This window comes from Lithobates pipiens, unplaced genomic scaffold (genome assembly GCF_037356315.1).
Source record: "Lithobates pipiens isolate NorthernLeopardFrog02 unplaced genomic scaffold, aLitPip1_a1.2 Scaffold_19, whole genome shotgun sequence".
NCBI lineage: Eukaryota > Metazoa > Chordata > Amphibia > Anura > Ranidae > Lithobates > Lithobates pipiens.
In genome coordinates this window covers 29977688-30049776 of record NW_027507764.1, presented here as the reverse complement: position 1 = coordinate 30049776, position 72089 = coordinate 29977688, and the positions used below count along the sequence as shown (strand labels likewise).

Below are 72089 nucleotides of genomic sequence, written 5' to 3'. Positions count from 1 at the left end.
AATGAACCAACAAGATTAGTATGTATAAGAGAAATTAAAGAAAAATATATATTTAAACTTAAACTTAAATTAAAAAAAATAATAAATAAAAATAAAAATAATAAATAAAAATAATAAATAAAAATAATAAATAAAAATAATAAATAAAAATAATAAATAAAAATAATAAATAAAAATAGAAAATGAAAATGAAAATGAAAATGAAAATGAAAATGAAAATGAAAATGAAAATGAAAATGAAAATATAAATAAAAACAAATATATATATATATATATATTTTTTTTTTCTATTTTGTTTTTATTTATATTTTTATTTTCATTTATTATTTTTATTTATTTTATTTATTATTTTTATTTATTATTTTTATTTATTTTTATTTATTATTTTTTTTTAATTTAAGTTTAAGTTTAAATATATATTTTCTTTAATTTCTCTTATACATACTAATCTTGTTGGTTCATTTCATTTCCTTGTTATGGTTTACATGCAGATATACATTGAAAGACACTTCTAATAGTAATGATTGCAATAGTAGTTCTATAATATCCTTGTTTCCATGTCGCTCTTTTTGATTGGTAGATAGGCTTGTCTCCTCCCCTAGATGTTAGGCTCCCTGTGATTGGCACTAGCAGGGAGGGCGGGGAGGGTGTCAGCCTATTTATGTTGTAAGTATACACTAGGGCGTCACCTGAAGGAGGCCACGCCTCCGAAACATGTTGTCTTGGGAACAGTTAGTCAGAGCCAGAACACACGTTGATAGATCCGCCCCCCCGTTGCGAGTGACGTCATCCATAGCCGGCAGGTCCGTGCGTGTGAGGCGTGGAGAGAGAGTGTACCTGCAGTCAGCAAGCGAATTGAATACCCAACCATCCGCATTATTAGCTACTGCAGGGAGCCTAAAATCGGGGAAGGAGGCAACAGTGGAGGCTGTAAATGTCAATGCAACTACTCAACGGATGTTTGTGAGTGATATACCTGGCTTTTTTAATCTTTTACTGAGTTAAATAAACGTTAATGCACTAGGGCTGGTGTGCGCTCTATTTTTTGTGCTTTTTAGTGCAAATCTGCAAAATGCAAAAAGCCCTAAAACTGCATAGGTGTGAATCCAGCCTCAAACTCTTTCCCTTGCTAACATAATCCTTTTTTTTTTTTTTCTTCTTTTGTGTAGCACTAACCCCCGCCGGAGCTGCTGGTTATTTTTGGGCTTACCATTGCATTCAGTTCTCTGTTGCACGTCTAGGGGATGTCCCGTGGTAGATGGCCCAGTAACTTGAGACTGACAATAGATCCACTTGAATGGATTTTATTTGCAAATCTCAAACCATTGAACAGTCTTTCAACTTGGGATCAGATGGTTGGAAAGGGAAGTTCAGGTACTCTCAATGTCAAAGTCCAAAAACGTTAAAGAACTTGCTTACTTTGACTGCATCCAGTGAATAGCCATTCGCAGCTGGATGAACACTCTGGTTGGACAGTCCCTCTCACAAGGCCTAGCAGCCAACAAGGTGCTTACTCAGGAACAAAGTCTTTGTCACAGACATTGTTGCAGAACACGTAGGGAAACTAAGCTTTAGAACACTTGTAGGATACCTAGCTTTTTCAGCCTGCCTGGTGATATCCACAAGACCGGATTCTCTCGGTTACTTCAGCCCTTCCAGGCTCTTAAGAAAACCAACCCATACGTGGTGTTCTTCTAAAGAGTCCTCCACTGGAATGCTTGAAGTACAATGGGTCTCTCCCGAACCAGAGACGGCACCCAACCACCTCAGAATCCTCCTTTAGTTTCCTTGCCTTGTGCTAGCCAGCCCCGAGGTATTCAAGTCAAATGGATCCGCACCCCAGGCCATAGCCTTCCTGGGGGCTGGTCAGGAGGACCAGGACCATGTAATCAGCACATCATACTGGGCCGGAACCCCGAACCACGTGACGTCTGCGTCCTAAGTACCCTCTCCCAGAAGGCACGGCGAGGGGGCCACTTTCACGGACCTGGCTCCGAGAGAGTAATTTTAAGCACCTGACCGGACCATAGTTCCACGCCTGCCACCAGAGACAGTGCCCCATGTGGCCAGGCTGAACATCTCACAGTCCAGTCAGACTGATGCCGAAGTCGAATTTAGACAAATAAACCCAAACCTAACTGCAGTTTAGGTAGAGTTTAACTTTGAAAAATGCATAGCGTGTGCTCTTCAGGAGCCCACTGCTACATTTGATTATATAGAGGGGGGACTTCCTGTCTTTGAAGTGTACCAGTGTCCTTTCACCTATAGGTGGCGTATAACCCACATAGTAATTACTGTGTCCCATGATGTACTCAAAGAAAAGGATTTTACAAGTAAGCTTTTTACTAGTTTTGGATATAGTAGAGAAACTCTGTGCTAATGACCACTTTAAGATGGTGATTCTCCTTAGGGAGACTTTAACAATGGAATCCATTCCATCCCGTCTAAAACGTAAGTTGTGGTTATACATATACTTTTGATTTAAATATTTTTTCCCTCTAGGTGGGAATTGCAGAAGATGTGGTTCAGAGATGTGCTGATCCGCCCCAATGCCCTCAAATTCAACGACAGGACTGGTTCACAAGGATTCAAAGCCATAGAATGTTTTGGTGTTTGACAAGGAATGCCATGTGTCAAAATCAGACTTTGGCCTTGCAGATGTCAAAAGGACAGTGATGACTACCACAAGGATGACTGCCACACTTGGATGTTTTCCACATCACCCCAGAAATGTGTGGAATGAGCAGGTGGAGTAATAGTCTACCACCTACTTAATAGCTGAGTTTACATGGCTATCTCCAGAGTGATGATCTGCAGACTCGTGGAGAAAGTTTCGCACTGTGATACAAGAATATTTGGTGAGATTTCCGACATGGATTGCACCAAAAGATGTCGGTTTGGAAAAATGACAGGACTAAAAGCTGGAATGAACCCCAGATTCTGCTGCTAGAGAAGAGGATGAGGATCGTTTTTAAAAAGCAGATCTTCAGTACGATCTGATGAATCCTTTTGTGAGGCTTTCCAGCTGAACACCTAATGGCTTCCATCACAACCCTCCTCTCCAGATCTTCTTGATTGATCATAGGCGCTTCTGGCTCTCAATCGGAGATGAATCCAGAGAAGGACAACATGGAGGCATGACTATTTTAATGAGGTGATTGTTAAAAGAATTGGTGAGCAATAGCAGCATTTTGAAAGGGCATATGTAGAATTGACTTTTTCAGATAGATATTTTGGTTTTTAAGAGCGAGTAGAGGGGTCAAAAAGATGGTACATCTACAGTGTAGTCAAGTCTACAATAACAACCATGTCCCATTAGTGGTTCTGCACTAAGTGTAGTCATTACTCCTTTCCTAAATCCACCACTGACTTTTTATTTTATTTAATACTACATATGTATACAGTAAATGGTATGCTACCTGGGCTATGTTTTTTACATTTTGTGTTCTATAATTGCATAATAAAATATTTAATATTTTACGGTTTTTGTATTCCATTGCCAAAAATGATTATTACAAATACACGTCACTACTTAAAGTGTGTGTGTGTTCTCATCCCCCTTTTCTGGTTAATACTGCTAATGGGTAAAAATACTGCCGCCCCCCCCCCCCCCCAAGACTTGTATTGCATTTAGAATGTTTGATAACTCTGTAACCTCCCATCCAAAAAATATAGTGTGGGTAAGATGTGAATTTCATGGGGAGATTAAATGGAATCGGAGTGCCAATTTACGGCCCTTTAGAGTTTAGGGGGGCTGGACTGACCAGTGGGAGTAGAAAATGTCCTGGTGTCAGGGGAAAGCATAAAATCCAGAGAAGGGCCAGGCGAAAGCAAACAAAGCCACATCTGGCCCCCAACCCAGTGTCTGAAGACCCCCTGCTATATCCAGGGAGCTCTGAGCCCGAGCACAATGCCTGCAGACCAACCAAAGAAGAAATGTTACCTGCTGGGACTTTAGTCCATGTGCTTCCCTCCCACCAAATGACCAGGTGAGTGGAAGACAACTGTTCTATATAAAGGGGTGTGCTATCCCTGATGTCATTGACCATATTTATTTGATTTTCATGGGCTTCCAGTGATGTCACAGACCATATTTGGGCCATGTCATAATGTGGTCAGACATCACAAGGAGACATGCCCTTTTTGTGTATATACCAGCTGTCTTGTGCTGGACCTGTCATAGAGAGATGCAGCATAATTGATGTGGATCTATGTTGGACTTTTACACTTGATGTTTTTTGAAATAAGTAGGGGTATTATGTACTTAGCCTTTCCCATTAACATGGGGGTGGTCCAGTATCTTGTTGTTTTAAAGGGGGCTTCAAGATTATAACGCCCCCCCCCCCACAACCACTGGATCAGTGTTATGGGGAAAGATTATCTTGTCCTTTATCAATGTAATGGGTTAGGACATGTGACCTGGTATGACTCGAAGAGGGGATGGCATGCCCCCCCTTTCTTGGCCAGCTAATGTTAATGCCCGGATAAGGGTGGTGAGTGGGGTCCCGCTTAACATTCATGCCAGACCTAAATGTCTAGATTGAACTCCCTATGACCCCTCCCCTTTGTCTACATGGCTGATGATTGGCTTCCTTATTAACCATAGACAGTGGGAAAATGGCATATGAAACGCCGTCCAAATGCTCAAACAGCCATTGTTCAGTTCAGACCGAGCATTATGCTCATCCCTACTGGAGACATTGGATCCCATGATTGTCTAGATTCCTGCAAAATTTCTTAAGGTCCCTAATAACTCCAAATTTAATTTTATCTCCAAATTTAACACCCACATTAACTTTCTCCCCCCCCCCCCTTTTTTTTTTTTTTTTTTTTTTTTTTTTTTGTGCTCTTGTGATAACCAGATGCAACCAAAGCCATTGTGAAAAAGTGCCATTTAACCACTTGAGCTCCGGTAGATTTACACCCCCCCCTTCCGCAACCAGGCAATCTTTGCGCTGAATTGCTTTAACTGACAATTGAGGAGTTGTGTGACACTGTACGCCAAATTTTTTTGACAGATCTGCCTTTGTTTACATAGGTGGATCGCCATTCAGGCTCTCTGCCTAATGATCGTCAGGTGTCGGCAGACGTTGAGTCTGCGGTGCCTGCAGATAAACTCCCACTGTGTATAATCAGATTAGGCTGCCGGTGGCACACCAGTGCTACCCAGACGTGCTGGATCACATAGTATGTACGTGATCCTGCTCAGCAGAGCCGCCTGCCTGCCGTATATGTAAGTTGCAGACTAATGAACAAGGTACCCTTATCAACGTTTGGATTCACAGGCTTCGAATTTTCTCCAGATCCTGACCCTGGTGTTCAAAACTACCTTCCTGGGCCCTCAGAGGCCTACAGTTGCAACGGTCTTCTGGCAACAAATCCTTAGTGCTCCCTCTGATCCCTTACACAGTATCAAAATGTTGAAATAACATTTAATGATTGGATTATGTAAAATATGACTTCATTAAAAAACCCCAATGCGTCCCTTCAAAATTCTCGATGTTTACGAGCAATGGCGGTGCGTCCATACGGGTGCTGCCCCCTCTCTCCAGCCACCCCCTCTATAACTAATGAATAGATTTATGCATAGCATGAATTTATCAGGCGCCCGGCTCCTTGCTGGGTGCCTGAATTACAGCGGTGGGGGGGGGGGTGTTTTTTGAAGCACCTAATTAGAGCCATAGACTCTAATAGGTGTCAAAGTGCACTGCGAGTGCCAAGCCACCTAGCTGTGTTAGAAAATATATATTTTCGAACACTGAACTGCCTCTCCACCAATCGGGTGCTTGGGTCTGTTACTCGTCTCCTGATTCGCTGAAATGACAGGTGCTGTGATTGGACGCCGGACAGGAGGAGCAAACGGGAGAAGACTCATGGAGGACACCTCTTGCCGCCATCACCCGCTGCCCCACCGAGACAGAGTAAGGGCTAGGCAGACAGCGAGCGGGGGGGGGGGTGGGTGGGTCACAGTAACGGCATTCGATGGCACAGTGGCTGCGTTTTGATGTTTGCGCACCAGCTGCCACTGCTTACGAGTCTATCAAAGATACAGACAACTCCATACAACCAGCACCAGTGAAACTACAAACTTCAAGACCACGTGCAAGAAACCATGAAGGCCACCAGGGCCCTTCCCATGCCCAGGTCATACTGCTGTGACTCGTGACGAAGCCACTTAAGTCAAAACGCATTAATTTTAATGAGTGCCATCTTTAATTAAAGAAAAGGTTCCTGCTCTACTCTTCTGTGAGATTTGAGTGTCCTAGAGCAGTGGTTATCAACCCTGTCCTCAAGTACCCCCAACAGGCCATGTTTTGTGAATTTCTCTTAGATAAAATAGCTACTCAAAATACAAAGCCATTGACTGACTGATTTAAAGCACCTGTGCACGAAAAGGAAAACCTGCAATCATGGCCTGTTGGGGGTACTTGAGGACCGGGTTGAGAACCACTGCCATAGACAACAATGTTGTCACCTCACACCTTCAGTCTCCTCTCTTATTACTAACTGACATATCAGCATGGATGTCGCCCCACTTAAACGAAATCTCTTTAAAACAGAGCTAATGATATAATCCACTGCCATAACTATATTTGTCCTCAAAGTAGGGACGTACATCGGCGTGCAGAGGTCCAGAAGTGGTTAAGGATCTCTCTACAGCTCCTAGACCAGTGATGGCGAACATTGGCACCCCAGATGTTTTGGAACTACATTTCCCATGTTGCTTATGCACTCTGCAGTGTAGTCGAGCATCATGGGAAATGTAGTTCCAAAACATCTGGGGTGCCAAGGTTCGCCATCACTGTCCTAGACAGTTTTACAAGTACATCCTCCAACCAAAAGCCTCCATGGAGACTCCATCAGAACAATCTGGTGAATAGCCCTACCAGAACAACGATGTTGAGTACTAAACATTTATGGTCCTCCCTCAGGTTTTTCACAACATAACCTATTCCTTACTTGACCACAGGAGGAAGCATTGTACCCACAAACGGCTCTATAATGATACAAAATGTCACACTAATATACTTTCTTTGACCAGATGGGGGTGACATTCCTTTCCATCAATACAAAAGGACTTAAAGTGGTTGTAAACCCTTACAACACACTTTGACCTACAAGTAAGCCTAGATTAAGGCTTGCCTGTAGGTCCAAGAAATCTCTCCTAAACCTACATGGTTTAGGAGATATTTGCCAAAAGACAGGCACCGCTGTCTATGGTGCATGCGCCGTAGACAGCCGCGTACAGGCGTACTGAGCGTGGCACCCGTCAACCAGCGATATGCCGCGCGTTGCGGCTTCCATGCGCGGGAGGGACGTCATCGCGGCTTCGCCGAATGACAGCTGCGGCGCAGCGAGACCCACTGAGAAGATGGATGCACCGGACTACAGGGGACAGTGGTGACATCGCTGGCTCCTGTGTCAGGTAAGTGACACATAATGGACTACTATGCGATGCATAGTAGTCAATTATGCTTTGCCTTTGCAGGGAATGAAAGAGGAAGTAAACTCATCAGGGTTTACTTCCTCTTTAACAATCCCGCCAAAGGGAAAACAATGTGGAAAGAAGCCAAACAATTCATGTGATGTGTTATGCGCACAGGATCTTACACACTTTTTAGCAGCATAGCACCCCCTAAAGAAACACTTCCCTTATATCTTCACCGCTAATGCAGACTCCAAAAAGAGGGGCGTTCTTACTGCAACCAGAGATACCGTCTCCTTTCTATTCCATGAATCAAATACAGATCCACAAGGAAGGTACATAATACTAATTTGCAATATCAATTCCACAACATATACCAGGCATATGCAATTAGCGGTCCTCCAGCTGTTGCAGAACTAAAAGTCCCATGAGGCATAGCAAGACTCTTACAGCCACAGTCATGACACCCAGAGGCATGATGGGACTTGTAGTTTTTTGCAAGAGCTTTTTTTTTCACTTTAATCATCATTAAGATCTGTGCTCCCGCCAAAACGACCATTTTTAAAAACATTTTAGGCATTGACCCATGTCCCCTGGGGCAGGAGCCAGGTCCCCAAACCCTTTTTAGAACAGTATCTTGTATATTAGCCATTTAAAATTGGCACTTTTTATTTCGACCGTTTGAGTCTCATAGACTTCAATGGGGTTCTAACGTTCGTACGAATTTGCGGTCCACTCGAAAGTTCTGATGCGAACCGAACTGGGGGGGTGTTTGGCTCATCCCTAGAGTGTACAAGAGCAAGTGTTTATGAAGACCCATGACTCTTGATTTCACCACATAGAGAGGTCATAGAAAATATCGTTGCAAGTTATAATAGTTGGGTTTTATATCGGGGGGGGGGGGGGTTTATTTACAAATTCTAAATGCTATAAGTGAGAAAAAAAAATCAAAGGGAAAAATTGCAAAAAATGGTCTGGCCACCTGAGTGTACAAAATGGAGCGCATGGTCTGGCAGTGAAAAGGTTAAATTGGAGTGGCTGCTATTTTAGTTTTGTTTGCGGAAGGACCGTTTTTTTTTTTTTTTTTTGGTTACTGCACAAGATAGGCACCACTTTAGGTTTGGCAAGATTTGTTAATAATCTCAGTTTTATCTCCGTGGTTTGTTTCTTTCCTCATGGAAGTGTGAGGATTTCAGTGTACAGGAGCAAGTGTTTATGAAGACCTGTGACTCTTGATTTTTTTTTTTTTTACCAGAGAGGTCCTAGAAAATCTTATCATTGCAAATTTAAAATAGTTGGGTTTTATGTTTAGGTGTAATCATTTTATTTTAGGTTTATGACAGCTTCTGCATAGATGATTAGTTTAAGTCGTTGTGTCCCTTCCTATACTGAGATAATCGTACAAATTTGGCATTTCCTGAGGGCCACAGCTAGAGGCACCATCACTCCTAACAATAGAGGTTGGCTTCCATAGACATGCCCATTGTGATGAAAACAGTATCAGCAGTCACACCTCAGCTAGGGAATTTACTTTCTCTTTAACATATCAATTCACAAGCCCATCACCATTCAGATGATTAGTTCTGTCTTGGGTGTGAAAGTTCTCTCTGTATTCCACAGACATTGTCAATGTATGGACAAAACTACTATTGGTGTACAATATTACAGGAAATAAGACCTAATGATATAATATAACCAGCAAGAACCTACAGATATTGTTACAATGAGATGGTTTTCTTAATAAATTATATGGTTAGTACTCACTCTTTATATTCATTATTCTAAAATTCTAAGTTATTAAAAAAAGAAAAATCTTGCAAAAAAATCTAATTTTCCATTGTATAGTTAATATGGTGGAAAGTTTAATTTTAAAACTTCAATCAAGTTTTAAAGTATTTGGATAGGTACCGCTTTAGGTTTGGCAAGATAAGTTAATAATCTCAAAGTTTTCTCTCTGTGGTTTGTTCCATTCTTTCCCCCATGCACGTGTGAGGAATCAAGACTTGAGTGTACAAGAGCAAATGTTTATGAAGACCTGTGACTCTTGATTTCACCACATAGAGAGGTCATAGAAAATATCATTGAAAGTTATAGTTGATTTTTATATTTAGGTGTAATAGTTTTATTTTATGTTTTGACAACTCCTGCAAAGATTAATTTAAGCTGTTGCGTCCCTCCCTATACTGAGATAATCATACAAATTCCATGAGGGCCACAGCTGGAGGCACCACCACTACTAACAATGGAGGATAGCTTCCATACACATGGCCATTGCGATGGAAACAGTATCGGAAGTCACACCTCAGCCAGGTATTCTACCTCCTCTTTAGCATATCAATTCACAAGCGCATCACCATTCAGTACTGTCTTGGGTGTAAAAGTTCTCTAAATTCCTCATATAGATAGACATTGTCAATGTATGAACAAAGCTAAAGTTTATGTAAGTGAATAACATATTTGTTGTAGTATTAATTTAACCAAATTTTATATAGTTTTTTTATTTTTCAATAATTCTCAGATTTCAGGGGCTTATTATAAAGGTCATGTCAATGCAGTAGGCTTTGCTGATGAGCAACAGGTGACATAAACTCCGGGATAAGAAGGCAATATAATAACTGGGATATAACGGGCATCACAACACTAGACCAGGGAACTGTTTGAGATACAGTGGGGATCGAATGTTTGGGCACCCCAGGTAAAAATGTATATTAATGTGCATAACGAAGCCAAGGAAAGATGTAAAAATCTCCAAATGGCATCAAATTAAAGATTAGACATTTTGATAATATATCAAAAAAAGTTAGATTTTATTTCCATCATTTACACTTTCAAAATTACAGTAAACAAAAAAATGGCGTCTGCAAAAGTTTGGGCACCCTGCAGAGTTAATATCTTGTACTGCCCCCTTTGGCAAGTATCACAGCTTGTAAACTCTTTTTGTAGCCAGCCAAGAGTCTTTCAATTCTTGTTTGAGGTATCTTTGCCCATTCTTCCTTACAAAAGTGTTCCAGTTCTTTGAGATTTCTGGGCTATCTGTCACGCACTGCTCTTTCAAGGTCTATCCATAGATTTTCAATAATGTTGAGGTCAGGAGATGGTGAAGGCCATGGCAAGACCTTCAGTTTACGCCTCTTGATGTAATCCCCTGTGGATTTTGAGGTGTGTTTAGGATCATTATCCATTTGTAGAAGCCATCCTCTCTTTAACTTCAGCTTTTTCACAGATGGCATCAAGTTACCATCTGAAATTTTATTGAATCCATTTTTCCTTCTACTCGTGAAATGTTCCCTGTGCCACTGGCTGCAATACAACCCCAAAGCATGATTGATCCACCCCCATGCTTAACAGTTGGACAGAGGTTCTTTTCATTAACTTCTGTGCCCTTTCTTCTCCAAACGTACCTTTGCTCATTCTGGCCAGAAAGTTCTATTTTAACCTCATCGGTCCACAGAACTTGTTTCCAAAATGCCTCAGGCTTGTCTATATGTTCATTTGCAAAGTTCAAACGCTGATTTTTGTGGTGAGAATGTAGAAGAGGTTTTCTTCTGATGACTCTTCCATGAAGACCATATTTGTACAAGTATCTCTTTATAGTGGAATAGTGTACCACAACTCCAGTGTCTGCCAGATCTTTCTGGAGGGATCGTGCAGTCAAACATGGGTTTTGAATTGCTTTTCTCACAATCCTGTGAGCTGTTCTGTCTGATATTTTTCTTGATCTTCCAGATGTTGCTTTAACTTCCACTGTTCCTGATGACTGCCATTTCTTAATTACATTCCGAACAGAGGATATTGACATCTGAAAACGCTTTTCCATCTTCTTATAGCCTTCTCCAGCTTTGTGAGCGTCAACTATTTTCAGTTTCAGTTTTCTAGACAACTGCTTAGAAGAACCCATGGTGCTGATTGTTGGGTCAAATGAGTCTGGCCATTTAAAACCTTTGAGATTGACATCACCTGGTCTTCCCAGACGATGATTGAGAACAATCCATGACACTGGCAGGTCTCAGCTTTGCAAAGGGGGCAGTGCATGCTATCAATTCTGCAGGGTGCCAAAACTTTTGCAGACGCCTTTTTTTGTTTTCTGTAATTTTGAAAGTGTAAATGATGGAAATAAAATCTAACTTTTTTGACATATTATAAGAATGTCTAATCTGTAATTTGATGCCATTTGGAGATTTTTCCATCTTTCCTTGGCTTCGTTATGCACATTAATACACATTTTTACCTGGGGTGCCCAAACTTTCGATTCCCACTGTAAGTCTGCCATAATATACAAATATGATGTGTATAATTGTACTTTATGGCGAGAGTACCCTTATGCTCATTTTATTTTATTTTCGATAAAGTCCTTTTTAGAATAAACACATCAGTATATACTGTTACTGGAAATAAGACATAATGGTATAAATGAACCAGCCAGAACCTACAGTTGATGTTATAATGAGATTGTTTTTTCTTTATAAATTATCTGGTTAATACTCATTCTTGTATTCCTTATTCTAAAAAAAGAACATTTTAAAAAGTATAATCTTATGAAATAAAACCACATTTTCCATTTTATAGTTAACGTGGTGGAACGTTTAATTTTAAAATTCAGTAAAGTTTTAAAGTATTTGAGATTATTAACAAGTCTTGCCTAAACTAAAAGTAAAGCACCTATCCAAAGTTTTATCGCAGTGATTTTTTCCTTTCTTTCCCTGTGGACATGTGAGGATCTGGCATCTACTTTTTTAGGCTGATTAAATTTTTTTATGCTCAAATTTTATTTGAAATAAAATCATTTTTACAATGAACTCATTGGTTTACAATGTTACTGGAAATAAGACACGATGATATAAATGAACCAGCAAGAACTTACAGCCAATGTTACAATGAGATGCTTTTTCTTAATAAATTATATGGTTAGTGTTCACTTTTCATTATTCAAAAATTCTAAGTTTTTCTGAAAAAATATATATATTATAAAATAAGAAAAAAATCAATTTTATAGTTAGTATGGTATAAATTTTAATTTTAAAACGCGGTAAAGTTTAAAAATATTTGGGTTTCAGCATGCTTAATCCTATCACCTATTCTCTGGAAAACCTGTTTATATGTACATCGGCAAGAACAATGCGGGGTTATTTACACATCATTTACATTAGAAGTCAGCCAATGGAAAGCCTTCATTCTCTGCCTTTCCCACCCATCACCCTTGTATAAAGCGGGTCTCTCCGTCCTCTGATTAGTAAATCTACTTCAAGAGATACCGGTATACTCATCTATTACAGCCTAGCTGGAGATTTGGTGACATTGTCCGGTGTTGATCTGCAGTGGAATTTAATAATTTGAGAAACAAATCCAAATTCATTACAGCTGAAAACCCACCATCACATTAAAGCGGTTCTGCACTCATAATAAAACATTTGCCCATTCTGTTGCCTCTAGACCATATATTTGATAATGCCACCTGTTTTTTTTTTTTTTGATTCATCTACCTTTTGTAATCCGTAGTAGTTTATTTTCATCCCCTGCGGCGATGGGCGGTCTCTTGCGGGGATCAGCATCATTTCCTGCTGAAGCCCGCACTGTCTCCTGGGATCTCGTTCAAGTAATCCCAGGAGACATTGCGGCTAATGCACCCGACATCTCGCGAGATTTCGGCTATTACAGCTGTAACAGAGAATTCTTTTGTATGTGAGGGACAGTTGTGAGGATGCCGGTCTATTGAGCACGTTTATACATAACAGTCCTGTGGTGGAGGTCAGCAGGGAAGACACAAGTAACAGTCTGCCCTTCTCTCTCATGGCGTCTCCTAGTCTTACTTCCGGAGTGGTGTTTCCTCTGAGTGAGGGGGCGGTGTAATGGTTGCAATGTCTCCTGGGATTACTTGAACGAGATCCCAGGAGACAGTGCGGGCTTCAGCAGGAAATGATGCTGATCCCCGCAAGAGACCGCCCATCGCCGCAGGGGATGAAAATAAACTACTACGGATTACAAAAGGTAGATGAATCAAAAAAAAAAAAAACAGGTGGCATTATCAAATATATGGTCTAGAGGCAACAGAATGGGCAAATGTTTTTTATTATGAGTGCAGAACCGCTTTAAGGTAAGGTCACTTTCATTTAGCCAATCAATGGATATTTATTATTTAATGAACATTCTGATAATACTGCAGAGGTTTATGTGATATAGATAAAGTCTATATATGAAAAACTTAGAAAAGGGGCAATAAGTGGGGGTTCAGGAAAGGATCATATGTAATACAATGTATATAGAAGACATGATCAGTCTGATGAAAAAGTTGTTTATAATACAGGATATGTATTAAAGTTAGGGCAGTAATTTGTGTGATGTAATACAAAATGAAACATATGATTGGGTGGCTAAGTAATGTATAATTGTATCTAAATCTTCTAGTACAAGTATATTCCAATCTTCACAAAAATGAATTAACTGAACAGTGTTGGATTCTTTGGTTTTGGTGAGAGGGAATCTTTCATAGCAGAGTACAACATTTTACATAATGCTGTCACTAAGCATTGCCTTCAGTTCATTTCATGGAGTCTGTCAGTCTGATGCTATGAGGTCTTGAGAACATAAAGATGACATTGAGCAGAAAAATGCCTTGAAAATATTTGTAAAGGTTCCTGGAAAGTGATGTGACTAATGATTGTTTGGATGTTATCACATTACACATGGTCATTGTGGATCATTCTGGGACTTCACAGTTTTGGGGAGAATGTTTTAGGGGAGAGTCACTAATATCTTCTGATGACCTTTAGCATGACCTCTGCTGTCTTGTACTGGGTACAAAAAGTGAGGCAAACATTTTCCATATTTTACATGATGGCTCTGATTTAAATGACACTTCTTACCTGGCTGAGCTCTGTGTTCATCCTCCTGAATTTATGTAATGAAACTGGAAACTTGGCATAGCTGGTTGGAAAAAAGAAAGCAGAGTATCTCTTGTAGTTCTTCCTTTATGGTATGTTTAATCTTTTCCATTCAGCATCTGTCAGAGATATGAGAATCTGTAAGCTGCTACTGGCAGCAGATATACCTTTCCATTAATATTGGCCAATGTTTATTGCATTCCCTTCCCAAAGGATACTTGAGTAATAAATTTGTTTTTTGACCCCCGGTTTCTGAGATGGCCCCCACACACAACTGATCTGGTAACTATTAAATATATCCTGGAATTTATTTATATATTCATATATGTCTTGGCTTTTCTATTTGGTTTTTGTACTTGATCAAGTTATACCATTGCATGATAATTTTCTTGGATATACAGTACATAGATGTCTGGCTTTCCATATTCAGGTCCTTTAAATGTTCTCCATAAATTTTATGTTTTTTGTTCAAGCTCTCACTTTCATGCCCAAACCTTATTCCCGAGTCATATAGATGTAGATGTGGAGGTCTATTAAGCATTACATATTTATAGGTGTATAACTGAGGGTAACAGTATTCATATTTGACACATTTCTGTAGTTTCTCTTCAGAGATTTTTCTGACTAATAATATAACAAGTTTTTCTTTTTTAGCCCTCCAGAGCACCATGGCCTCCGTTGCACATGATATGGTACGTCTTCTGGATAGAATGGTCTCCTTAAATTCACAAAGACTAAAGAAGATAGACCTACAGGAGAACGTCACCATTGTGAAGGAACTTGGAAAAGGTGGCTTTGGAAAAGTATGCTTGGCAAACGACAGGAAAACCGGTCAGTGAAATAACACATTAAAACTTTCAATATCCACTACAAATATTTATGTTCAGTATATGCATGGAAATTTTGATCTCAGAGATTTCACCAAAAGATTACTAATTGTAGACTTACTAAAAGATAAAAAAAAAAGTAAATTAGAAGTCAATGTGCAACACTACTAATGAAGAATAGCAGGTACAGTACTTGCAGTGAACAAATATGATCCAATTATAGAATTTATTACAGCTCTATAAATAGTTAAAAACAATTATATATGTTGGTAAGCTGTTTTAGAGACCTAAGCTTTGGGTTTATTCTTGGGAGTAGTTAAGCAAATATTAAAATGCCTTGTCTGGAGGAGTGGGCATTCCTAAAAACAGAACCACTCAGTAGACTTTCCTCCGGGAGTTCAGTATTTCATACTTTCTGTTCATCCCAACATCATCACATGCTATGGCGCTGCCATCACCCCCACCGATCACTTTGTATTTGCTCAGGAACTGGCACCTTTTGGCGAAAGGCTGTCCCTGATCATACCAAATGTAAGTATTTAAGATATATCTATAGGGAATTGTTTTTTCTTAGGTTTGTATAGAGTTAAGAAGAGTTCAAACTCCTGTCAATTTATTTAATGCTTTCTGTGTCCTTATGGTAATATTTCCCTTTTAATTTTCCCCCACATTTCCCAGAGATGCAACAGGAAGTGAGAGGAAACTTTCTTAGTTGACATGAGTAGAGGTGTCCATGGTCAAAGATTTACACTTATCTTTGCTACTCCTACTTGTTTTAAGCATGTACATACATACAGATGGCAAAATAATCCATCACTAGTCTAATACTAAAAACATTATGGATATAGAGATATAGAGATATATTTTTTTTTTTTTCATTGTTTCTGTTAAATATTCTATATTTCTCAATTCTGGATAAGTATTCTGAATTTCTTTATTTTTATTTAGGTGGGAATTCCAGAAGACGCAGTTAAGAGGTGTGCTGACCAAATCTCCAGTGCTCTGGAATTCATAGCAGAGAAAGGACTGGTACATATGGACATGAAGCCAGACAACGTTTTAGTGTTTGACCAGGACTGCCATTCGATCAAGCTCACAGACTTTGGCCTTGCTAAGGTCAAAGGGACAGTGATTACAGGAAAGTGTGGCACCGGGTCCTACATGGCTCCAGAAGAGTGCAAAATTGACAGTTCAGTTGGCCTGGTTGTGGATGGAAGCCTTGATGTGTGGGCATTTGGAGTAGTCATCTATTGCCTACGTACAGGGGAGCGTCCATGGGAGGATGCCATTCTCGATAAAAAAAATATAAACATTTTATTGAATGGCGAAGCAATTTCCAGATTCACAATACTCCTGAAGCATTGACCAAGGTTGGTTTGGGGATATGGTGCTTGTTTAGCGATCTTTTGGCCATTGACTCTACTAAAAGATGTCAACCTACAGAAGTTCTGAAATATGTGAGGGAAAGCAGAAACCATGACACAAGAGGATCCCATAGAAAGCTATTCTTCTATGCAATCTAATGAACCCTTGTGTGAGGCTTCCCATCTGAACAACTTACAAGACAGTGAGTCCATCATGTCAACTTTAAGCTCCAAGTCTGGCCATTTGGTCATAGACACTTCTGTGTCCCAGTCTGAGATGACTCCAGAGCCACAGAAAGATGACATGACATGGCAGAGGCTCAAATCATGTTTGATGATGAGTTCTCTTTACATGTTGGTGCATAAGTTGAGATTGAATGAATGAGAATTGGTAGGTGATGGAGCATCAAAAAGAACATCATATGGTTAACTTTGTCAGGTATGTGACTTTCTTGGAAAAATTAAGGGGTCATAAGATTCTATCTGTATTTTGTAGCAGCCGACTCCACAATTTCATACTTTTAGGACCATGTCACACTAACAGTTCTGCACTAAGTGTGTAGTCATTACTCTTTGCATCACCATTTCCTCCATTGACTTTACTTTTCTTTACTAAAGGCATGACATCTCCATCCAGATCACGGCTCCCAATTTTCCTCATTTTGAGGGATTACCCCATTTCAAAGTATAATTTTCTGTCCTTCTCTTCTCAGTTTCTTCTCTTCTGATGTTCAGATCTCTTTATAAAAATATACTAATTAACTACCTTGAATGTTGTAACACACTAAACCTGTCATCCAACCTCTGAATTACTGCAAGTGTGGCGTAGGGTGTTCTATACCTACATACTTTGTGCTATGCCCCCCCCTCCCATCTCAGAGAGTTGGGAGGTATGCCAGTGAAATTTGGAACTCAGAAAATTAACATTTGAAGTTAAATTGTTAACGTGCAACTACTTATCTACATTCTATCAGACAATTCAATGGTTTCATTTTATTTCAAGGGAACATGAAGAAAGAACATCTGAATGCATTTATTAGGTTGGTTAAATTCTAAAAATAGAGTATGAATGTGAAGGGATGGTATGAGAGTTAAGAACGAGGAAATATATGTAAAATTTAAGATGTCAAAGTAAAACAAAATGAAAAATTCTGTAAATTAATATGTAAGAAAAATTAGCAATAAAGAGTTTTGAAAACAAAATAAATCCTAAAAATAAAATATTGAAAAACAATGTGTATATTTAATCCATATGTGGATCGCTAAGCAAAAGAAAATAATTGAATCCCACTTGTAGGGCAGTAACAGGCAAGTGAAATAAAGAAAAAAAATTATTTAAATTCAGGTAACATTAAAAACTTTGTCCGGGGTGAAATTAGGAAAACACTTGCAAGTACAAAAAAGACAGACAACTTTTGATGGCGAACATGCAGTTGCTAATATACAACCCAGCAGACAATTTAAGATGGAACCGTTTAATGTTATTTCAAGGGAACGTGAAGAAAGAACATCTGAATATAATGCACAAGGCTGGTTGGATTCTAAAAACAAAATATTGCAAAAATAATGTGGATATTCAATCAATATATATGGATCTCTAATCAAAAGAAAATAATCAAATCCCACTTGTAGGGCCACAACAGGCAAAGTGAAAATAAAGTTAAATAATTTACATTTAGGGAACATTAAAAACAAAAGGGTTTGCTTTTTCTTTTTAACTTTCTGCTAAGATTTCTGTATTGTTAGGTTGTCATTTTAACATATGGTGAAAGACGAAAAAAACTTTTGATTTTGAATTGCGTTTAACAGACAACCCAAAATGGAGCTGTTTAATTTTATTTTAAGGGTAATCAAAATACAAAAATAAATTTGTAGGGCACAACATGCAAAGTGGGAAAAAAAAGGAAAATTAATTTAAATTTACATTTAGGGAACATTAAAAACAAAAGTTTTCTTTTTCTTTAACTTTCTGCTAAGATTTTTGTATTGCTAGGTTGTCATTGAAACGTATGGTGAAAGATGAAAATACTTTTGATTTTGAATTGCGTTTAGCATGCAACTGCTAATCGCCCATCTAACGGACAACCTAAGATGGAGCTGTTTAATTTTATTTCAAGGGTACATAAAGATAGAAAATCTGAATGTAATGTATGAGGTTGGTTGGGTTCTAAAATCAAAATATTGAAAAATAATGTGGGTATTCAATGAATCTATGGATCTCTGAACAAAAGAAAATAATCAAATCCCATATGTAGGACCACAACAGGCAAAGTGAAAAAAAAGGGAAAAATAATTGAAATTGTTTTAATGCAGGGAACAATAAAAACAAAGTTTTCGTTTTTTTTTATACTTTTTGCTAAGACATCTGTATTATTAGAATGTCATTGTAAATATGGCAAAAGAGAAAATGAGGAAAAATACTTACTATGTCCAAAAAAAAAAAAAAAAAAGGAGAGAGACAGCTAGGAATAGCAAAATTACAGGAATGGCAACAATTAGAACAACCTAAGAGGAAACTGTTTAATTTAATTTAAGTTCAACGGTACATGAAGAATGAACATCTGAATGTAAAGCATGAGGTTGAAATATTTTTAAAATTTAAATATTGTAAAATAATGTGGATATTCAGTCAATACACCCTTTAGAACATTAAAAAGTTTTATTACTATTCCATTTCCTGCTAAATACATCTCCTTAAATCAGAGAAAAATCCCAGTATTTTAAAGCATAAAACTATCAAGTCTACAGATCTTTGGGGTTCTGTATGACTTGCCTTAAACAATGAAGGTATAGATGTCTCCAAGTTGGTCTTCACTGAGGAAGTCTATATGGTCTTCTCCAAAGTGATTCCGGTGGGAAGTGGTCAATGGAGAAAAGAAATCACTTTTGCTACAAGCAAAATGAGATTCAGTAAGGACTGGAGGTCTATATGTGTGTCTGGTATATATGTGAGAAGAAATCTGAATTTGCTAATTGATGGGAGATTCTGATTGTCTAACACGCAGGAGCTATTCATTAACATATGACTGGAGACTTTGGATTGAGCTCTAGAAGGGTGTGGCCAATAGGTCCATAAGAATGGGGTTTGTTTATACTGTGCCAGTGTGTTGAGGGCGGGAAAGTTACCCTGAAACGAATTTCTAAAACTAATGAGGGGGAGCCAGGGCAGGTATCAGGGGACAAGTCTCAAGAACCAGGTACAGGAAACAGAGTCCAGGGCAGGAAGAGGATCGAGAAATGGTTTCAGGCAACGGATCAGATCAGGCAGGGACAAGGCTTGCAGGGAGAAATTCTGAAGCACTGAGCCTCAGTCAAGGGCGGGCTTATATACTCCCAGCAGTTCCACATCAGGTGCAGCTTGATCACTAGAACGTCCATCTGCTGGGAGACACCTGCTGGTGGCCACCAGAACTGCACCCTTTGATGCTGAAAGAAACAGTGACACCAGCAGTTGATCCAAGCAGTAACACTGTTCCTGACACTCCTCCTCTTCCTGTTCCTGGACTTAGGTCAAAACAATAACTTCTAGCTCAATAATCACATGTTCTCTCCTCTGATTACGCAACATGGCTGGTTGACAAATGGCCGCTCCGAAACAAATTGAAAAGCACAAATCAATACTCACAAAACTTCTACTAACATGAAATTAGCAGACGGAGCCCAAAGGGTGGCGCTCGAGAGGTGAACTTTCTCTTTATACTCTCATAGGGTTTCACTACGTTTGTGTTGTTGAATGACAATTTGCATAACGTTAGTGTACAAGACAAGATCCCGGCACACACACTTTTGACAAAAATCAGACGTTCGGTCATCCAACAATCAGACTGTGTGTACGAGGCTTTACTCCTCATCCTTCTTTATACTTTAATTCCAGTCTAACCCCCCCCCCCCCCCCCACCCTTCTCTCTTCTCCTCTTTCTTTCTTACTCCTCTCTCATTTTCACTTTTCTCACTCTTCCCTCCTCCCATTTTCTCCTTGTGTGAGCACGGAGGCCCTGTACATTTATTTATTTATTTATTTACCGTATATACTCGAGTATAGGCCGACCCGAATATAAGCCGAGGCCCCCAATTTACCCCCAAAAAAACTGGCAAACTTATTGACTCGTGTATAAGCCGAGGGTGAGACATGCCTGTCCATCCCTGTGTGTGTGTCCGTCCATCCCTGTGTGTCCGTCCATCCCTGTGTGTCCGTCCATCCCTGTGTGTCCGTCCATCCCTGTGTGTCCGTCCATCCATCCCTGTGTGTGTGTGTGTCCATCCATCCATCCATCCCTGTGTGTGTGTGTCTCCATCCATCCATCCATCCATCCATCCATCCCTGTGTGTGTGTGTCTCCATCCATCCATCCATCCATCCCTGTGTGTGTCTCCATCCATGTGTGTGTGTGTGTGTGTGTGTGTGTGTGTGTGTGTGTGTGTGTGTGTCCAGCCTACCTTTGCCTCCTTGCCTCCGTCCCGTGCCGTGCCTTGCCTCCTTGCCTCCGTCCCGTGCCGTGCCTTGCCTCCTTGCATCCGTCCCGTGTCGTGCCTTGCCTTGCCCCCGTCCCGTCCCGTCCCGTCCCGTGCCGTGCCGTCCCGTGCCCTCTTCGTCGGCGGCCATTGTAAAGTTCAAAAGCTGCGCCGCCGCCTTCGCCTGTGATAGGCGGAACACTGAATTTCCCAGCAGCCTGTGTTCCGCCTATCACAGACGTCGTATCATCCTCGTCCGTAGTACGAGGATGATACGACGTCCGTGATAGGCGGAACACAGGCTGCTGGGAAATTCAGTGTTCCGCCTATCACAGGCGAAGGCGGAGCCGGAGGCGCGGCTTTTGAATAGAATGGCCGCTGTCTGTCTGCTCGACACGCTGATCGAGCGGGCAGACAGCGATGACTCGAGTATAAGCCGAGGGGGGCACTTTCAGCCTCAAAAAAGAGGCTGAAAATCTCGGCTTATACTCGAGTATATACGGTATTTATTTTTGAAAATTTTTTATTTGGTTTTACAAATAAAAGGTTACAACAGATAACTGTACAGAATAAAAGTAGACAGATATAACCACGTATGTAGTGAGTAAAAAGAACCAATGGTAATATAGCCCCAGGGTCGGGGCAAACAGACCCGAGTGGGTCTCAATAGCCTATATAATCAGAGTACACCAGAGATATGAATAAAATCATTTTTATTTTTTATAGAACTATGGATGGACTACATCCTTTTTGTGATAGCAAAGGTACTCCTTTAGTGAGACATTGGGGGTCTATTGGACCACAGATCTCTCCACTGACCTTAAAAGCATCTGATCAAACCAAAATAAGTTTGACCGGAACCTTTCACAGGCTGGTAACGGGCTGTTTACATTAGACTGAATCTGAAAGTGACAAAATACTCTTCACTTCCAGTTTCTTAGACCATAGAGATGATCGGGGATGTTCCGGTCCTCCAGTGATCTATATGGTCAGCCAGCAGAATAGGTGGAATGGAAGCATCTGGGAAGGCGGCAGTGCTTTTATTAAAATGTTTGAACTCTTGGAGATACTTGGTATGCTGCTGGCTTGTTCTGTGTTATCCCTGGAGGAGCCTGCAGAGCATTGCACCCCCTGATCGCTGGATGGTGGGTGCAATGCCAGGCTCCTGCAGACTCTTCCTACAGCTCTGTGTGCCCATACCTCAGGTTCAGTGTTGCAGGAGGAGTGAATGGTCAGCATGTTCAGTCCTGAACTCATGCTGGCAGGTTTACCCTCCCCCTCTCCTGCCGACTGTCAGCTGCTGCTGGGGCACATTGTCAGGGGATTGGTTTCAGTATTGAGAATGGGGCTCTGGTAAACCTGTCATGTTTACTGGCCCCCTTCCTATCTTGAATGAACACAGTGAGGGATCAGCACTGATTGCTCCTGTGTACATCCATCACTGAAGCATAGTATACATTAGTTACTATGCTTGTTTGTGAATGAACAGGAAGCCTCTGTACAGAGTGCCACTTGTCTATTCATCTTCAGCGCAGCTGAGGCTGCAGCGAAAACCATGTCCTTGGTCCATTTCTTAATCTTGCGATATTTGGGGATCTGTTTGGACCTGATATCTAGTCAAAGCCACACAACAGGGTTGTACAAAAAAAATGGTATAAAATAATATAAATAACATATACAAAAATAGTAAGGCTTCGTTCATACACCGTATGCCCATACATAGGTATGGGCAAATGGTGTAGTCCATACAAGTCTGTTTACCAGCACAGGTGGTCCAAACACATGCAGGCCGCTCCCAATGTGACATCCGTGTGGATGTGGGCGCATGTTCCCAAACTCCCATTGTCTGCGTTTGGAGCCGTGCACCCACACCGATGCCAGACTGGGAGCAGCGGCTGTGTCCGTGCAGCTACTGCATCCCAATTGTCATCAATGGGGATGCACAAACACCAACAACACCACGTAATGTTCTATAAGTTTCCTAGAAGTATTTCCAAGACCGGGTGGGGGGGGTGGGGGGACAGTAAAAATATGTGGTCGATCAGCATTTTTATCACTCCACTTAAGCTGTAAAGGCAGCCATATTGGGGCACAAACATGCCATAGTGCGTTGTGGAACAGGGAAAATTGATCGACCCTCCATTGCATTCAGTGAGCAGTACTGTCTGTGAATGGGATCTATTCAAGGGAAAAGAGCTGGGCTGCAACTGCATGGCATACATTAGGCTCACCGTTGTGGCGTGGTGATCCCACCGAGAAGATTTGTTCCATGAAAACCCACAACATTCGGGAGGTGGCGGTATCGCTGCCAGAATGCCTGTCGGCTGTCCCTTTTGCTGCTCTGTGACGATTGATTCACTTTTCCCAGACGGCGCAACTTTACATATAAAAGACCTTAACAGCTTGCCGACCGCCGCATACACATATATATGGCCGCAGAATGGCACAGGCAGGCAAACGGATGTGCAGGTTTAAATTTGCCGCCTATCAGGTGTGCGCACGCTGCTGGAGCGTGCCCACGGGTCCCGGGAACTCTATGTTCACTGGCGGCCCGCGATTGCAGTTTGGAGAGGTAGAGCGGGTAGATGCCGACGTATACAAGGCATTTCCCTGTTCTGCCTAGGGACATGACAGAGATCTACTGCTCCCTGTCATCAGTGTCATGTCAGTGGTAGCCCATCCCCCACCACAGTTAGAATCACTCCCTAGGACACACTTAACCCCTTCATCTCCCCCTAGTGGTTAACCCCTTTCCCTGTCGAGGCCATTTACACAGTAATCAGTGCATTTTTATAGCACTGATCGCTGTATACATGACAATGGTCCCAAAATACTGTAAAAAGTGTCCGATGTGTCCGCCATAATGTCGCAGTCATGAAAAAAATCACAGATCACCGCCATTACTAGTAAAAAAAATAATAATAATAAAAATGTCATAAAACTATCCCCTATTTTGTAAATGCTATAACTTTTGTGCAAACCAATCAATATACGCTTATTGCTAATTTTTTATTTTATTTTTTCCCTTTTTTTTTTTTTTTTTACCAAAAATATGTAGAAGAATACATAGGGGCCTATTTTTGGGGTATATTTATTATAGCATAAAGTAAAAAATATTTTTATATATATAATGTGACCGCACGAAAAATAATAACCCGGTCTTTGAATATACTGTTTGATATAAATAAATTTATAGCTCTAAATATGTGACTATAATTGACTTTGAGTGCCTCTTACATATGATATTTTATTTTTCTTTACCTCTTCTTTTTTTTTTTTTTTTTCATCTGGATAATACATGTAGATGTATTTTCATGTCTAATAATTTATCCTGTATGTATTCGGAATACTGAATACTATTGTTCTGTTCTCGTTTCAAAGTTTCAATAAACTTTATTGTGAAAAAAAAAATTGTCGCTTTTTTTTTGTTTGTAGTGCAAAAAATAAAAAACGCAGAGGTGATGAAATACCACCAAAAGAAAGCTCTATTTGTGGAGGGGAAAAAAGGACATAAATTTATTTTTGGGTACCGCGCAATTGTCAGTTAATCAGCTGTGCACCTGCAGGGCTCGGAGGAAAGCTGCTGGGTCTGCATCCCTTTAGACATAATTTCCTATTGGAAGTATCTGACAAAAAAAAATAATAATAATTTTGCTGCAGGGGATGCTGGAAATCTGACTCCTATCTTAGTGCAGATTTCTGGGAAAATCAGTGAGCCAATCACATGAGCAGGAAATGATTCTGGGGGGCGCTCTGTACACATCCTGTGTTCAGAACACCTCCAGGTGGCCATATTGCATTTACGGAAAATGACAGAGCTGCAGATTAAAGAAGGAAAGGTCATTTTTAATAACATTCAATTACAATATGACTTGTGTGGCAATTGTATATGCTAGGTTATTTTTTTCTTTATTTGCTATTTTTTTTTCCCACTTGCCTACCGCATATTTACTGTGGCGGGTCGGCACTATTGCACAAAATCACGTACCTATATGTCATTTCGTGCAATAGCCACTGGGGGGGGGGTGTGATCGCATTGTCGATTGGACACTGGGGTACCAGTCAGCGGGTCGGCCGCGAGAGGCAGAACAGCGATCTGCCTATGTAAACAAGGCAGATCGTGGTTCTGACGGGGAAAAGATAGAGATCCCGTGTTTCTGCTAAGCAGGAACACCGATCTCTGTCTTCACCCAGCCAGAGCAACACTCCCACAGTTAGCAAACACCTGCTAGGCACAACTTTAACACTTTGATCGCCCCTGTTAACCCCTTCCCTGCCAGTGTCGGTACAGTAACAGTGCATATTTTTTTAGCATTGATCACTGTAATAGACACGGGCACTGCCAAACAATTTGTTCATTTTTGTTTCATTTGTTTTTTTGTTTTTTTTGGGTCATTCGTTCTGATTGCAATTTGAAAATTCGAAAGAAAATTCTAAATGACTAACTAATAATAACTAACTATTAAATTGTAGCTACTGCAATTTCCTTTCAAATTTGGCTGTTAGTGAAAGTAACAAATATGAATTAATCCGAAGGTACAAAATATCCGAAATAACAAATGCCACATCTAAACAAATGGAATGGAACAAATTATTATTTTTTTATTATGATATTATTAATAATAAAGTTTTAATTATTATTATTATTTTGTTACGTTACGTTTCATTCGTTTAGATACGGCATTCGTCATTTTGGATAATTCGTAACTTCGGATAAATGGTGTTCCATTCACGAACAGCAAAATTTGAAAGGAAATGACAATATCTATAATTGAATAGTTGGTATAAGTTAAGTTTTATTATTAGTTTTAGTTATTTCAGATTTACGAATTAACGAATATTCAGAACAATTCGTTAAACGGGTTTTCCTTAATTCGGATATTTCCGAATGAACGAATTTGTCGAAATTCCATAAAAGAATAAGGAACAAAACAAATTGCACATGCCTACTGTAATAATGTCACTGGTTTCCAAAAAAAGTGTTGGGTATTCAATTTGTCTGCCGCAATCCTGCTATCAGGTGCCCCCAGCGGAGTCCCTGCTTACACCAGGCGCCCCCCAGCGGAGTCCCTGCTTACGCCAGGCGCCCCCCAGCGGAGTCCCTGCTTACGCCAGGCGCCCCCCAGCGGAGTCCCTGCTTACACCAGGCGCCCCCCAGCGGAGTCCCTGCTTACGCCAGGCGCCCCCAGCGGAGTCCCTGCTTACGCCAGGCGCCCCCAGCGGAGTCCCTCCTTGCATCACAGCTGTATTTACATATTTATATGATTATTGATATTGAATTTCTTTATCAAGTTGTTGTTTTGGCTTATATGATTCCATCTGTTACTAATTAATTCATTGTAATTACATGTGTCGTCTATTTTGTTTTTTAAAACAATTTTGTGCTAGTCTATATATGTCTCATTTCCCGCAAAGACCGATAGAACTGAGGAAACAATGGATATTGTGAAACGCGTCTTCTGATTGGTCGTTATGTCACTTCCGGTCTACGGAGCTTGCATTCCACGCTGAGGTGCACTTCCGGTTCTGGCTTCTCAGAGCGCCAGACGCTGAACGCACTACAAACCACTACAACCACAGTATTCGCAAGGTGGCGAATTTAAAAACAATTGCAGAGGTTGTACTGCCATACCCCTTCTTCTCTTGGGCTCACCAGCGATGTATCATCTGCGCTTCTCCGTGGACCAGTGGCTCTGGATACCTCCCCCTTTTACATTCTAGATACGCCTGATTGCAACCAGCTTTTTGTGAGTAGCCATTTGACTGTGTGATCTTATTATATTAAACGTTTTTTAGACATACTGCGCTTAGTTTTGGCGCACTTCTCCTTTCTTCACAGGTGTAAGGAGGGCCTGGTATTGACGGGGGGAACCCATGCCGTTTTTTTTTTCCTTAATTCTGTCATAGGGCTCCCCTTAACAACTTTAATATACTATATTATACATTGCAGTATATACCCTGCACTGTATTATATATATATATATATATATATATATACTACACACTGGGCCACTATATACTCTGAACTGTGTGAAGTGTGTGTGTATGTGTGTGTGAATAGAATAGAAGAGGGTGTGGCCGCCTACACTTAGGTTCAGGGATACCTTCTCTGCTGACAGCATGTATCGCTGGAAGGAGAGGATGGGCTGAGACCTGAGTGGCAGGAAACACTATGTGAGAGAACTGACCAATGGTTGTTTCATATGGTCAAAAGGGAGGTCTCTCATAAAAAAGGGGTGGTCACATGCTCTAAGGCCGAAGTTCTGGCCCCTGGAGGGGAAGTCAGCATGTAGCGCAGGAGGAATTCCGGACGTCCCATGCGGGGATGTGCCAGGCAGCGCTGGAGGAGGAGGAGGAAGTAGGAGCTAAGCGGAGGAAGAAAACTGGGAATCGACTTTCTGTGAGTAGAACATGGACTGTTGATTGGGAGAGAGCAACGGGAGTGCAAACCCGGTGGAGCTAATCAGGAACTTCATACTGTGTATCCAAGGGACCACAGTATCAAGCACTTTCCAGGACTAAGGGGAGTTTGGCAATACAAGTCATGGAAATAGGCAGCATGGCCTGTGACGTTGAGTTCAACACCCACAGCGTTATTCAGAGTAATGCTTATCTCTCCTTATTGGGAATGTTGCTTTAGAGAGAGAAGTGGAACCAGGAAAGGATCGCTATAAGGGCCTTAATTAATATAGCCATGACTACAGATTAATACCCTCTAACCTGAACAATTGGGGTCGGATGGGGCATCTCATATACCCTACTGAATAGCCCACTTATACCCAGAATTAAGAATTATAAATCTAGAATCTTGACAGTGTGGTGTCATGTAATTGCATGGGGGGATCGGAAGCGGGTCAGTCTGGCAAAAGATCATCCGGTTCAAGAAGCCTTCTTTCAACAAGCAAAAAAACCCTTATCAAAGTCAAAAACATCAGAGGATCTGCAGCCAACACAATTCACAGCACAATTCCAAATCCTGCTCAGAGACCCTTTTTTAGGTTCTTCCCTCACTCAACAACCTAAGGTATCCTATCGCAGAGAAAAAAATATAAAGAGTAAAATAGCACCTAGCAGAATTTGAAATGTTCCATCCACTCCGGTTTCACATATTCCCCTAATTCCATTAGTGGGAATGTATCAATGAAAGAAAAAATGATGTCTCACTTGTAAATGTGTTGGTCACGGTCATAAAAACTTCACCATCAAAAGGTAAAACATATAATATCAAAGAATTTCACAATTGTTCTAGTGAGTACGTAGTGTACTGCCTGACCTGCCCATGTGGTCAGGACTATACGCACTTTACGCTTTGGGGAACATAGGCGCTTTATAGAGAGAGGCTGAGACAAACATAGTGAAGGAACATCTAAAATCCACTATGGGCTTCAGAGTCTGGGGTATAGAGGCCATCTCTAGAGGTCTTCCTGCTGCAGAACATTTTAAACGCTTATCTCAGCAGGAAACCTACTGGATATATTCTTTGGACACTCTCTCGCCGGGGGGACTTAATGAAGAAATAGAGACACATTCTTTATTGTACTTAGCATTCCACCATTTTAAATTGCCAACCCCCCCACCACCCCTTTGTTGCCTGTTTTTTTTCTATTCCCCTTCCCCTCCGCCCCCTTTTTTTTCACCCAAAATAATGTGTTCCATTGTTTACTAACTTTCTTATACTTTAACAGTGCAGGTTTTATGCACTCAATGCATTTTTTATCATCAAATTAATAAACTTCATTTGTTTTTTTTTTATTTATTATTAATTTTTTTTTTTTTTTAATAGATTGTTTCAATATTTTCTTCCCGATTTTTATCCCAGCATAAATTCACATTTATTAATTTTTTTTTGTACTAAATAAGTGATTTTTCAACTCCATTCCCCTTTTTTCTCCAACTTTTTTGTAAAAATGCGGGTCCGCTGGCTGTTATGGCTCCACAGCCACGGACTTCCTGCCCACATTCTCAGCTAGATGTCCCGCACTTGTATTTAAGTTGATCTCCTCCTGAGATCAAACAGGCCAGTAGAAGGAGCTGTGAGCCCCTTGAGCACGTAGCCTGTATGCTCTTCACTTTGTGTCTGGATGTCCGCCGAGCATTGCTAACGTCACTTCCGCTTCCGCGTTCCAGGTTGGTTAACGTGGAGCTTCCCACACCATGAACAACGCGGACTAGCTGCTAATAACCAGGACTAACATCTCTACAGCAAAAGGGCTGCCAGCAGAGCTTGCACCCCAGCACCAGCATACCCCCTGGATAATTTAACCCTTGATGGGCACCGCCACCTTATGAACCTGCGAACCCGTAAGTCAAAAACGAACAAGTAATTATGTGACAGAACTACTACAGTTGGTGCCTTCAACCCCACCTTCTTATTCCTCTTGCTTGCCCACAGAGGTTATGGACACCCTCGGAAGATGGCTGCCTCCTCAGTTTTAAATAAATATTGATTGATTTAAATGAGCTATTAAGCTAATATTGCACCATCCTATCAAGACATTACAATATTTGGAGCGCCGGAATCCTGTCCTTTCTTTCATATGGATACCTGGTCCGGTTAATCAACTCACACTTCACTCACCTCACCCAGAATCCCCCATCCCCTCCACCCCCCCCCATAACAGAAACTAAGGTTCAACATTAGGCTTTAGAGCTACCCCAGCTAAAATGTACAACACTCCACTTTAACATAATGTCAGGGGATTCCCACTCACGGCACATCTATGCAGATACATTTAAAATGTGACAGAGAGTGACTTGAATATACTCCCTGGAGAACTGGTAAGATAGAGACACATTTTGGCTATAATTGCCCCCACCCACTCACTTTTTGTTCCCAATAGGGGTGTTTGGGTGCCTCGGAGGCATGCCCGGTTTCTCTATCAGTCTGACACAGAGTCCCCCACATGTCTCACTCTACTTTCCTTTGCGTTAGACCCGAATGGTTCCTTAACCACTTCAATACAGGGCACTTTCACCCCCTTCCTTCCCAGCCCAATTTTCAGCTTTCAGCGCTCTCGCGCTTTCAGTGACAATTGCGCGGTCATGCTACACTGTACCCAAATGAAATTGTTATCATTTTGTTCGCACAAATAGAGCTTTATTTTGGTGTTATTTATTCACGACTCCGTTTTTTTTTTTTTTTTGCGATATAAGCGCAAAAAAAGCGGAATTTTGGAAAAAAAACAATATTTTCTTTTTTCTATTTGAAAAGAAATCCAATAAAATCAAATTTTGTCATAAATTTAAGCCAAAATGTATTCTGCTACATGTTTTTGGTAAAAAAAATTCCGTTAAGTGTATAATAATTGGTTTGTGTGATCACGGACATATGTACGCAAATGATCATGTACATATGTGTGCAGGTGATCACGTACATATGTGTGCAGATAATCATTGGGACATGTGATTTTAGTGGGACATATGTGGGGGACATGTTTTTATTATTAGGGAAATGTGTTTTTATTATTTGGGGACATGTATGTTTTGGGGACATGTGTGTTTTGGGGACATATGTGGGGACTGTGTTTGTACTGTGTGGTGTGTTTTGTGTTTACACTACACTGATGATCAGTGAGTAAAAAGCTGTAAAAAGCAGCCCATACTCACTGCTCATCAGCCGGCTGCAGCGTTCTGCTCTCCTCTCCTCAGCGGTGACTTCCGTGTGAGGAGAGGAGAGCCGATTGCCTAGCAACCGGCTGTTTGTTTACATCACATGACGGCCGTGATTGGACACGGCCGTCATGTGATCAGGAGGGCCAATCACAGAGCCCTCCTGCCGATCTGAGATGTGCCGTGTCCGGGTGACACGAGCACATCGGGATCGCGCCGCTGCGCGGACACGCGCGCGCGCAATCCCGCTACTCCTGAAGGACGTTCCTGAACGTCCTATCAGGAGTAGACGGCTCCCACCGGGCCGTATATATGCATTGGCCGGGTGGGAAGTGGTTAATCCTATGCACCACCAGGTTTCTGTGGAAATTACTAAAAGTTTTTATTATCTTGTTTATGAATGGAATCATTTCTGCATGACTATAAACTGGTCATTGTTTTTATGCTTGTACATTAAAAGCAATAAAAACTTTGAAACAAAACAAAATAACAAAAAGAAATAGTCATATGGCTGTTAAAACATAATTATGTAATATTCAATAAACTAGAGGTGAAGAAGCACAAGAGCACCACCCAATGCACAGGAGGAGTAACCACAGGATAGTAAAAGTTACTACACTGTGCAGCTGGGGGGGGGGACTTGCTGATCTCTGGCTCTGTAACCTAACATTATTCCATCAATGTATCCAATGATTCCTCAGTCCACTGCAACAGAGTAATTAAGATCTTTATTTCAATAATGACAATAATATACTTACCATACACGCCTGCTATAGAACAATTGCAAAACCCACATTTTCTTACATTTGACAATGCATAGTAAAATAGAGAAGAAAACCAACAAAAAATGAAAAAATACATACATTTGTGCATATATATCTAGCAGTTAAAGATTTACAGAAAAAAGTCTACAGTCTTCTAAAATGTCTTACCTTCACATAGGACATGAGGCTTGTACAAGTCCCAGAGTACATCCAACACATCCGTCTTGTAATTAATAGGTTACCCGAAAGCATGTTAAATGATTTCCACCTACTCCAATATTGAGGGAGATTATTTTTTGATCTAGAAGAAGACACAACACAGCACCTGATAAAGCTCCATAATGGACATCATGCACTCAGTTATTTCACACGTACTACCGTATTCCTGGATAGATTCTCTGGAGGCATTTCTGCTTTCCAAGGCAGGTGGACATATTTTAAAACATCCAAAGCAGAACACCTCTCAGAGGCATTGAGGGCCAACATGTCCCAGAACATTTGCCTGGCTTCAATAGAGAATTGACGCCACTTTCTTGGGGACAAGGTCAGATCCTTCTTCATTTGCCACCAAGCAAAGTTCTGATACACAATGTCATGACTCCCTGCTTCTTTCCAGGGGAAGGACCCTGTCATAGCTGTGTATACCACGACACCAAAGGCCCAGATGTCAATGCTCGGGTGAAGCAGCAACTCTTCCCCTTGTTTTAAGGTGCATAGTTCTGGAGCGGAGTACGGTATAAACCAGGGCATAAAGGGTGCTTGAGTTCCCTGGAGCATTGTCAGTCCAAAATCTGCCAGTTTGACATTATTACATTCCATGTCCATGAGCAAAATGTTGTCCAGTTTAATGTCCCGATGGACCATTCCTCTTCTATGCATAAAGTCCAAAGCATTCGCGATCTGTGGAACACAACTCTTCACCAGGTCTTCATTCAAACCAACCTGTAGAAAAAAAATACAAAATTAGTCACTAGACACCAACATGGCAAAATGTTACCCAACATATGAAACTCATCTTATCTCTTGCACAGGAAAGCAGAACATACATTAGCTGCCTACACAAGGAGTATACTTAAATAAAAACCTGCATGCAAAGTGGGAGATTCTATTAATGGTGTAAGATCCATCTTAACCCACCTTACTCTATCTTAACATTGTTCACAACTGAGCGAGTCACATACCTAAAATAATAATCTTTATGCCGCGTACACACGAGCGGACTGTATGGCGTACTTAGTTTGTCATACAATCCAACGGACAGTCCGTCGTACTTTCCACTGAACGGACTTGACCACACACGGATGCACAAACAGTCTGTCGAAAGCTTGCGCGATGACGTACAGCACGTACGACGGGACTAGAAATAGGAAGTGCAAGACACAGCAAAGCACCCTTCTGCCGTATAAATCCTTTCTGGGCATGCGCCATTCTTAGTCCGTCGAACTAGCATACTGACGACCGTATTGTCCGCTGAAACCAAAGTACGACGGACAGAATTTCGAAAAAAACGAAATTCTTAGTACGCTGGACTGCACGCTGAAAAAGTCCGCTGAAGCCCACACATGAGCGGATTGTCCGCTGAAATGTGTTTCGACGGACTAAGTACGTCATACAATCCACTCGTGTGTACGCGGCATTATACTCCTTATATGTCTCACCAACCCACTGCACTGGGAGAGGATTCCTTAAACCTCAGAAATGCTTTAAAGGAACAATGGATTGAATGATATTTAAAAAGTTATCATTTCTATTTCTGATACAAACTTACACTTGGCTTGACTATTGAGAGAAGACTTCCCGCTGGCGCCACCTCCTGGACAAAGACATAGTCACTTCTGGTATGGAAAACGATCTCGTGGGTTGCAATGATATTTGGATGGCTGCTGAGACTAAGAGACATCCCATATTCCATTAGGAAGTTGTCCTTTGAAGTTGTCTCCTTGCTCATCAGTTTTACAGCCACCAACTCATCTGTTGGAAAGAGGGAGAAAAAAAAAGATAATGAGTATCATAAACCCAACAATGATGAAGCTCACTAAAAACCTACTGAATTGAGTTAAAAGTGTGTGTAAATCTAAAGCACTGACTTATTAGGATCCATAATTATCACTTAAAAACTGGAAGTGAGGGGTTGCTTGTAAAACTTTAAAGAATGCTGCTCAAAGCATTGGAAATTTTCTGCAGCTGAACCATTCTGTTGATTCTTAGATATTGGATGTTACACTCATATCTCAGTTTAGAAGTCGAGACTCTCTAGGCATCTGCTCAAACTTTCTTGATGTTTTGCGCTAAATAGAGCTAAATCCCCAGAGGAGCCCCAGAACCTTGACTATACTCTCTAAATACCATACTTGCACATTATAGTAGACTTGCTCACTGCACTTTGCCCTCCTCTAGTAATGCAAAGTCCCCTGATAACCACAGAAACTTTACCTGTTAGTTATTGTCTATTTAGATTTGTTCCACTAATTTAAAAGCACAAATGATTAAAATAAATGACTTAAGCTACAAAGGTTACCTGAACCCCGATGTTTGGCCAGCAGAACCTTTCCATACGCTCCTCTCCCGAGCTCTTTAATGGGGTCAAAGTAGTCAGTCACCTCCATCATCCTCAGGTCTTCAGAGGTTTCAGCGATGAGCTCAAGAAGATTCTTTGCCGTGTTCTTGGTCACGTCCTCAATGTTAGAAGCTATTCTGGAATCACAACATCAGAAAATACTAATTAGTTTTATTTGACATGAATCTATAATAAACAGCATTAAACACAAGAGATACAACTATAATTCTAGCACTTTAAATGACCCTGTTTCGGCCACATCTGGAGTATGCTGTCCAGTTCTGGGCACCAGTCCTCAGGAAGGATGTTCTGGAACTGGAGAGAGTCCAGAGAAGGAAAACAAAGCTAATAAGTGGGCTGGAGGACCTTGGTTACAAGAAAGGACTTCAAAACAATAAACCTATTTTCCCTGGAGACACGATGCTAAAGAGAAAATGTGATGGCAATATAAAAACATCTCAGTGGTGATTCTAGCATAGGGGAGCACTATTCATTCTCAGGTAGCTTAAGAAGACATATGGCCATGCAATAAAATTGGAGGAAAAGCCATTTAAGCTAAAACTGAATAAGGGTTTCTCTATTGTCAGAGTGCTAAGGGATTGGAACTCCCTTCCACAATCGGTGGTGTCAGCAGAAAGTTTTGATGATTTATAAAAACTCTTCAATGCGCGTATTAAAGAAAGTAATATACAGGGATAAAGAAAATGGTAGTGACATATACACATACACAAACCAACATAGGTTGAACTGGGTGGACTGGTGTCTTCATTCAACCGTACCAACTATGTAACATCCTTCTGGATATGACCCAATATCTATTAATTGTACCCTCCATTAGACATGTGCATTCGTTTTCGTCCGAATGCATTTTCGGCCGAATTTCAGCTATTTTCGTTTTCGTTTTGACAAACGATAACGAAAGCACAAAATCCGAAAAACGAAAGATCCGACATAAATAAATGCTTTATTTTCGTTTTCATTGCTTTATTTTCGTTTTCATTGTTACAACAGTTCGATATAGAATAGGAGATTCGACATGACTCTGACAACAATCTGTGTCTATAGAACCTGTGTTCGAATGTGCCTAACCTTACCTCTATTAGTCCAAGATTATATAGAGAAAATATCCGACAGAGAAAAAAGATTTGACAGAGAGAAAAGATTCTGCAAGTTACTGTCCTAAAAAGTGTTTGGGGACCCGGGTCCTGCCCCAGGGGACATGTATCAATGCAAAAAAAAGTTTTAAAAACGGCCGTTTTTTCGGGAGCAGTGATTTTAATAATGATTAAAGTGAAACAATAAAAGTGTAATATTCCTTTAAATTTCGTAGGGGGGGGGGGTTGTCTATAGTATGCCTGTGAAGGGGCGCATGTTTCCCGTGCTTAGAATTGTCCCTGCACAAAGTGTCATTTATGCAGGAAAAAAAGTCCTTTAAAATCACTCGCAGCTATAATGAATTGTCGGCTCCGTAATACAGAGACCACTCATTGAAAGTCATTGATAAAAAAATAAATAAATAAATAAAAAAAAAAGCGTGGGGGTCCCCCAAATTCAATTACCAGGCCCTTCAGGTCTGGTATGGATATTAAAGGGGAACCCTGCCTCAAATTTAAGAAAAAATTTGACGTGGGGTTCCCCCTAAATATCCATAACCAGACCCTTCAGGTCTGGTATGGATATTAAGGGGAACCCCGCGTCAAAATTAAAAAAAAAATTACGTGGGGTTCCCCCTAAAAATCCATACCAGACCCTTTATCCGAGCACGCAACCTGGCAGGCCGCAGGAAAAGAGGGGGGGACGAGAGAGCGGCCCCCCTCCCTCCTGAACCGTACCAGGCCACATGCCCTCAACATTGGGAGGATGCTTTGGGGGTCTGTGACCCCTCAAAGCACCTTGTCCCCATGTTGATGAGGACAAGGGCCTCATCCCCACAACCCTGGCCGGTGGTTGTGGAGGTCTGCGGGCGGGGGGCTTATCAGAATCTGGAAGCCCCCTTTAACAAGGGGACCCCCAGATCCCGCCCCCCCCTGTTTGAAATGGTAAGGGGGTACAAAAGTACCCCTACCATTTCACAAAGAAAGTGTAAAAAATGGTTAAATAAAACAAACACACTTTTGAAAAATTCCTTTATTAAAAATAAAAAAATAAAAAAAAGATTCCAGCGGCGGTAATCCACTCTTGCTATCCAGCGACGGACGGTCATCTCTCCAGCGATGTCTCATCTCATCCAGCGCAGCGAATACATCCTTCTTCTGTCTCCTCCACGGAGACACTGCAGGCATTCCGGCGGCTGACGTTTCTTATATACGGAGGGCGGGGCCACCCGTCACCTGACCCCGCCCCCCTCTGACGCAAGGGGAAACCCGGAGTTCCCTGTGACGTAGGGGTGACCCGCACCCCTCTGATGTAACACAGGCAGGTTTCCGTTACATCAGAGGGGGGGGCGGGGTCACCCATACGTCACAGGGAACCCCGGGTTTCCCCTTGCGTCAGAGGGGGGCGGGGTCAGGTGACGGGTGGCCCCGCCCTCCGTATATAAGAAACGTCAGCCGCCGGAATGCCTGTAGTGTCTCTTTTTTTTTTATTTTTTTATTTTTAATAAAGGAATTTTTCAAAAGTGTGTTTGTTTTATTTAACCATTTTTTACATTTTCTTTGTGAAATGGTAGGGGTACTTTTGTACCCCCTTACCATTTCAAACAGGGGGGGCCGGGATCTGGGGGTCCCCTTGTTAAAGGGGGCTTCCAGATTCTGATAAGCCCCCCGCCCGCAGACCTCCACAACCACCGGCCAGGGTTGTGGGGATGAGGCCCTTGTCCTCATCAACATGGGGACAAGGTGCTTTGAGGGGTCACAGACCCCCAAAGCATCCTCCCAATGTTGAGGGCATGTGGCCTGGTACGGTTCAGGAGGGAGGGGGGGGCGCTCTCTCGTCCCCCCCTCTTTTCCTGCAGCCTGCCAGGTTGTGTCCTCGGATAAAGGGTCTGGTATGGATTTTTTTATTTATTTATTTATTTATTTTTTTATCAATGACTTTCAATGAGTGTTCTCTGTATTACGGAGCCGACAATTCATTATAGCTGCGAGTGATTTTAAAGGACTTTTTTTCCTGCATAAATGACACTTTGTGCAGGGACAATTCTAAGCACGGGAAACATGCGCCCCTTCACAGGCATACTATAGACAACCCCCCCCCCCCTACGAAATTTAAAGGAATATTACACTTTTATTGTTTCACTTTAATCATTATTAAAATCACTGCTCCCGAAAAAACGTCCGTCTTTAAAACTTTTTTTTGCATTGATACATGTCCCCTGGGGCAGGACCCGGGTCCCCAAACACTTTTTAGAACAGTAACTTGCAAATTAGCCTTTAAAATTAGCACTTTAGATTTTGAACGTTGGAGTCCCATAGGCCGCGTACACACGCGGGGACTGTTCGCTCAACTTTGTCCGTCAAACAGTTTCAGCGGACAGTCCGCTCAAAATTAGCATGGACGGACTTGCCCACACACGACGAACGAACAGTCCGCTGAAACCGTGCGCGATGACGTGAACGGCACGTACGACGGGACGAAAAATACGACGTCTTATACACTGCAATACAACTTTCGGCGTGTAAATCCTTTCTGAGCATGCGCGGAACTTAGTTTGACGAACAAGCCTACACACGAGGGGACTGTTCGCTCAAACAAAGTTTCAGCGGACAGTTTTTCGGAAATTCCGAAAAACTTTGTTTAGCAAACTGTTCGCTGAAACTGTCCGCTGAAAGCCCACACACGAGCGGACTGTCCGCCGAAACACTGTTCAGCGGACAAAGTTGAGCGAACAGTCCCCGCGTGTGTACGCGGCCATAGACTTTAATAGGGTTCTAAAGTATGCTATATAGTTAGCTCCGTCAAATCATCTTTATACATTGACAGACACCATAAGCCTTCCAAGACAGATTCGACCGTAATTCATGTGGATTTTCGGACGAATGCAATTTTTGAACGAAAAACGTAATAAATAAAAACGAATTTCGGGAGTAACTAAGTAAATTAAGTTTTCGGACGAAAACGAAATTCCGAAACGAAATATTTTACTCTGCACATGTCTCCCCTCCATTAGTGGGTAATGGTAGTACTGTAACTAAAGAGAGTTTTTTTTAAGTTTTAAGGAAGGTATATGCTTGCAGTTCTTATCAAATACATTTTGGGCCTATAGAGATGGGCTTTTCTTCCAGCAAGTGGCTTTTGTATTCCTATATTAGTCTATGGTAAAGCAAAACCTCTCTTGAAGCAACCTTAAATTCAACCAGTCAACACATTTTACCGTAAATTATTTTAGAAGGGTCTTAAATGGACATCAAACTCATTCTATTTACACAAGACCTTAATCTGATGTTGGAGATACATACAATTGTAGATAATAAATAAAATTATTTAATATACTTAAAAGAGAGAGAGGAGGGAGGCAGAATGACAATGGGGAAAGGACCCAGAGCTCCATTTTTCAAATCCAACAAATGTCTACAACAAAGTAACAACCGGGGACTTTCTAGCATTTTACCCACAGATATAAATTCAAAACTTATACACATATACAAATCAAATCTACAAAAATATTTCCAAATGCATTAGGCACATCATACAAAAGTTTCTGTATTGAGCATCATATGTGAATCTTTTAGGGCCGGTTCACACAGCGAGGCGATGCGAGGCGACACGACTCGCCTCGCTCCCGCAAGTCGCCCCCGTTCTGTACAATGGAACCGTTCTGAGAGGAGCGACTCGAGTCGCTCCGACTCAGAAAAAAGGTTCCTGTACTACTTCTGGGCGACTTCGGGGGCGACTTGCATTGACTTCTATACAGAAGTCCTCTGCAAGTCGCCGCTGAGGTCCCCGCAGGTCGCGGCGAGGCAAGTCGGAGACGCCTCGCCGCGCCTCGCTGTGTGAACCGGCCCTTAAACTTTTGTATGATGTGACTGATACATTTGGATGTTTTTTTTTTTTTTTTTATAGTTATATTTTGAATTTTAAAAGCAATCCTACGAAGTCCCCAGTTTTACTTTGCGTTAGTAAAGTTACTAAAACCCCATAGCGAGTTGAATACATGACTTCCCTAGACTTCAGGCACAAATCCAACCCATGAATTTGGACAAAAAAAGAGCAGGTTAGAACATCTGAACTTTTTATTGCCATTTCCAATGTCAATATATATAGGTGAACCGCTAACAAGAAACATAAAGTTCTGAGGAGTTGTTGCCAACATCCCAACGGTTATTTTAAGAAGAATACCTAAATATAGGGATAACAGTACCCCCCGGTACAGTGGGACTTTTAAAGCGAACAAAATGTTTTTTTATTATAAAATAATATTTATTCAAAAAAGAAATTTTTAAAACCAACATATAAACAGACATAAAAATAATCCATACGGAATCTCGATGTATGGATATATAAATATACAGTCTTAACAGATTGTATTTATATAATTATATACATATACTCCATGAGCCTGACATGTTTCAGGAAGAAATTCCCTTCTTCAGAGGCATATTTGTAGGAGAACAGATATAACTAAAATTGCTGTTAATTATGTTCACATAAATTATACAATTGCTTTCCCTCAGACTTTTTGGGGGTATTAATTTGCTGCCAAGATTCCCAACCGGGCGATGGGTCACCGTTCAGACGCAGGCCAACCCATGCCAAGGAGCCAAAGAGGACACAAACAGCCACACAAGCACAGAAATCTCAAAATGTCGGCTGATATAGTGCTGATTAGATTGAAGAAAAGTCAATCCCCAGGTATAGTATCGATCAGGCAAACAATTGCACATTTCACCATTTCCAATGTCAGTGGGAAGGTTCTCACTTCATATGTGTGGTCAACAAAAATGGGCACAAGTGAGGGAAGAATAAACACCTTGGGTTTTGAATTCATTTATATATATATATATATATATATATACACATTTTTTTTTTTTCAAATATATATATACTGCCACCAATGATTGGTTGCTATTCTTCCCACTGAAACCAATGATGGTTCACTTTTCTTTCCACTGACACCAATAAAGGAAGACTATTCCCTCCACTGACACCAACGATTGGTTACTATTCCTTCCACTGATACATATTATAAGTCACTATTCCTTCCACTGACACCAATGATGGTTCAATATCCTTCCCAATTACTCCAATAATGGGGAATATTCATTCCACAATATAATTGTTTTATTTTTATTTAATTTAAAGAGTGAAAGCACAATAAATGATTTGAGCGTGACATAGGACAAGATAGAGCAGTGTTTCTCAACTCCAGTCCTCAAGGCGTCCCAACAAGTGATGTTTTTCAGGCTTCCCATAATTTTACACAGGTGATTTAATCAGGTTCACTGCCTTAGTAATTACCACAGCCATTTCATCTGAGGGACATCCTGAAAACATGACCTGTTGGGGCGCCTTGAGGACTGGAGTTGAGAAAAACTGAATTAGAGCACTCAGGCTCATATTTGCATCAATATGTTATTGTGATGTGTGGAGGGGAGATCATTTCCTATGTGGTCACCAGTGGATCTCTCCAATAAGGACACAGGGGGGTATTAAAAACCTGACAGAAGTTATAACCCTCATCTATAAATCAAGCAAATAAATGGGTTTGGCAGCTGGTCTCTAATTACAGCACTTGTACTGAGTGACTGTTCAGAATTGCCAACATTCTAGTGAAGGTTCTATCATTGTAACAATATAGCGAAAGAGAAAATAGGACAACACTTGCACTAAAAATGACAATTAGGAATGGTGGAATTTGGAACCCAACTACTATTAAATAAAAATAAAAAAAATGTGCACACAGTCTCCCCTGACAAATCAATCTTCTTACAAAATATCAACGTGCAACGCAATTTGAATTAATGGCTGCCATCAAAAATGGAAAAGTGAACTCTTCTGGAAACAGTGGCATGTATGACCCATCCGGACTGTAGTGCACATATATAACATTCCCATCTACTCTCTCCACCAGATTTATCATATCAATAGATGTCGGGAAGGGGCTCAGTGATATTGTTTTGGCGTTCCCTAGATGTTAATCTTATTCTGATATTCAGTACTGTCTACCTTGTATGACGCCAATACGATATCTGAAAGTATTCTATTTCCTGTTTTTGCTTTCTAAAATTCCTTATTGCCCTTCTATCACTGAGTAATGTATTTACTATACACATTTTTGCTCATGTATGTATTGAGTATAGCACTCTTTTATAATTCAAATAAAAATTTATAGTAAAACAAAAATGCTTTTTTCTTTCAAACCCAACTGAAAATTGTAACAGACAACATAGATCTGTTTCATTTTATTCCAAGAATACTTGAACAAAGAACACCTCAATGCCTACATGGGGGTGGTTATATGCTTAAAAAGGGTACTGAATATTCAATTAGTATACAGATCTCTAAAAAAAAATCACACACATTTATTTCCATTTGTAAGGCATTAAAGGGCATGTGAAATAAAGAAGAATATTTTAAATTCAGAGAAGATTAAAAACCCTTTTTCTCTATAACTTTCTGGTAAGACATCTATACTGTTTGGGTTGAGATTAGGAAAAATAAAACTTGCATGTACAAAAAGAGACGGACATAAATTTGGAGTGAAATTTGGAACTCAGAAAAAAAAATAATAATAACTTTTGATGTTGAATTGTTTAACCACTTGAAGACCAGGCCTTCTCTGTAACTTTTTGTTTCAAATTTTAAATGAGTGATTTTTTACTAGAAAATTATGTAGAACCCCCAAACATCAGGAAACATTAAAAAAACATTTTCTGTATAACTTTCTGGTAAGACATCTATACTGTTTGGGTTGAAATTATAAAAAAAAAAAACTTGCAAGTAAAAAAAAAAGACAGGAAAGGAGAAACTTGGAACTCAGAAAATAAACAACATTTGAAGCTAAATTGTTTATTAACGTGCAACTACTTATCTACATTCTATCAGACAATTTAATGGTTTCATTTTATTTCAAGGGAACATGAAGAAAGAACATCTGAATGCATTTATTAGGTTGGTTAAATTCTAAAAATATATATTATAGAGTATGAATGTGAAGGGATGGTATGAGAGTTAAGAACGAGGAAATATATGTAAAATTTAAGATGTCAAAGTAAAACAAAATGAACAATTCTGTAAATTAATATGTAAGAAAAATTTGCAATAAAGAGTTTTGAAAACAAAATTCTAAAAATAAAATATTGCAAAACAATGTGTATATTTAATCCATATATGGATCGCTAAGCAAAAGCAAATAATTGAATCCCACTTGTTGGGCAGTAACAGACAAGTGAAATAAAGAAAAAAAATGATTTAAATTCAAGCAACATTAAAAACTTTGTCCGGGGTGAAATTAGGAAAACACTTGCAAGTACAAAAAGGACAGACAACTTTTGATGGTGAACATGCAGTTGCTAATATACAACCCAGCAGACAATTTAAGATGGAACCGTTTAATGTTATTTCAAGGGAACATGAAGAAAGAACATCTGGATATAATGCATGAGGCTGGTTGGATTCTAAAAACAAAATATTGCAAAAATAATGTGGATATTCAATTAATATATATGGATCTCTAATCAAAAGAAAATAATCAAATCCCACTTGTAGAGCCACAACAGGCAAAGTGAAAATAAAGTAAAATAATTTAAATAATTTACATTTAGGGAACATTAAAAACAAAAGAGTTTGCTTTTTCTTTTCAACTTTCTGCTAAGATTTCTGTATTGTTAGGTTGTCATTGTATGGTGAAAGACGAAAAAAACTTTTGATTTTGAATTGCGTTTAACATGCAACTGCTAATCTACTATCTAACAGACAACCCAAAATGGAGCTGTTTAATTTTATTTCAAGGGTACATAAAGATAGAAAATCTGAATGTAATGTATGAGGTTTGTTGGGTTCTAAAATCAAAATACAAAAATAAATTTGTAGGGCACAACATGCAAAGTGGAAAAAAAAAAGGAAAATTAATTTAAATAATTTACATTTAGGGAACATTAAAAACAAAAAAAGTTTTCTTTTTCTTTATAATTTTCTGCTAAGATTTCTGTATTGTTAGGTTGTCATTGTATGGTGAAAGACGAAAAAAACTTTTGATTTTGAATTGCGTTTAACATGCAACTGCTAATTGACCATCTAACGGACAACCTAAGATGGAGCTGTTTAATTTTATTTCAAGGGTACATGACGATAGAAAATCTGAATGTAATGTATGAGGTTGGTTGGGTTCTAAAATCAAAATATTGAAAAATAATGTGGATATTCAATGAATCTATGGATCTCTGAACAAAAGAAAATAATCAAATCCCATATGTAGGACCACAACAGGCAAAGTGAAAAAAAAGGGAAAAATAATTGAAATCGTTTTAATTCAGGGAACAATAAAAACAAAAGGTTTTAGTTTTTTTTTTTTCTACTTAACTTTTTGCTAAGACATCTGTATTGTTAGGATGTCATTGTAAAATATGGCGAAAGAGAAAATGAGGAAAAATAGTTGCTATGTCCAAAAAAAAAAAAAAAAAGAGACAGGCAGGAATAGCAAAATTACAGGAATGGGAAAAATTAGAACAACCTAAGAGGAAACTGTTTAATTTACTTTCAACGGTACATGAAGAATGAACATCTTTGAATAGGTTGAAATATTTTTAAAATAAAATATTGTAAAATAATGTGGATATTCAGTCAATATACCCATCTCTAAAATAAAAGGCCCTTTAGAACATTAAAAAGTTTTTTTTACTATTCCATTTCCTGCTAAATACATCTCCTTAACCACTTGCCGACCGCCGCACGACGATATACGTCGGCAGAATGGCACGGGCAGGCATATGGGCATATATATAAGTCCCTGCCTGCCCGCGGGTGGGGGGCCCGGTCGGCATTCGTTCGAGAACGATCCGGGATGAGGGGGCGGCCATTCATTCATGGCCACCCCCTCGCGATCGCTCTCGACGAATGGAAATCCTTCGTGACATCACTTCCTCTCCTATAATGTAAACACAGGAGAGGAAGTGATGTAATCTCTCCTCCGTGTCGGTATTTTTCGTTCCGGCACCGAGGAGAGAGGTTCGGTGAGTTGCACCAACACACCACACATACAGTAGAACATGCCAGGCACACTCACACCCCCCCTTTACCCCCCGATCACCCCCCCCAATTACCCCTGCCCCCCCAGTCACAGTGACACCAATTGCTTTTTTTTTTTTTTGCATTGGTGTCATTTGTGACTGTAATAACTGTTAGGGCAGTTAGGGTTAGCCCCCTTTAGTTCTAATGTGCCCCCCTAACCCCCCCAATAAACGTTTAACCCCGTGATCACCCCCGTCGCCAGTGTCACTAAGGCTGGGTTCACATTGCAGCGGTTTATGAGAACGGATGTGATTCGCACCGCACTGCAGTGCAAATCACATCCGATCTCTGTGCGATTCGAGTTCAGCCATACAGATAGTATGGCTGAATTCCCACCGCACCCGCCGCAAATTCGCACGGGACCCTTTTTTTGGTCTGCAGCAGAATCGGATCGCATGGGTGTTCACACCATGCGATCCGAGTTTGCAGATCGCACTGCGATATGCGAACTGATCTGGGGGTGTCATTAACATTTCACTGACACTCCCAGCAGTTCGCATAGGGCAGTGTGAACTGCCGCCGGGAGGCATGCGATGCGGGAACCCGCCGCGGATTCGTGGCGTTCCCGCATCGCTCCAGTGTGAACCCAGCCTAATAAGCGATCATTTTTCTGATCGCTGTATTAGTGTCACAGGTGACGCTAGTTAGGCAGGTAGGTATTTAGGTTCGCCGCAACTTTTTATAGCGCCAGGGACCCCCATATACTACCGCATAAAGCCCCCTGATTGCCCCCTAGTTAACCCTTTCACCAGTGATCACCATATAACTGTTACAGGTGACGCTGGTTGGTTAGTTATTTTTTTATAGTTTCAGGGCACCCGCCATCTATTACCTAATAAAGGTTTAACCCCCTGATCACCCGGCGGGTGTCATTTGTGACTGTAATAACTGTTAGGGCAGTTAGGGTTAGCCCCCTTTAGTTCTAAGGTACCCCCCTAACCCCCCCAATAAAGGTTTAACCCCGTGATCACCCCCCGTCGCCAGTGTCACTAAGGCTGGGTTCACATTGCAGCGGTTTGAGAACGGATGTGATTCGCACCGCACTGCAGTGCAAATCACATCCGATCTCTGTGCGATTCGAGTTCAGCCATACAGATAGTATGGCTGAATTCGTGTCCCACCCGCCGCACCCGCCGCAAACTCGCACGGGACCCTTTTTTTGGTCCGCAGCAGAATCGGATCGCATGGGTGTTCACACCATGCGGTCCGAGTTTGCAGATCGCACTGCGATATGCGAACTGATCTGGGGGTGTCATTAACATTTCACTGACACTCCCAGCAGTTCGCATAGGGCAGTGTGAACTGCCGCCGGGAGGCATGCGATGCGGGAACCCGCCGCGGATTCGTGGCGTTCCTGCATCGCTCCAGTGTGAACCCAGCCTAATAAGCGATCATTTTTCTGATCGCTGTATTAGTGTCACAGGTGACGCTAGTTAGGCAGGTAGGTATTTAGGTTCGCCGCAGCTTTTTATAGCGCCAGGGACCCCCATATACTACCGCATAAAGCCCCCTGATTGCCCCCTAGTTAACCCTTTCACCAGTGATCACCATATAACGGTTACAGGTGACGCTGGTTGGTTAGTTATTTTTTTATAGTTTCAGGGCACCCGCCGTTTATTACCTAGTCTCACTAGTGTACCCCTAAATTTAGGGGTGTCTACTTTCCAAAATGGGGTCATTTGGGGGGGGGGGGGGGGTTTGTGCCATCTTGGCATTTTATGGCCTTCAAAACTGTAACGCCCTTAGAAAGCCTGAAGGCGGTGCTTGGTTTTCGGGGCCCTGTACGCGGCTAGGCTCCCAAAAAGTCCCACATATGTGGTATCCCCGTACTCAGGAGAAGCAGCAGAATTTATTTTGGAGTGTCATTTCACATATGCCCATGGCATGCGTGAGCAATATATCATTTAGTGACATCTTTGTGAAAAAAATAAATAAAAAAAAAAGTTTGTAATTTTCCCGCAACTTGTGGCAAAATATAAAATATTCCATGGACTCAACATGCCTCTCAGCAAATAGCTTGGGGTGTCTACTTTCTAAAATGGGGTCATTTGTGGGGGTTTTGTGCCATCTTGGCATTTTATGGCCTTCAAAACTGTAATAGGTAGTGAGGAGTGAAGTCAAATATTTACACCCTTAGAAAACCTGAAGGCGGTTCTTGGCTTTCGGGGCCCCGTACACGGCTAGGCTCCCAAAAAATCCCACACATGTGGTATCTCCGTACTCAGGAGAAGCAGCAGAATTTATTTTGGGGTGTCATTTCACATATGCCCATAGCATGTGTGAGCAATATATCATTTAGTGACAACTTTGTGAAAAAAAATAAAAAAAAATTAAAGTTTGTAATTTTCCCGCAACTTGTGGCAAAATATAAAATATTCCATGGACTCAACATGCCTCTCAGCAAATAGCTTGGGGTGTCTACTTTCTAAAATGGGGTCATTTGTGGGGATTTTGTGCCATCTTGGCATTTTATGGCCTTCAAAACTGTAATAGGTAGTGAGGAGTGAAGTCAAATATTTACGCCCTTAGAAAACCTGAAGGCGGTTCTTGGCTTTCGGGGCCCCGTACGCGGCTAGGCTCCCAAAAAATCCCACACGTGTGGTATCCCCGTACTCAGGAGAAGCAGCAGAATTTATTTTGGGGTGTCATTTCACATATGCCCATAGCATGTGTGAGCAATATATCATTTAGTGACAACTTTGTGTAAAAAAAAATAAAAAATTTTTTTTTGTCATTATTCAATCGCTTGAGGCAAAAAAATAAAATATTCGATGGGCTCAACATGCCACTTAGCAATTTCCTTAGGGGGTCTACTTTCCAAAATGGGGTCATTTGGGGGGGTTTTGTACTGCCCTGCCATTTTAGCACCTCAAGAAATGAGATAGGCAGTCGTAAACTAAAAGCTACGTAAATTCCAGAAAACGTACCTTAGTTTGTAGATGTGACAACTTTTGCGCAAACCAATAAATATACAGTTATTGACTTTTTTTTTACCAAAGACATGTGGCTGAATACATTTTGGCCTAAATGTATGACTAAAATTGAATTTATTGGATTTTTCTAATAACAAAAAGTAGAAAATATCATTTTTTTTCAAAATTTGCGGTCTTTTTCCATTTATATCGCAAAAAATAAAAATCGCAGAGGCAATCAAATACCATCAAAAGAAAGCTCTATTTGTGGGAAGAAAAGGACGCAAATTTTGTTTGGGTACAACATTGCATGACCGCGCAATTACCAGTTAAAGCAGCGCAGTGCCAAATTGTAAAAAGACCTCTGGTCATTTACCAGCAAAATGGTCCGGTCTGAAAGTAGTTAAATCAGAGAAAAATCCCAGTATTTTAAAGCATAAAACTATCAGGTCTATGGATCTTTGGGGTTCTGGGGTTCTGTATGACTTACCTTAAACAATGAAGGTATAGATGTCTCCAAGTTGGTCTTCACTGAGGAAGTCTATATGGTCTTCTCCAAAGCGATTCCGGTGGGAAGTGGTCAATGGAGAAAAGAAATCACTTTTGCTACAAGCAAAATGAGATTCACTGAATAAGGAATGGAGGTCTATATGTGTGTCTGGTATATATGTGAGAAGAAAACTGAATTTGCTAATTGATAGGAGATTCTGATTGGCTAACACACAGGAGCTATTCATTAACATATGACTGGAGACTTTGGATTGAGCTCTAGAAGGGTGTGGCCAATAGGTCCATAAGAATGGGGTTTGTTTATACTGTGCCAGTGTGTTGAGGGCGTTACCCTGAAACTAATTTCAAATTATTTAATTAAGGAAACCAGTTTCTAGATGCTGGGCTTTCTAAAGGTAATGTATAAAATGTCTTGGTATTCTAACCAATAGTATATTTTATATAATGGATCATTATTTGCAATATATATTCTACAATTGAGTAAAACACATTTAATCCCACTTGTAGGGCATTAAAGGGCAAGTGAGATAAAGAAAAATTATTTAAATTCAGGGAACATTAAAACCCCTTTCTCTATAACTTTCTGGTAAGACATTATACTGTTTGGGTTGAGATTAGGAAAAAATAAAACTTGTCTGTACAAAAAAGACGGACAGGAATGGTAACATTTTGGAACGCTTTTTGTTGTTGAATTGTTTAACCAGGCCTTCTCTAACTTTTTATTTCAAATTTTAAATCAGTATTGTTTCCTAGAAAATTACTTAGAACCCCCCAAACATCAGGAAACATTTAAAAAAAAAATGTTTCTGTATAACTTTCTGGTAAGACATCTGTATGGTTAGGGTTGAAATTAGGAAATAAAAAGTACAAAAAAAAACGGAGAATTGAGAATGGAGAATTTTGGAACTCATAAAATAAACAAAGTTTGATGTTGAATTGTTTGTTAACATGCAACTATTAATCTACATTCTATCAGACAATTTAATGGTTTAATTTTATTTCCAGGGAACATGAAAGAAAATGTGAATGCATTTACGGTATTAGGTTGGTTAAATTCTAAAAATAAAATATTGCAAAACAATGTGGATATCTAATCAATATATGGATCTCTCAGGCCGCGTACACACGCGGGGACTGTTCGCCCAACTTTGTCCGTCAAACAGTTTCAGCAAACAGTCCGCTCAAAATTAGCATGGACGGACATGGCCACACACGACGAACGAACAGTTTGCTGAAACCGTGCGCGATGACGTGAACGGCACGTATGACGGGACGAAAAATACGACGTCCTATACACTGCATTATAACTTTCGGCGTGTAAATCCTTTCTGAGCATGCGCGGAACTTAGTTTGACGAACAAGCCTACACACGAGGGGACTGTTCGCTGAAACAAAGTTTCAGCGGACAGTTTTTCGGAATTTCCGAAAAACCTTGTTCAGCAGACTGTTCGCTGAAACTGTCCGCTGAAAGCCCACACACGGGCGGACTGTCCGCCGAAACACTGTTCAGCGGACAAAGTTGGCCGAACAGTCCCCGCGTGTGTACGCAGCCTAAGCAGTAGTATATTTTCTACAATGGATGCAATATATATTATGCAATTGAGTATAATAACACAAAAAAATATACACATACACACATAATTATATATATATATATATATATATATATATATATATATATATATATATATATATATATATATATATATATATATATATATATATATATATATATTAAAACGAAAAAAATAATATATATATATATATATATATATATATATATATATATATATATATATACATAATCACCATACCTTATAAACACAAGTTTATGATGATTTGATTCATTAAGGAAACCAGTTTCTAGATGCTGAGATTTCTAAAGGAAATGTATAAAATGTCTTAGTGTTTGAACCAATAGTATATTTTATATAATGGATCACTATTTGCAATATATATTATGGAATCAAGTATTTTATTTAATACAAATTAAAAATAAATATTCATACAGTTTTTTATAATTTATATTGCAAATAGTGATCCATTATATAAAATATACTATTGGTTAAAATACTAAGACATTTTATACATTTCCTTTAGAAATCTCAGCATCTAGAAACTGGTTTCCTTAATGAATTAAACCATCATGAACTTGTGTTTATAAGGTATTGTGATATATATATAGACATCTGTATTGTTAGGTTGTCATTGTAAAATATGGTGAAAGTGAAAATTATATATTATAATTATTATTATTATTATTATTATTATTATTATAAGGTATGGTTATATATATATATATATATATATATATATATATATATATATATATATATATATATATATATATATACCATACCTTATAAACACAAGTAGACTGGCACAGTTAAACCATGGTAAAAGAGTTTTTCTACAGATCATATAAAATATCTGTCTATGTAAATTAAATATACACTCATACCTGCATCCAGGTACAAATCATTTTTGTTTTGTTATTAAAAGTTTAGATTGCCTTTTGAATTATACTTTAAGCAATGTCATTGTCCAGTAAAGCCTGTATTTGTAGGGAATAAATTAGATTCATCTATTAATATGGGTTTATATGAGATATGGGCCTAAGTATGGATGTGTGAAGAACTTTTTTTTTACAAAACCAACAACTGTCTCTCTTGAAAGACAAAGGTTTTCTTGATAGTTCCTTGATTATTATGTGAAAGCCAAATGTTGCGCATCATAATTAGGGTCACCCTTTGTCTTCAGACGCAGGTGAATAGGTAGAAGAGTCAGGTAATAGGCAGTGTTGTCCCCATGACGTCAGGCTTCCTTGATATGCTAATAGACCAACTGATGGGCAAATGTTTAGAATCACGTGGGGCGTCTTGTAGTGTCTGAGTCGGTGTAATTTTAGAAGATAACGCTTAACAAACTTATATTTGCTAGAGATGTCATGACATGGAGCTTATTACAGGTGTTCAGGTTGGAAAGAACTTTGGAAATCGTGATTACAGGACAGAGAAGCATTGTGGAATGACATGAGCTCTAAATTAAAAAAAGATAGGGAAAAGTAGGGCTAAAATAGAATACATGAAACAAATTGTTACACAGCATTTTCAAATACTCAAAATTAGGGTGTTACAAGAATCATTGTTGGCCCCCCGGGTTAAATCTGTCATACTACGATGCTGTGGATTGGTTTTATTATTATTATTATTCACGATTTATATAGCGCCAACAGTTTACGCAGCGCTTTACAATGTATAGGGGAGACAACACAATTACAGTACAATACAAAAGGTACAGGAGGGCCCGGCTCATAGAGCTTACATTCTAAAGGGAGGGGGTGGTTTTTATGGTTTGTGTTCATAGAAGGTAGATGTTGTGTATGTTGTTTTTGATAATGGCTACATTATTGTTGCCTTTTTTTAATTTTTTTTATACCAGCCACTTCTTGTTTAGTGGTTACATTTCAATAAAAGATTGTATTTTAATGTACGCGTGTGTAGTGACATTTGTTGAGAGATCGTCCACCTTAAACATCTTCCAATTTTTTTCTTTTTTTCTTGGCTTCGAGGATGTATAAATTACCCGTTAGTATATTTGGGATATGGTGGTTAGAAAAATATTGCACCCCTGGCATTGTAGTAATGATATATAGAGGTTGGAATCAGAGGCTCAGATTTAGTGTTTTCTGATGTTACCAGATTAAGCCCGAAAATAATGTCATCACAGGATGGAGCATCATTACAGGAAGACTAAAGTAAGGAGATGGGCAGCTATATGGCAGATGAGGTTCTATATTAAGAAATGTAAAGTTATGCACTTGGGTGCCAAAAATACACATGCATATTTGAAGGGACTCCCTTGAGAGATTCAGGGATGCAAAAAAAGATCTGTGGTATTTGTAGATCACAGACTTGCCATGCAATGCCAACTGACAGCTAACAAAGCCAGAATTCTACTCTCATGCAGTAAAAAGGACATACATTCCAGAGATAAATCAATAATTCTACCCCCTGTACAAAACACTGATTTACCCTCAATATGCATTCCAGTTTTGGTCACCAATCCTCAGAAAAGAGGTTGTTGAATTAGAAAGAGTTCAGCGAAGGGCAACAAAATTTAATAAGGGGGGTGGAGGGGCTCAGCTATGGGAGATGGAGGAGCTCAGCTGTGGGGGATGGAGGAGCTCAGCTGTGGGGGATGGAGGAGCTTAGCGATGGGGGATGGAGGAGCTCAGCAATGGCGGATGGAGGAGCTCAGCAATGTGAGATGAAGGAGTTCAGTTATGGGGAATGGAGAAGATCAGCTATGAGGGATGGAGAGGATCAGCTATGGGAGATGGAGAAGCTCAGCTGTGGGGGTAAGAGAAGATCAGCTATGGGAAATGAAGGAGCTCAGCTATGTGAATGGAGAAGCTCAGTTATTGGGGATGGAGGAACTCAGCTATAGGGGGATGAAGAAGATCAGCGATGGGGAATGGAGGAGATCAACTTTAGGGGATAGAGGAACTCAGCTATGGGGGGTGAAGGAGCTCAGCTATGGGGGGTGAAGGAGCTCAGCTATGGGGGGTGAAGGAGCTCAGCTATGGGGGGTGAACGAGTTAGCTATAGGGTATTGGAGGGAGAGTCAGTTATAGGGGATGGAGGAGATCAACATTAGGTGAAGGAGGAGCTTAACTATGGGGATAGAGAAGCTCAGCTATGAGAGATGAAGGAGCTCAGCTATGGGGAATGACGGAGGTCAGCTATGGGGAATGAAGGAGCTCAACTATTGGGGAATGGTGGAGCTCAGCCATAGGGGGATGGAGGGGGATCAGCTATGGGGGGGAGGGGGTGGATGAGCTAAGCTATGGGGGGTGGAGGAGCTCAGCTATGGGAGATGAAGGAGCTCAGCTATGAGGAAAGGATGAGCTCAGCTATGGGAGGTGGAGAAGCTCAGCTATGGGTGATGGAAGAGCTCAGATATGGAGGATGGAAGAGCTTAGCTATGGGGATATTGGTGCTCACCTATGGGGGATGGAGGAGATCAGCTATGAGGATTGATGGCATAAATTACAGTTATTCACTTATGAGAAGAGGCGTTTAAGAGGAAATATGAGTAATTATGATAAATTATTTACTTTAAGGTCCCAGAAGAGGACACTTGGCCATAATTTGAGGTTAGAAGAAAGGATGTTTAACCTTAGAGCAGTGGTTCTCAACTCCTTTCCTCAGGACACACTAATAGGCCAGGTTTGCAAGATAACTGAAATACATGACAGGTGATATCATTTGCTGCTCAGTGATTGCAATATTCTAGTCTGCATCTCCCAAAGGTAATACTTAAAATCTGACCTGTTAGTGGGTCCTGAGGACAGGTGTTGAGAACCACTGCCTTAGAGTGAAGAAAGGATTCTTTACTTTTATAGCAGTAAAAATGTGAAGCTTTCTCTCCAGGAAGTGATACTGGCTGAGAGTAATGACAACTTAAAAAAACAAACATCTAGATGCCTTCTTCAGGATAAAATATACAGGGCTATGGAAACTGTTAGAGAATAAACGTCACACACATTAGTTGAACTGAATGGAGCTGGTCTTTTTTTTTCAACCTTACAAACAATGTTAAATATATATCTGAATACCAGGGAGAGATCTCAATTAATATTGGATACCCATTACATCAAAGGGTCTTGGGTTACCATCCAATCACTTTCATGAGACAGATATGATTGTGGGCTTTAGACCAATAGGTAGAGTTTTCAATGATAAGAATGGAAGAGAGAGACCTGATCTAGAGATAGAGACCAGCGAATGTTTCATCTCCTCGGAGTGCTAATATTGGATATGCTTGTTGTGTTAGTTATCTGTCCAACTTATTATAGAGTGATTGTACAGTCTAAGCTATTCACTGTACTGTCATTTTTTTGTACACTATACTATTTTTCACCTGCAGTTTATGATGTGAGTTTCATTGCTGACCTTCCCCTACTGAACGGTGAAAATTAATTAATGATAATATTAATAGTTTTATTTGTTTAATCATTCCCATTTTCTTACTACCCCGCTAAAACTATCAGTTGAATTGGTTGTGGTAGTTATTAGCATAACCCTGCCAATATTTACTGTTCCTATTGTCCACCTGGATTGAGGGGGGTCACCTCAGCTATTGTAAGTTGTGTTCACACATTGCTATTGTTCCCCGTATCTTCTCTGTCCATTGTCTGTTGGGTGTGTAGGCTCCGAATATTCAGGGTGGATACATTTGTTATTATAATTTTTTTTGTCTCGAGCCTGTGTGTGGAATATGCCAGTCTAAGGCCTGGTACACACCACCAGTTTTTCTGTTTTCATTCAACCCAGCGGGTTATGTGTATAAAGGGTCTTTCCTGAATGATATGGCCAAAGCCCCAAATATTAGAGGAGATTACACAAAAAAAAGAAAACATTATTATCAGGTTCCCGACCGGCGCACGCCGATGTATGTCGGAAGAGTGGCATCGCTGGGCAAATGGGCGTACCTGTACGTCCCTTTGAATTTACCCCTGTGTCTCCACCGGCACGTGCCGGCTGGGAGCTCCGTGAGTCGGGTCACGGGTCCCGCTGACTTGATGGCCGCGGGGATACCCACGATGGTCTCACGGAGAGGAAGAACGGGGAGATACTAATGTAAACAAGCATCTCTCCGTTCTGCCTAGTGACACTGACACTGATCACAACTCCCTGTGATCGGAAGCAGTGATCAGTGATGTGTCACAGCTAGCCCATCCCCCCTACAGCTAGCAACACGCCAGGACACACTTAACCCCTACAGCACCAACCTAGTGTTAAACCCCTTCACTGCCAGTCTCATTTACACAGGAATCAATGCAATTTTAAACACACTGATCGCTGTATGAATGTGAATGGTTCCGAAATCGTACCAAAATTGTCCGATGTGTCCGCCATAATGTCGCAGTCATGATAATAAATAAATCGCTGATCACCGCCATTACTAATAGTTTTATGGCATTTTTATAAAAAAAACAAATATCTCCTATTTTGTAGGCGCTATAACTTTTGCACAAACCAATCAATAACGCTTATTGTGATTTTTTACCAAAAATATGTAGAAGAATTTGTATCGGCCTAAACTAAGGGAAAATAAATGTTTTTTTTTTTATATATTTCTGGGGGATATTTATTATGGCAAAAAGCAAAAAATAATGTGTTTTTTTTTCAAAATTGTTGCTCTTCTTTTGTTTATAGCGCAAAAAATAAAAACCGCAGAGGTGATCAAATACCATCAAAAGAAAGCTCTTATTGTGGGGGAAAAAGACATCAATTTTGTTTGGGAGCCACGTTGCACAACCACGCAATTGTTAGTTAAATCGAAGCAATGCAGAATCGCAAAAAACGCTCTGGTCTTTGACTAGCAAAATGGTCCGGGGCTTAAGTGATTAAATGTGTGGCCTAGTCTCATGGTTACCGTGAGGTTTATGTGAAGTCTCCATTAACAGATGTAAATAAGCCCATAATTGCAAATATATTTTTAAAGATATTTCTTAGGCATATGTCCAGAATGAATATGAAGAACAGGTGAAAACCAGCAAACATGATAAAAAGCTTAAAAGGTCTAGCCATAGTTGGTATGCAGAACAACGTCTCCTTGAGATAATAAGATGCATTGCATGTTAAGGCACAAAAAATGATAAGCCTTCCCATATCAAAAAAAGGAGGGAATGAATTACCATTACACACAGTGATATCAGACATATAATAATAAAGAAGGACGGATTTGAAAAGCTGTTGGCGCTATATAAATCCTGTATAATAATAATTTGGCCATGGGTGCAACAATTGGAAATTTGGAGTTCATTGTAAATCAATTATTAGAGCATCAGAGAATGAAAAAAAAAGTATTTTTTCTTGATTTGTTAAATTAATCACAGAAAGCTAGAAAGACCATCGGTGTTAGTGGCAATATAAAAAAAAGAAACATAAATTGCTCCTTGCTCAAGAAAAGCTTAGCAAACTCTGGAGGAACCTGCGTGTTCCATGCAACGGTGGTTGAGAAACACTGATCAAGGCAAGTTCTGTTGTGGAAATTAAATGTTTTCAATGAATGACTAGTTTTGGCCAATGGGGGGGGGGGGGCATTCTTCAGTTGTTTCCCTATCTATACTGCTAAGGTTAAGGTTTTCTTTATACCATGAAAAAAATCTAGTGTTGTGTTATTGTTTAGAATAATTATATCTAACCCAGTTTTATTGTACGGTATTCACAAGCAGCAGTTTTGAAAGGTATTTGCTTTTTCAGGCACACGCTACAGATATGACATCCTTGGCTCAATACTTAGTTTGCCTTTTACCCAAAACATCGTGTGAGTATAATATTTTCCATTATATGATATACACCTGGATTGTTCTCAGTCAGTAACTCACCAGGTAATCCTTATTATCCCCTAATGTAAATGTAAATGTCCCAGAAATTAACTCCTGGTTGGATACTGCTCCACTGCCCACCTTGTCTCTATCACAAGTAGAACTACTTAATTCTCCAATTTCCACCTCTGAAGTCCTGAATGTAATTAAAACACTTAAGCAGGGTTCAGCCCCAGGCTGGAGGGCAATACAATTGACTGGGATAAAAACTGGAGTAATATGTGGCAATGTTCAAAAGCATTATCAATCAGAGAAACAGCCATTAAAGTAATCACCAGATGGTATTATACACCCCTGAGGTTGCAAAAGATCTTCCCTCAGGTATCTTCCAACTGTTTCAGGGGTTGCCCCCACCCAGGCTCTTTCAGACACATATTCTGGGAGTGTGACCGGATCCAACCCATATGGCAACATCTCTTTGGCCTAATTAATAAGTTGGCCGGCTACACTATAAACATGGAGGCATGTCACTCTTTGTTATTTCAGTCTCCACCGGACACCCCCAGCCACCTGAGACGTTTAATCCATTCAATCTGTTTAGCCATGCAATGGTCTATAGCACTCAATTGGAAATCTCCCTCATTACCACTTGCCAAGATTTTGTCACGAGTCAACCTAATGATGCACTCTGAGAAAATCTATCACATTTTACATGACTCGGTCCCGGTGTTTGAAGCTAAATGGAAACCGTGGTCTGTATTCAGACTTCAGAATTAGCTGTGCTAGTCTCTCCCCCATCCCTGGTTTAATTTTTTTTTTTCTTACTTCTTCTTTTATTTTGTGCTCTTTTGGCCTTTCATTTTAGTGGCATTCTATAATATTGATTCTATATGATCATCTCGTCCATGCGGATTACCATGCATGCAACAGCTCCGCACTCACCGACTCCTATGTTATTTCTAGGGGTTGATGAGTGTGTTTACTTCTACACATTGACTTCTTTTTCTGTATGGATATCTCTTCTCAGCCACATGTTTGTTACTTTGTTTATTACTTTTCAATAAAAAAAGTTTGAAAACAAAAAAAAGAAATCTGAAAATGATTGAAAAATTGAAAACAGTAACTATGTAAAAAATTGGCTAAATGTAATACTACAACTAAGATTATGTTATTCACTAAAATACACTTCAGCTTTCTTCATACAATGACAATGCCTATATGCGGAATTAATGCGGAATAATCACCTGAATGGCGATGGGCTCGTCAATTGATTTGTTAATGAAGAAGAAGAATACCTGGCTGAGGTGTGATCTCCGATTCTGTTTCCATCACAATGCCCATGTTTATGGAAGCCAACCTCCATTGTTAGGAGTGGTGGTGCCTCCAGCTGTGTCCCTCAGGGGAAGCCAAATTTGTATGGTTCACTCAGTACAGGGAGGGAAATAACCGCTTAAATTAATAATCTTTTGCTGGAGTTGTCATGAACATAAAATAAAACTATTTCACCTAGTATAAAACCCAACTATTCTAAATTGCAATGATAAGATTTTCCATGACAACCTCTCTATGTGGTAAACATCAAGAGTCACAGGTCTTCATAAACACTTGCTCTTGTACGCTGAAATCCTCACACGTCCATGGGGAAAGGAAAAAACAAACCACTGAGATAAAACTTTGAGATTATTAACAAACCTTGCTAAACCTAAACAGGTGCCTATCCAAATACTTTAACTTTAAAACCCAGTAAAGATTTAAAGTATTTGGATAGGCACCACTATAGGCTTGCCAAGATTTGTTAACAATCTCAAAGTTTTATCTCAGTGGTTTGTTTCTTTCTTTCCCCGTGGACTTATTAGGATGTCATTGTACAGGAGCAAGTGTTTATGAAGACCTGTGACTCTTGATGTTTACCACATAGAGAGGTCATAGAAAATCTTATCAGTGCAAGTTATGATAGTTGGGTTTTATATTAGGTGTAATAGTTTAATTTTATGTTTATGAAAACTTCTGCAAAGATTTTTAATTTAAGCCGTTGTGTCCCTCCCTGTACTGAGATAATCGTACAAATTTGGCATTTCCTGAGGGACACAGCTGGAGGCCCCATCACTGCTAACAATAGAGGTTGGCTTCCATAGACATGCCCATTGTGATGAAAACAGTATTGGCAGTCACACCTCAGCCAGGTATTCTACCTCCTCTTTAACATATCAATTGACAAGCCCATCGCCATTCAGATGATTAGTTCTGTCTTGGGTGTGGACGTCCTCTCTAAAATCTGCATATAGATAGACATTGTCAATGTAGGAACAAAGCTAAAGTGTATTTTAGTGAATAACATAATCTTAGCTGTAGTATTATATTTACCCACATTTTTATATAGTTACTGTTTTATATTTTTCAATAATTTTCAGATTTCAAGTATTTATTATAGAGGTCATCTCAATTCAGTAGGCTTCCTTGATGAAAATCAGGTCCCAGAAAACACAACTAATAATTACAAATGTAAGATATATGATTTCTACTGGTTATTACATCGGTGTGATGATCAGGCAAAATAATTATCCTTATATTTCTTGCCAGTGGATAGAATCTCTCCTTAGCAGTAGCTAAAAAGATCATTGATGTGAGTTTGAACTCATCGAGGAGACAGAAAATGCTGCTTGTTCAATAAACCTTTAGCAACCTCTGAATGAATTTTTAGGGATCCATTTTGGAAGGTATTTGCAGTGTAAGCCAAAGATTTGTCTCAAAACTTGTTTTTTCATTCACTGAGAACATCATGTAAGTATATTTTCCATTACTCAATATACACATGGATTGTTCTCGGTCAGTGACCCACCATGTAGTGAGGAGATGATCAGGATGTTTGAAGGTTTAATCTGAAGAAATAAGCCCAGACATGGCAGCTCCAATATTCCTCTCCTGACGGGTCGATTTAATTCTCACTTTTCCAGCTGATTATATTTTTTATGCTCATTTAATTTTATTTTCAATAAAGTGCATTTTAGAATAAACACATCGGTATATAATGTTACTGGAAATAAGACATAAAAGAACCAGCAAGAACCTACAGCTGATATTATAATGAGATGTTTTTTCTTTATAAATTATCTGGTTAATGCTCACTCTTGTATTCATTATTCTAAAATTCTAAGTTATTTAAAAAAGAAAAATGTTATGAAATAAAACACATTTTCCATTCTTTAAGTAATATGGTGGAAAGTTTAATTTAAAAATTCAGCAAAGTTTTAAAGTATTTGAGATTATTAACAAGTCTTTCCAAAATTAAAGTGGTACCTATCCAAAGTTTTATCTCAGTGGTTTGTTCCTTTCTTTCCCCAGGGACATGTGAGGATCTGGCATCTACTTTTCAAGCTGATTACATTTTGTATGCTCAGAAGAATTTTATTTTAAATAAAGACATTTTTACAATGAACCCATTGGTTTACAATGTTACTGGAAATAAGACACAATGATATAAATGAACCAGAAAGAACTTACAGCAAATGTTACAACGAGATGTTTTTTCTTAATAAATTATCTAGTTAGTATTCACTTTTCATTACTCAACAATTCTAAGTTATTCTGAAAAAAATATATATAATAAAATAAAACACATTTTCAATTTTATAGTTAAATTGGTAGAAAGTTTAATTTTAAAACTCAGTAAAGTTTAAAAGTATTTGGGTTTCAGCATGCTTAATCCTATCACCTATTCTCTAGAAAACCTGTTTATATGCAAATCAGCAAGAACAATGTGGGGTTATTTACACATCATTTTCATTAGAAGTCAGCCAATGGAAAGCTTTCATTCTCTGCCTTCCCGCCCATCTACCTTGTATAAAGTAGGCTTCTCCCTCCTCTGATTAGTAAATCTACTTCAAGAGATACCGGTATACTCATCCATTACAGCCTAGCTGGAGATTTGGTGACGTTGTCCGGTGTTGATGTGCAGTGGAATTTAATAATTTGAGAAACAAATCCGACTTCATTACAGCTGAAAACCCACCATCACTTTAAGGTAAGGTCACTTTCATTTAGCCAATCAATGGATCTTTATTATTTAATGAACATTCTGATAATAATACTGCAGAGGTTTATGTGATATAGATAAAGTCTATATATGAAAAACGTAGAAAGGGGGCAAAAAGTGGGGGTTCAGGAAAGGATCATATGTAATACAATGTATATAGAAGACATGATAGTCATTGGAGGGTCGCCATGATCGGTCTGATGAAAAAGTTGTTTATAATACAGGATATGTAATAAAAGTTAGGGCAGTAATTTGTGTGATGTAATACAAAATGAAACATATGATTGGGTGTCTAAGTAATGTATAATTTTATCTAAATCTTCTAGTACAAGTATATTCCAATCTGTACAAAAATCAATTGACTGAACAGTGTTGGATTCTTTGCTATGAAAGATTCCCTCTCACCAAAACCAGAGTACAACATTTTCCATAATGCTGTCACTAAGCATTGCCTTCAGTTCATTTCATGGAGTCTGTCAGTCTGATGCTATGAGGTCTTAAAAAAACATAAAGATGACATTGAGCAGTAAAATGCCTTGAAAATGTTTGTAAAGGTTCCTGGAAAGTGATGTGACTAATGATTGTTTGGATGTTATCACATTACTCATGGTCATTGTGGGTCATTGTTGGTCATTCTGGGACTTCACAGTTTTGGGTAGAATGTTTTTGGGGAGAGTCACTAATATCTTCTGATGACCTTTAGCATGACCTCTGCTGTCTTGTATTGGGTACAAAAAGTGAGGCAAATATTTTCCATATTTTACATGATGGCTCTGATTTAAATACTTCTTACCTGGCTGAGCTCTGTGTTCATCCTCCTGACTTTATGTAATGAAACTGGAAACTTGGTATAGCTGGTTGGAAAAAAGAAAGCAGAGTATCTCTTGTAGTTCTTCCTTATGGTATGTTTAATCTTTTCCATTCGGCTTCTGTCAGAGATATGAGCATCAGTAAGCTGCTACTGGCAGCAGATATACATTTCCATTAATATTGGCCAATGTTTATTACATTCCCTTCCCAAAGGATACTTGAGCAATAAATTAGTCTTTTGACCCTCGGTTTCTGAGATGGCTCCCACATACAACTGACCTGGTAACTATTAATTATATCCTGGAACTTATTGATATAGATCTATATGTCTTGGCTTTTCTATTTGTTTTTGTACTTGATCAAGTTATACCATTGCATGATCATATTCTTGGTTATACAGTACATAGATTGCTCTCTTTCCATATTCAAGTCCTTTAAATTTTCTCCGTAAATATATGTTGTTGTGTTCAAGCTCTCGCTTTCATGCCCAAAACTTATTCCCAAGTCATATAGATATAGATGTGGAGGTCTTTTGAGCGTTATATATTTATAGCTGTATAACTGAGGGTAACAGTATTCATATTTGACACATTTCTGTGGTTTCTCTTCAGAGATTTGTTTTCTGACTAATAATATAACAAGTTTTTCTTTTTTAGCCCTCCAGAGCACCATGGCCTCCGTTTCACATGATATGGTACGTCTTCTGGATAGAATGGTCTCCTTAAATTCACAAAGACTAAAGATGATAGACCTACAGGAGAACGTCACCATTGTGAAGGAACTTGGGAAAGGTGGCTTTGGAAAAGTATGCTTGGCACACGACAGGAAAACAGGTCAGTGAAATAACACATTTAATCTTTTAATATCTGCTACAAATATTTATGTACTGTATATGCCTGGAAATATGATCTGCCAGATATGCTTTCTCCAAGAGGTTATTAATTGTAGACTTACTAAATGATTAAAAAAAGTAAATTAGAAGTCAATGGGCAACACTGCTAATGAAGAAAACCAGGTACAGTATTTGCAGTGAAAAAATATGATCCAAATATAGAATTTATTACAGCTCTATAAATATAAAGTGTTAAAAACAATTATATATGTTGATAAGATGTTTTAGAGAACTAAGCATTGGGTTGATTCTTGGGAGTAGTTATGCAAATATCAAAATGTCTTGATATCTGTCTGGAGGAGTGGGCATTCCTTGACAGGCTATATTTGCATTCAGATGGCCCCGATAATGATCACATATGATACCAGGTCTATATGATTAAGAGCAGAAATCCAATGAATGAAACGAATGGGTGAGGGACAATCAGGCTGGGGAGGATATGATATTAAAAATGATGGTTGTCCACTAGCCAAAAATTAAGGTGGACTCTATCTGACTTGCTGAAGCTTCCAATGCACATTTTGAGTATCTCACAGTTTGCAATGTTCAGCTTTAAATGAAGCATAATGCATTCTTAATCTGGGAGCAGCAGTTTTTATTAGAGTTATTTTCAAGTGAAACATTCATAAATGACCACCTTCAAATTTCCAATTCTCTAACTAATTTAAACTTCTTTTTCGCACAGGTCAAAGAATAGCATTGAAGATCCTGGATAAAAACAGAACCACTCAGCAGTCTTTCCTCCGGGAGTTCAGTATTTCATACTTGCTTTCTGTTCATCCCAACATCATCAGATGCTATGGCGCTGCCATCACCCCCACCGACCACTTTGTATTTGCTCAGGAACTGGCACCTCTTGGTGATCTGATGTCCCTGATCATACCAAATGTAAGTATTTAAGATATATGTATGGGGAAGTTCAAACTCCTGTCAATTTATTAAATGCTCTCTGTGTCCTTTTGGAAAGATTTCCCTTCAATTTTCCCCCACCTTTCCCAGAGATGTAACAGGAAGCGAGAGGGAACTTTCTTAGTTAACATGAGTAGAGGTGTCCATCTTGAAAGATTTACACTTACCCTTTGTACTCCTACTTGTTTTAAGCATGTACATACATATGGCAAAATAATCCATCCCTAGTCTAAAACTAAAAATGTTATGGCTATACATATAATTTCATTGTTTCTGTTAAATATTCTGTATTTCTCAATTCTGGATAAGTATTCTTAATTTCTTTCTTTATTTTTATTTAGGTGGGAATTCCAGAAGACGCAGTTAAGAGGTGTGCTGAGCAAATATCCAGTGCTCTAGAATTCGTAGCAGAGAAAGGACTGGTACATATGGACATGAAGCCAGACAACATTTTAGTGTTTGACCAGGACTGCCATTCTATCAAGATCACAGACTTTGGCCTTGCTAAGGTCAAAGGGACAGTGATTGCAGGAAAGTGTGGCACCGGGTCCTACATGGCTCCAGAAGTGTGTGAAGTTGACAGTTCAGTTGGCCTGGTTGTGGATGGAAGCCTTGATGTGTGGGCATTTGGAGTAGTCATCTATTGCCTACTTACAGGGGAGCTTCCATGGGAGGATGCCATTCTCGATGATAGAAAATACAAACATTTTGTTGAATGGCAAAGCAATTTCCAGATGCAAAATACTCCTGAAGCATTGACCAAGGTTGGTTCAGGGATATGGTGGATGTTTAGCGATCTTTTGGCCATTGACTCTACTAAAAGATGTCAACCTACAGAAGTCCTGAAATATGTGAGTGAAAGGTGGAAAGCAGAAACCATGACACAAGAGAATGAGGATCACATAGAAAGCTATTCTTCTATGCAATCTGATGAACCCTTTTGTGAGGCTTCCCATCTGAACAACTCACAAGTCAGTGAGTCCATCATGTCAAACTTAAGCTCCAAGTCTGGCCATTTGGTCATAGACACTTCTGTATCCCAATCTGAGATGACTCCAGAGCCACAGAAAGATGACATGGCAGAGGCTCAAATCATGTTTGATGATGAGTTCTCTTTACATGTTGGTGCAGAAGTTGAGATTGAATGAATGAAAATTGGTAGGTAATGGAGCATCAAAAAAAACATCACATGGTCTTTGTCAGGTATGTGACTTTCTTGGGGAAATTAAGGGGTCATAAGATTCTATCTGTATTTTGTAGCAGTCAACTCCACCATTTCTTATTGTTAGGACCATGTCACACTAAGGCCGCGTACACACGGGCGGATTGCCTGCCCAACTTAGTCCGCTGAACCGTGTTTCAGCGGACAATCCGCTCGTGTGTGGGCTTCAGCGGACTTTTTCAGCGGACAGTCTGACGGACTTAGTCTTTCGGAATTTCCGTAATTTTGTCCGTCCAAACTTGGTTTCAGCGGACAGTCCGCTCGTGTGTAGGCAAGTTGGACGGACTAAGTATGGCGCATGCTCAGAAAGGATTTACACAGCCGAAGGTTGCATTGCAGTGTATTGGACGTCGTTTTTCTAGTCCCGACGTACGTGCCGTACACGTCATCGCGCAAGTTTTCAGCGGACTGTCTGTTCATCGTGTGTGGTCAAGTCCGTTCATTCAAAAGTTGAACGGACTGTCTGTCGGATTGTCTGACGAACTTAGTTGGGCAGACAATCCGCCCGTGTGTACGCGGCCTAACAGTTCTGCACTAAGTGTGTAGTCATTACTCTTTGCATCGCCATTTCCACCACTGGCTTTACATTTTTTTTTTACTAAACATCTCCATCCAGACCACGGCTCCCAATTTTCCTCATTTTGTGGGATTACCCCATTTCAAAGTATATTTCTCTGTCCTTCTGGTCTCAGTTGCTTCTCTTCTGATGTTCAGATCTGTTTATAAAAATATATTAATTAGCTACCTTGAATGTTGTAACACGCTAAACCTTTCATCCGATTTCTAAATTATTGTAAGTGTGGCGCAGGGTGTTCTATATCTACATACTGTGTGCTATGCCCCCCCCCCCACCTTTCATCTCAGAGATGGAACTCTTGTTTGCAACTCTGATCGGTGGGTTAAGCCTTGTATTTATGAGTATTAAAGAGAATCCAGAATAAATGAGGCTGATATAAATGGCCTTTTAGTGAACAATTCTAATAGCAGGACTTTTGTTTTGTATACTCCTTACATTTCACTATTAAATATTGTACTTGGTACTCGGATCCATTTTGATATGACAATGCCATGACCAATTATTATAGGTTTAGTGCAGTTAGTTGTAGGGACCGGAGTTTGATTGATTCACTGCTATAATGTGGTTAAAAAACAAAAACAATTCAAAGGATAATTACTTTTTTAATGTATTTTTGGGGAAGGTCTCTATAACTTTGTGTATTGCGTTATTGACTAGGATTGTATATTCTAGGGCTATTTTCCAAATGACACAAAACACCTATACAGCCAGTGTCTATAACTCTTTAAATGTATTAACCACTTCAGTCCCGGACCATTTTGCTGGCCAAAGACCAGACTACTTTTTGGAATTCGGCACTGCGTCGCTTTAACTGACAATTGTGTGGTCGTGCAACGTGGCTCCCAAACAAAATTGACGTCCTTTTTTTCCCACAAATAGAGCTTTCTTTTGGTGGTATTTGATCACCCCTGCGGTTTTTATTTTTTGTGCCATAAACAAAAACAGAGCAAAAATTTTGAAAAAAAACGCATTATTTTTTACTTTTTGTTATAATAAATATCCCCCAAAGATATATAAAAAAAAACATTTTTCTCTCAGTTTGGGCCGATACGTATTCTTCTACATATTTTTGGTAAAAAAAATCGCAATAAGCGATTATTGATTGGTTTGCGCAAAAGTTATAGCGTTTACAAAATAGGGGATAGTTTTATAGCATTTTTATTAATATTTTAGTTTTACTAGTAATGGCGGTGATCAGTGATTTTTATTGTGACTGCGACATTATGGAGGACACATCGGACTTTTTTGACACATTTTTGGGACCATTGTCATTTATACAGCAATCACTGCTATACAAATGCAGTGATTCCTGTGTAAATGACACTGGCAGTGGTTAACCAGTGGGTGGCAGTGAAGGGGTTAAGTTTTCCTAGGGGTGTGTTAATAACTGTTGGGGGCTGGGCTTTCTTTTAGTGAACACTGATCTCTGCTCCTATCACATGGATCAGAGATCAGTGTCACTTGTTGCTAGGCAGAACGAGGAGATGCTGTTTACAACGGCATCTCCCAGTTCAGCCGCCCTGTGAGACGATCGTGGGTATGCCCGTGACGATCGAGTCCGCGAGACCCATGACCAGACTCAGGGGGTCCTGACCAGCATGCGAGCGTGCCGCGGCCGGCGCGTTTGCGATGCCTGGGTGGTATTTAAGATTGGACTTACCTGTACGCCAATATGCCTGCCCGTGCCATTCTGCCAACATACATTGGTGTGCTCTGGTCGGGAAGTGGTTAATATTTCATATATAATTATAACATTATTCTATAGAAACATTGTCCTTGAGAACTGAGCATTTCAATATTTTGTTCTAACAATTTTTCTTTAATTCTTTTAGGTGAGAAGTCTGGACTATCCCCAATGGATGAACAAGACTACTGCCTAGTTCATGGGGGTGTAATTTGTACATAAATGAAAAGTTACTCCTCCTGTGCACTAGGTGGTGCTCTTGATTTTTCTCTGTACAGAAAAATACATATTGATGCTGCCAGAAATCCGGGGGGCACCTAAATTCCTGTTTGAGCTAACAACACTTTTTCTGCTGTACATAAATTACAAGCAGTGCTGTCAGCCAGGATTAGAAGGACATGCTGTGCTCTATAATATGGGAAGATATACTGTATATTAGTAAGTCTCCCACTTTGCCATATTATATGTCTTGCATGAATTGGATTCATCATCAGTGACTCTGTATTTATATCAGTAAATGTCTCTTTCTCTCTCTCTTTATCTCCCCCTCCCTCCTAGCTCTCTCTTCACCCTCTTTCTCTCCCCTCTCCATCCCTTTTCTCTCTTCGCTTCCCCTCTCATTTTTTATCTCTCTCTATCATTCTCTTGTTCTCTCTCTAGTTTTCTCTCTCCCATTCTCGCTCTCTCATTCTCTCTCTCATTCTCTCTCTCAATCGCTCTCTCATTCGCTCTCTCATTCTCTCTCTCTCTCTCTCTCTCATTCTCTCTCTCTCTCTCTCTCTCATTCTCTCTCTCTCTTTCATTCTCTTGTTCTCTCTCTCTCTAGTTTTCTCTCTCCCATTCTCTCTCTCTTGCTCTCTCATTCTCTCTCTCTCTCATTCTCTCTCTCTCTCCCCCTCCCTCCCCCTCTTTCTCATTCTCTTTCTCTCTCTCTTTCTGATTCTCTCTTTCTCTCTCTTTCTCATTCTCTCTCTCCCTCTCTCTTTCTCATTCTCTCTCGCATTCTCTCTTGCTCTCTCTTGTTCTCTCATTCTCTTTCTCTCATAATCTTTCTCTCTCTTTCTCTCTTTCACTTTCTCTCTCTCATTCTCTCTCTCTCTTGCTCTCTCTCTCGCTCTCTCTCCCATTCTCTCTCCCATTCTCTCTCCCATTCTCTCTCTCTCTCGTTTTCTCCCTCTCGTTTTCTCTCTCTCTGGTTTTCTCTCTCTCTCGTTTTCTCTCTCTCGTTCTCTCTCTCTCTCTCTCTCTCTCGTTCTCTCTCTCTCGTTCTCTCTCTCTTGTTCTCACTCCCTCGTTCTCAATTTCTCTCTTGTTCTCTCTCTCTCATTCTCTCTCCTATTCCATCCCCCCTCTCTCTCTTTCTTTCTCCCTCTCTCGCGTTCTCTCATTCTCTCTCATTCTCCCTCTCTCACTCTTATTCTCTCTCTCTCGCGTTCTCTCATTCTCTCTCATTCTCCCTCTCTCACTCTTATTCTCCCTCTCTCGCGTTCTCTCATTCTCTCTCTCTCTCAATTTCTATCTCTTTTTCATTCTCTCTCTCCTTGGGTAATGGGTAATATAGAGGGGGAATGGGCATAAGTCCATGTAAAGATTTTTAAGTCCTCAGTCTTTCATGTGCCTCTCAGTCTGTGACACGCTGTCACATATTGGACAGCAATTTTTACCGTTGTCTCCTCTTCTCCCCATAGAAATCAGAGTTTCCTCTTCTCTTCTATGGAATTGAAGTCTGGGATGAGAGTGGAGAGTCTCTAGAAGAGAGTGTCCCTCACTGATAAGTATTTTGGGCAATGTAGCAGGAAGGGGTCCTCATCCAAGGCCCCCTGGTCACATTGCTGGCACAGTCTACTCTCCCTGGGCTTGTAGGTCTGTCTGTGCCATCCTAATTTGATTTCCAGGCTGTGGGCGCTTAGTCTGTACAGTCTCAGGGTCTGTCTGTCTTTGGCGTCTTGTAGCATCTCCAGGTATGGGGCCAGTTTGTAGTCTCTCTGCAATGACTGGTAAACAGTTAATTTTTTGGAGTTTTTTAGCTCATTTCTCCATTCTCCAACATGTTTTTCTTTGGAGTCATTCATTATGTTTTTTATTTGAGATTTTGTCAGGCCACATTGTTGAGAGTTAGGGATAGACAAGGGGCTTATGAGTTGTCGTAGGCCACATGGCTTGGACCGGTCCTTACTGTTCAGTAAGGCTTTATGGTGGTATGATTTGGGACTGCTGTTTTGTAGGTGGTCCCAGTATGATAGCGCCCTCTTCTGTACTGCAAAAAGTAAGGGAAATCTGCCCAACTCAGTCCGGCAGGCACTGTTGGAGGTACTCCGATGGACTGGGAGGAGTTGCGTGCAGAATTTCAGATGGAATATTTCTGTTGGGCTGGGGTCCCATTTGGATTGTGGGTAGGTGACAGGACCCCAGACTTCACTGCCAGAAAAAAGAATTGGGGTGATGATGCTATCAAATATTCTGAGCCAGACTCTCACTGGTGGTTTTAGGTGGTACAGCTGTCTCCTGATGGCATAGAAGGCTCTGCATGTCTTGTCTTTTAGTGCCTCTATGGCTGGCTTGAAACTCCCTGATGTGTTCATTTCTAAGCCGAGGTATGTGTAGCTGATGAATGATGTAGATGTTGAAGATGGTTGGACTTAGGCTGCAGCACTGTCTGACTCCTCTGGCCTTCCGGAACTATTCTGTTATTTTCCCATTCACTTTTACGGTGCAGCTGTTCTCAGTGTATGATCTCTTGATAACATCATATGTTTTCCCTCCTATTCCACTCTCTAATAGTTTGAGGAACAGGCCTGGGTGCCACACGGTGTCAAATGCCTTCTTAAAATCCACAAAGCAGGCAAATATCTTTCCATGTTTTGTATTGTGAACATGGTTCTTGATGAAACTGTGCAGGGTGTAGATGTGGTCTGTAGTGTGATGGTTTGGCATGAACCCTGCCTGACTTCTGCTGAGGATATTTTGTTGTGTCAGGAAATTGAGGATCCATTTATTGAGGATACTGTTCAATAGTTTCCCTAGTGTGCTACTGACACATACCCCCCCTGTAGTTGGCTGGATCATACTGGTCTCCACTCTTATGGATGGGTGTTATGAAGCCTTGGTTCCATACTGTAGGGTAGTAACCAGCACTCAGGACCAGATTGAACATTTTGCATAGTGCAGTGTGTACATCTGGGGAGCCGTGTTTAATCATCTCTGGCAGGATTCCATCCATCCCACTGGATTTTTTGGTTTGCAGGTTTTGGATTTTCTCCCTAATTTCTTGTGGTGTAAATGGTACTTCTAGGGTGTTCTGGAAGTCCTTCATTTTTTCCTCCATATCATTTAGTCTTTTGATGATGTCTTTTTGTTCTACAGTTAGAGCCTCCTCTGGAATATCTTTTTAGAGGTTCTTAAAGTAGTTGAGCCAGATGTCGCCATTTTGGATGTGGAGGTTGTTTTTCCTGGGTGCTGAGCCAATATTATTCCATATTTCCCAGAAAGAATTTTCCTGAAGTGCCTCTTCCAGCTGTTGCAAGTTTTTCGAGATGAAGGTTTGCTTTTTCTTTTTAAGGGTTTGTTTGTATTTTTTTCTGTAGGGTGCCATGGGCTATCCTTAGGTCAGTGCTGTCAGGGTCTCTGTGTTTGTTATTGGAGGCTGTCCGTAAGGTGTTCCTTAATGCTTTGCATTCTTTGTCGAACCATTTATTGGTTTGTTTGTTGGATGGTTTCTTGTAGTTGGCTTTTCTCAGCTGGGCTGTTTCTGTGATGGTGTGTAGTATTTTATGGAAGTCCTTTACTGCCTGGTTCACACCTCGTGGGCTTATCTCATAGGCATTGTTTTGGAAGTTTTCAACTGTTTCTTAATGTCAGGTCTGTCAGTTACTTCTCTGTATTTTGTGGTAGACTGTTTGGACCATTTAAATGATGGTGGCAGGTTGCCTGGTGGAGTTTTGGTGATGGTTTGCTAGAAGATTTAATGTATATCAGCAGTTGGTTGTGGTCTGACGTGTGTGGGGTGACTGTAAAACCATTGATGTGTGGGGTTCATATCTGTGATGGCATAGTCTACCACACTGCTGCCTACATGGGAGCTAAATGTGTACGTTCCTAGAGAGTCTCCCTTGGTATGGCCATTGAGGATGTAGAGGCCCAGACTGCAACACAAATTCAGCAATTTTCTTCTATTTTTGTTGGTTGTACTGTCAGAGCTGTTTCTATGTATCTGTATCGACTCATGTTCGTACTTTGCATGGCCCACTATGTACATGTTGCCATCATAACTTATATAGTCCTTTTCTCTTCCTGTCCTAGCATTGAGGTCTCCACAAATGAGCACTCCACTCGTCCCAGAGACTGGAAGTGGATAGTCCCCCTTTGTAGGACCTCATAGGTGTCTGGTCTGAAATATGGGGACTCTGCTGGGGTGGTGTATGCTGCACACAGTTAGATGTCTGATTGAGAGGTAAGGATGGAGCTGCTTATTCTTAGCCAGATGTGGCTTTTTTGATTGTAATGTTCCCATGCAGCTTCTCTCTTTCTCTCTCTCTCTCTTTTTCTCTCTCTCCCATTCTCTCTCTCATTCTCTCTCTCTCTGTCTTTCTCTTGCCATCCCCTCCTAGCTCTCTCTTCACCCTCCCCTCTCTCCTCTCCAACCCTTTTCTCTCTTCTCTTCCCCTCTTTTGATCATCTGGTATCTACTTTATAAACTAATTACATTTGTTATGTTCAATTAGGTTTTAGTTTAAATAAAGTCCTTTTTACAATAAACCTATTGGTGTACAATGTTACTGGAAAGAAGACATAATGATATAAAATAACCAGCAAGAACCTACAGCTGATGTTACAATGAGATTGTTATTTAAAAAAGAAAAATCTCATAAAATAAAACTAATTGTCCATTTTATAGTTAATATGGTGGAAAGTTTAATTTTAAAACTCAATAAAGTTTTGAAGTATATGGATATGCACCACTTTAGGTTTGGCAAGATGTGTTAATAATCTCAAAGTTTTATCTCAGTGGTTTGTTCCTTTCTTTCCCCATGGACGTGTGAGGAATCAAAAGACTTCAGTGTACAAGAGCAAGTGTTTATGATGTCATCTATCAGGCAGGGGAATCCTCCCTGGTCCTATGGGCCAGGTATATAGACAACATCCTCCTCCTATGGGATGGTACTCCTGATTCTTTGAAAAAATGTTTTACAGTATTGAATTCCAATGATCGTGGTATCTCTTTGACATTTGAGTGGAGTTCCATTAGTGTACATTTTCTGGATTTGGAGATTAAGATCAATTCTGGCAGATGGGAATTTCAAACATTCTTTAAGCCAACTGACAGGAATGGCTTTATCCCGAGTGACAATTGTCACCATCAATCATGGCTTAAAGCTATCCCTATGAGCCAATTTATAAGACTTCGGAGGAATTGTACGGATATCAAAGTCTTTAAAAAACAAAGTCAAAAAGTTCTAAAAAGTCGGGGGGCGCATGCGCGGCGCTGAACGAGATGGCAGCCTAGAGTGAGAGCTCCGTCCAGACCGGGACCTAATCAGCGCCCTGGGGGCTTCAAAATTCCTCTACCGCTTCAACTCTAACACCCCCCAGGTCCCCTTATCACGGTGCATGCCTGCAAAGAAGAAGAACGCCCACAAATCGTGCTAAAATACGCTAACCCACTATCTCCTCCGGACAAGGGAAAGCAGCGGTATGGCTCAAGATGGCGCAGATCAGAGCAGTATCACCGCCGCTCCGGCCTCCACGCCGCAGACCTCCTCGGATCTCTCCCCACGAAAGACACAGGCTGGTGAGTCTAATACCCTCTCTAAGGCTGACATTGATGCAAGCCTTGAAGCTATATATGACAAGCTGGCATCTAAGTTCCAGACTGAACTTCACAAAACCTCTCATACCTTATCACTGGAAATAGCTGCTTTAGGCTCAAGAACAGAGAGACTAGAAAGCAGACATGATGAGTTGGCAATAGCGCATAATGACTTAAGCAGAAAAGATGAGGCCCTTGCGTCTGCGTTCACCACGATACAAATGCAAGTCGAGGACCTCGACAACAGAAACAGACGCAACAATTTACGTCTCCGAGGAATTCCAGAGACAGAAGTGGACCTTATCCCCACAGTTATCCGTCTGTTTAAATCTCTGCTTCCTGACTACAAATCC

The 72089-nt window shown here is 40.1% G+C and overlaps 2 protein-coding genes across 2 annotated transcripts; one reads left to right on the top strand and one right to left on the bottom strand.

Annotated features, from left to right (window-relative positions):
* Positions 1-31679: 31679 nt before the first annotated feature.
* On the bottom strand, positions 31680-49947 carry LOC143997979 (serine/threonine-protein kinase SBK1-like). The gene is made up of 5 exons (XM_077493779.1): positions 49927-49947; positions 49280-49344; positions 33838-34013; positions 33088-33290; positions 31680-32261 (listed from the first exon to the last, which is right to left on the bottom strand). Exons 1-5 carry the CDS (start codon positions 49945-49947, stop codon positions 31680-31682), a joined length of 1047 nt encoding a protein of 348 aa, XP_077349905.1.
* Positions 49948-51704: 1757 nt separating this feature from the next.
* Positions 51705-63595, top strand: LOC143997978 (serine/threonine-protein kinase SBK1-like). Its single transcript, XM_077493778.1, has 4 exons — positions 51705-51825; positions 61303-61479; positions 62224-62426; positions 62789-63595. The coding sequence occupies exons 1-4, from the start codon at positions 51705-51707 to the stop codon at positions 63593-63595; spliced, it is 1308 nt and encodes a 435-aa protein (XP_077349904.1).
* Positions 63596-72089: the final 8494 nt, after the last annotated feature.

Bases quoted from the DNA above. Each gene is read 5' to 3' on its own strand.
- LOC143997978 (XM_077493778.1), top strand. From the start codon at position 51,705: ATGGCGGATGGAGGAGCTCAGCAATGTGAGATGAAGGAGTTCAGTTAT. The intron at 61,480-62,223 runs GTCAGTGAAATA...TTTTTCGCACAG, and splicing joins GGCACACGACAGGAAAACAG to GTCAAAGAATAGCATTGAAG. The intron at 62,427-62,788 runs GTAAGTATTTAA...ATTTTTATTTAG, and splicing joins TGTCCCTGATCATACCAAAT to GTGGGAATTCCAGAAGACGC.
- LOC143997979 (XM_077493779.1), bottom strand. From the start codon at position 49,947: ATGATTTGTACCTGGATGCAG. The intron at 49,345-49,926 runs GTATGAGTGTAT...CATTTCCTTTAG, and splicing joins TGATTTGTACCTGGATGCAG to AAATCTCAGCATCTAGAAAC. The intron at 33,291-33,837 runs GTAACCTTTGTA...TCTTTCCAACAG, and splicing joins GGCCAAACATCGGGGTTCAG to ATGAGTTGGTGGCTGTAAAA.